Here is a 71,821-nt window from a genome sequence, read left to right as displayed (position 1 = left end):
AAATAAAGGACTGTAATTCAGTAAATATGTTTAATGTTCCTGAAAACATTGATAAATGAAAAGCTGAGTACACTTTCAAAGAATAATCAAATATAAAGGTGAAAAAAATAACTTGCAAAGAATCTATTTGGCTCTTTAAATTTTCTTCTTCTATGTCATATCTCTATGCTTAGTAGAATTTAGTAGTGTGTGATTTAAATCAAGAACCAAGTAAAACTTCTTACGGTGTAATAAATTTTTAATGTCTTCATTTCTCAATCTGACAATTCTGTTATTCTGAAGCTTGACTCCCTGTAAATAATGTTCAAGCTTAAACTAATTACCATTTGAAAAAAAAAAAAAAAAAAAAAAAGATCATCACTATAATTATGCTACTATTATTCTTGAATAGGAATGGATTAATTTATAAGTTCAAAGTTGGTTTACATCTCTCCAGTTCTGATTTTAAAATTTATTTCTTATTAAGAGATCATTATTACGTCATGAATGACAAGTCACAGTTCATTGGAAGTGAACGATAACTTGAAAATTGAAAATTTTAGAATTATTGATATTGTCTTCCATTATATATGCAGCTAAAATAGTAATCTCAAAGAAGATTACCTTGTGAATTTGCCCAAATGTCACACCAGATTCCGCTTGCAACCTTTGCCTACAAAGTATACATGTGTACATTCATCCTTCATTATGGATACTGGATGCATCTGCAAAAAGATAACATGTTACATAGAATTCAATTCAGCCGCAATAATGCACATCCAACTGGTAAAATATTTTGTGGGTTCTAGCTAACTTAATCGATAAAATATTTTATTGTTGAATAAGAGATATATGGTTCAGTTATTGCCTACACTAAAATCCAATTGATGTCTTGGTTTAATAATAAAGAACAATTATTATAGAACAAATGCAATAAATTTGAAATACTATCCTATTTTAAAAATTAGTTTATGAAATTTTGAAATGTTTATAACCTTAATCTTGTTTCCATTTACCCTTTGAAACCCTACAAATTAAAATTTTGAAACTTCAGATTTTTTGAATTGGAAAACGTATAAACACTATGCCATAAAATTCTTCACAATCAAATCAAACGGTAGGTTGAAAGTTGAAACATTTGATTTCAAAACTTCTTTTTTAATATAGAAATCACTCATGCCTCTAAAAGAATGTGAGCAATGTCTCTAATATTAGGCACAAAATAATGGTTTACAACAATTGAGTTGGTAAATTATTATTGAATCTTATGTGAGCTCATTGACATTAGTTTATTGTTTGCTATTAAAAACTTTATCACTTCGACAACTATGAAACATATTATGACCAATGTGTTCACTCAAATATTTGTGCCTATGCTAGAACCTCATTTCATCCTCATTGTGTGTGAGTGAGTGTTTTTCGTTTTTAAAAAAACAAAAAATAAAAATAAAAAAGTTTTTTTTTTAGATATAATTTCAACTTATTAGGAATGCTATGAGAAGTGGACAATCACTTTCATATAAACTAAAATACTATTTTAATCCTTAAAAGTTACCAAAAGTTTGTTTTTCATCTCTCAACTTTAGAAAGTTCATTTTTCATCCCTAAGTTTTGTAAATAGATTTTTTATAGTTTAGGGACAAAAATATAAATGAAAAAAGAGTATATTTTTTTTTAATAGTTTAGTGATAATTTTTTTTTTTTTTTTAAAGTTTTAAGTATAAAAATAAAACATTTTCAATAGTTTAGGGCCGAAAAATATACTTTCAAAATTTTAAAACTAACAAACAAATTTTAGAGACCAAAATAGTATAACGATTTATATATAGCCATATATGTTTTGAATTTATTTTTTATTTTTTTATTTTTTATGTATTAAATTTGGACCATGATTACTTAAAAAAATAAAAAATAAAAATGCTGTCAAAGTCGGAACGCACCATATATACTTCAAAGAATGAAATTATCACTTTGTCAGTCCAAATTTGTAGACTCTGTCACAGACACACAGAGAGAGATATGTTATCGCTTAGACTTTGTTGTTCACATTCACTTGTAATTTCGAAACCCTTTATTGGTTTCGTGGAGAAACTCTCGCTTTCTTCTCGAAGAAACGTTTCGCAGAGTAGCGCCAAAAACCTCTACTTTTGTGTGAAGCGGCCCATTGAGCTGAATGGACTCACTTCTACTCAAAATCATACTCCACATGATTCTCCTCTTTCTGGTACCCCTTTTCTCTCTTTCACTTCCTTCTGTGTTTTGTAAAAGTGACTAATGGAGAAGAATTTCAAATATGACAAAAATGGTTTTTTTTTTTTTTTTTGGTTTCAATTTTTCAAGGACAAAACAGAATATTAATGGTGTTTGGCCATTTGTGTTTGTGCTAAAATTCAATATCTGCTTCTGTTTTGATGGATTTTTGCATGAAACTGTACTTATAAAATCTGGGTTTTGTAGTATTTTCTAAAGCATCATTCTAAATATCCTTTGCATAAACACATCCCCTGGCTGATTCATCAGCTACACCATTGCTAAAGTATCATAAGCATTGCCACAAGTGGCATCAATGACCGTATTCCCTTTCTGGACAACATGTTTCCAAACCCTGGTAAACATAGGCAATAGAAAATATTTGATGTCGGGTCACAGTTGCCTGAAATAATGAGCAAAATACAAATGTAAATCTATGAAGCACGGGTGCATTTCGGGACTCGGGTGTTGGTGCGAGGCTCGGCAATTTTTGAAAAAAGTGGGTGTGGGTGCGGCGGGACTCGGCGATTAAAAAATTATTAAATATATTTTTATTTATATTTTTAATATATTACTAAGCATACTTTTTCACATTATATAAATATATACCTAATTTAAAAACAATAGTAAATAATAACTAAAACATGATGATCATAAATTAAATACAACTCACAATATTAAAATCTTTTTCTTTTTATTCTCTCCATTCACCAACCACTCCAGTGCCAACAAGTCAACAACACATCACGTTTGGTCTCGTCATAATATCAACTTTACCCTTTTTTATTATTATTATTATTTTTTTCCCAAGGCTTCCATTTTCCAAAGCTTAATCTATACCACTCCTTTTAATTTAAAAAAAAATCTCTACACCAAGTCAACCTTTTACTTCTACAAATTTTTTCTTCTTTCGTCTTCTTAACTTTTGTCTTCTACTCACTCCCCTTCCTAGTTCATGCCTTTTCTTTTTTTAACCTTTCTTTAGTTTTCTTAAACCAGTTTACGCAACATCTAGACTGAGTAGAGGCAGGAAAACAAGACAGAGAGAGAAAGAGAAGAAGATTTTGCACCTTTTTTTTTTTTTTTTTGAATTTTGGCGTTTCGGCGGTTTCTCCTGATATGGACTGATACAGCCCGAGTCGGCGTGAATTAGCCCGATTTAGCGCGCATCGGCGCCGCGTCAGCGCGAGTCGGCCCGCGTCGTGAAATGAAAAAAAACAAAAAAACAAACTGGACGCGGCATCGACGTGCAGGCAGCGACGTCCCTTGCGCGTTGCCACGTCAGGCCGTGTCGGACGCGGGTGCGGTGGGCGTTTTACCGCGTTCGTGCATCCCAGATGTAAATGCCCTAATCCAGAAATGGCACAGAACAAATTGGACAATATTTAATTCAGTTATCAGTCACAAACAAATATTGCTCAGAGACTAAATATCAATGGGGTTTTTTAATAGCTCGAGCCCGAGCCCAACTTGAAAATGGCTCATCAAGAGCCTGTGTAAACAAAGTCGAACAAAGTTCATAAAACAAGCTCATTTCATGGACCCACCAAAGCAAAAGCAACATTCAGATCATAAACTTAAGTATAAAGACATTTTAATTGCAAAAGAGTTCTGCAATCATCTGTGCCAGTGTATAAAAAGACATTTTAAAGTTCACCACTAAATCTAGAATGTGATATTATTTCCTAGAAAGGAGCAGTTAGTCATAAATGACAACATGATCAAGTGCAAATTAATCTCCTTGTAAAGGATGAGCAAAGAAGAGTCACTTAATTCACTCAACTCTTGACGATATCTCTTTATCATTTTCTAAAGCATTCTCACTCTCATATAAATTTTTGTGGTTGAATTTTTGTATACGTAGAATATCCCCTTGTGATTTGAATACATTTATTTATGTAATTTTTATATGTAAGATTGTTGGATTATTAAAAAATAGTACGTGAGATTGTTGGATTCCTATTTAGATAACAAGAGAAGGCAGGAAAGATTGTTGTATTTATGTTTGTTTCCTAAGAAAATCAAATAGAAAATGAATAATTGATAGAAAAAGAAACTGGAAAAAAAATAAGAAGTACATAAAGTATCAAATAATTTTTTTATTGACATGGAAAAACAACTACTATTATCCCTTTAAAACTACATTGTTTTGGGCTAGGCTGACATTTAATGTCCATCTCAACATGAGCATGGCTAGAAGAATTCCCAATCAAAACTGTAGGGTCACGTTTTTCAGGCCTTGTCCAAGATGTGTGGGACCTTAGACCAGAGAGCCCGATACAATGAATTTGTAGAGAGTGGGCCAAAGAGCTAGACTTTAGTGTATGGACAACGGTCATCATAGTGTTCTTTACGATCAGGTTGAGATGGATTGGGTTCATCTGAGAGGATTGGTCCTCGGCATGGTCTGGGGAGCCTTTTTTGGTGCCTCTGGTGTGTTGGGGAGTCTCCGCCCCACCTTTCTGTTTCCCTCTACTCCCATTTTATAGTCGTTTCCTTCCTCCTAAATAGGGTCCCTAGGGTAGGTACTTGTCCCATCCACCATTCCCTCCAGTTGTTGGGAGTGGTTGTAAAGGCAGAAAAGTATGGTTGTGTCAGGCTCAAGGCACTGAATGCCATAATGGCAGCCTTCCCCTCAGACACTTTCACTTTCTCCGTTGTCTTTTTTTGCTTTAGTACATTTCCTGTTTCATGGAACGATTTGGAGTGTCACTACCAGTGGCAGGTTGTCTCCTTTATTCTCGGCTACATCCATGCCGAGGAGGATTCTCCCCATGGCCGAGGAGGGGTTTTTCCTTGGGCTAGGCCCTTGGCCCAATACAGACATTGACATGGGCCTCCAGGTCTTTTACCCCCCACAAAAACAATAGATAATGTTAGGAAAGTGAATTAAAATTTTGAAATTTTAAGGAATAAAATCAAAATTACCCTTAAATTCTGGGCGTAATTTGCAGTTTAAAAGGAAAAAAAAAAAAACCAAGGAGCGAGCTTCAAAGGCATGCAATAGTTGAATATGATGGATAATATTTATGCTATAATTTTTTTTTTTTTTTTTAACTAATGCTATAGACACAAAATTTTGCAACATCTATTACAATATTTGAGTTTACCAATGACACCACTTTTTGGCATATCACTAATAATTCTCTTGAGTGTGAAATTTGTGTCTGTATGCTATAGTTTCTCTCTCTCTCTGTCTTTGTTTTTAATGGAAGAAAAGATATTGCAATAATCAGGTGTAAAAGATACAAACTTGTCTTTATGAAATAGAAAATAATAAATAACCGTTTGGCTTTTAATTATAAGAAAAAAGAATAAGGGGCAGCAGGTAATTTCTGCTAAACCTCTACCATAAGTTTGGAAAGAACATAAATAAATAAATAAATAAAATAAGTAAAAAAAAAAAAGTCAGTTATTAGACCTTTTGAGCTTATTCAAACAATATTTACATATTCACTCACGTAATGTGGCAACTATGCAAAATGCAAAGTACGCAACTGCAGAATAAAAAATAATAATAACGATACATACATGTTCGTATCAAAAAAAAAAAAAAAAAAAAATACATGCATCCTTGCTTTAAAAATTTTAAAAATCACAATTGTTTTTGGGTTAGGTGACAATTAATCAAAGCTTAGCCGACACACATGGAAAAGAACTTATTTCCATTTTGCCTGTCGGCTTGTAATATAATTATAAGGGAAAACAACGGGGTCAACTTCTTCCCGAGTAGAAAATAATATATTACTTATGTAACGCAAAAAAACAAAGGGATCAGATTTTTAAGGGGCCACCTACCACCGCGCACTCAGAAATATCTTTCCTTATTTGGCCGGTCAAATCAAGGCTCTTATACATCTTTCTTTTCTTTTCATTTCCTTACATACACTACTCTCTCGCACTCCCTTACTCTCCCACCGATATCACTTCTCAGCACTTTCACAACCATTTTTTTCCAACAAGACCACCAAAAAATTTCATAGGAAAAAGGTAAGGCTCACTCATCTTTACTATTTGAGATAAAAATTTCCAATATTTTTGGTGGGTTTATATGCTTTACTAAAGGCTTTATTTATTTATTTATTTTTTTTTTTTATCTAAGCTTTGGTAATAATACCCATGTGATTTATGAGTTTTGAAAGTGATATTTATGTGTTTATATGTATGAGTTTTGTATTAGTGGAATTATTTGATGTGTGAGTTTATAGTTTTTACAATGGTGGCTATCTAAGTGGTGAAGATTTTGGGATTTGAGCTCTTTAGAATCCGTTTGAATACAACTTATTTTTGCTGAAAACACTGTAACAAAATAATTTTTAAATGTGTGAATAATACTGTAGGACCCATTTTTAATGAAAAAAGTTGCTAAAAAGTGAAGTTTATGGGTCCCGTGAACAGTGTACCCATGCACTGTTTATGGGAGAAAAGTCAACAACTATGGCTTAAAAAATAAATAAATAAATAAAAGGAAACGTGAATTGTGAAACACAGACACGTAATAACGTAGATCCAAATAGGCACTTAATGTGAAATAGATGGTGAATATAATTTTTATTGAGTTATTTGGAGCTAGTAAAATATTTAAATGGTTTGTGTTGGAGAATATTGTGATTTTGATTTCATGGGTTTCTTGATGATGTTGTGTAAATCTTATAGAAGTTACTCATAAATTGTTAAGATTTTAGTATTAAGGAGATGATATTGAATGGGTTAATTTTACAAATTGGAGCCTATGCCTTGTGAATGAATTGGTTGAGAAACTTTGGAAGTGAAAAATATTATTTGTGAGGCTAAATACTATGTTTGCCTAATTTAGTGCTTATTTGGCAATTCCTACTTTGTAGCTAGATTCAATTTCAAGATTTATACTTATTGTGATAAGTTTGCTTGATATTGTTCAGGCTCTAGCTAACCCAGTGGCGGAGCCACATGGGCTCTCCCAAAATTTTTAATTTTTTTTACAATTTAAGTATATTTTATAAATATTTAAAGGTTATATGAAAAAAAAAAAAAAAAAAAAGGAGTTGCCCCCCCCCCAAAAGAAAGCATTGATCAAATAATTTAGTAATTTTTCCTAAAAATAGAGAGTTTAGAGTTGATATACAATGAAATAGTTAGGTAGTAAGTTTTGTGAGTAAATAGTAGAAGTGTAGGATCCCTAATTTTTAGCTCAATTTCAATTCCAATTAATATGTTCAAATCATTCAACATTGATAATATATACAATTTGGTTGAAACTTCCTATTCTTAAGATTTTATCAAGAAATAAAAAAACCTCATATGATACTTCAATTATAACATTATGATATTGATTTGTCAAACATGGATGAAGTTTTACAAACAATTTATATATTTTATATTTACACACACATATATTATGTGGATTTTTTAGGAAAGTGTCTATTTTTTATTTGAGTTTATCTTGACAAAATTTATAGTTCGACCCCAACATAAGATTCCTGGCTCCACCACTTAACTAACCTCCTTTGGAAATTAGAGAATTAGGTCTTGCTCATTTGTGCAGGCAAGAGGGTGTGGAAGTTGGTATGGATTTCTTCTCAAACCTGCTGCACCTTGTGCTCCTTTGTATTTCCACCTCACTCATCTTTCTCATCTATAAGCAAAAATCAACTCGTGCCAAGTTTCCACCAGGTAAAAAGGGATGGCCTGTGATTGGGGAAACATTGGAATTTGTCATGGCTGGGAAAAGAGGCACACCAGAGATGTTCATTAACGACAGAATGAGCAAATGCTCGCAGGAACTCTTCAAAACCTCACTGTTTTGTGAGAACATGGCTGTGTTTTGTGGTGCTTCGGGAAACAAGTTTCTGTTCTCCAATGAGAACAAATATGTCATCTCTTGGTTGCCGCCTTTCTTTCTAAAAGTTCTCCTTCCAGAATCTCTTGAAAACTTTTCCCCTGAAGATTCTATCAAAATAAGGAGGGCTGTGGTTGAATTTCTCATGCCAGAAACTCTTCAATATTTCATACCTATCATGGACTCCATGGCAAAGAAACACTTGGAGACAGATTGGTCTCCTTACAAACAAGTCAAGGTTTTGCCACTTTCAATGAAGTATACCTTTGCACTGGCTTGTAGGTTGTTTATGAGTATCACAGATCCCAACCATGTGACAACATTTGCTGATCCCTTTGCCCTTATCGTAGATGGTTTAACGTCTGTGCCTATAAATATCCCAGGCACAATCTTTAACCGCGCCATTAAAGCAGGCAAAGTTATTCACCAGGAGCTTTTAGAAGTAATCCAACAGAGGAAGAAAGATCTGCTATCAGAGAATAATGCGACGGTTGCTCGTGACTTTATAACTCACACGCTTCTTGCATTAGATGAGAACGGCAGATCAGTTATGAACGACTTGTTAATTTCTAGCAACATTGTGGGCTTACTTCTTGCTGGACATGATACCACTAGTTCTGCTATCACATTCGTGTTGAAGAATCTAGCAGACTTCCCTCATGTTTACAATGAGGTCTTAAAAGGTACTTCTTCTCGACCTATTGGCTATTATGGGCCTATGTCTTCTTTCCGTTAAAACACTATTACGCTAGACTTCTTTCGCTTTAAAAGATCTTCATCATAAGCGTATCTACCATTTAATATAGTATATCGTAGATTAACATCAATTTCAATTTAGAGAAAAAAATATTATTTATTATTCCATCTATATTCAATCTATGTGAGTGTTTGGATTCACGTTTGCGTGTTTGCGTTTTCACTTTTCAGCGTTTTTTTTTTTTTTTTTTTAGCCATAGTTGTTGGACATTTCTCCTGTGTACCAAGCACATCAGTGGGTCCTGTATACTGTTCACAGGATTCATAAACTTCATTTTTCAGCAACTTTTTCATTAAAAATAGGTTCCACGGTATTATTCACACATTTAAAAATTATTCTGTTACAATGTTTTCAATTTTCAGCAAAATAAATTGTATTCAAACGAACCCTATATCTCAAGTTTTGTGGATAATTTTAAATTACAATGACTTAGAATTCTAAATAATTCTGTTAAAATACATATCTAACAAAAAATTATTAAAGAGGGAAGTGTGTAACATTATCAATACACAAGCGCGTGCACAATCAACTATAGTGGCCCAATCTTTTAGCGGCCACCTGTAGCTAGTAATTAAGAAAAATACAAAAAAATTCATTTAGTATGCTAAATGTAGCTCTTGACATATGTGACATATCTCATAAATGCGATTTAGAAAGACTAATCTAACGAAAATGAGGTCATATTGTTAAACAGAGCAAATGGAAATTGCAAGATCTAAGGGCCCGAATGATTTGTTGAATTGGGATGACATTAAGAAAATGAAGTACTCTTGGAATGTGGCGCGTGAGGCAATGAGGCTAATACCGCCTTCTTCAGGAACATTTAGAGAGGCCATAACGGACTTCACTTATGCAGGATTTACTATTCCTAAAGGGTGGAAGGTATGTGACACGTACCAGTACATGAGCCAAATTAATTATATAGAAATTCTCTATGTTTTAATAATGATTATTAATGTTCCGATTCCATGTTTTTGCTGTAGGCATATTGGACTCCACATTCAACACACAAAAATCCTAAATACTTTCCCAATCCTGAGAAATTTGATCCTTCAAGATTTGAAAGTAATGGTCCAGCACCTTACACATTTGTACCATTTGGAGGAGGACCTAGAATTTGCCCTGGGAGGGAGTATGCTCGATTAGAAATACTAGTTTTTATGCATAATGTGGTGACAAGATTCAAGTGGGAGAAAGCAATTTCGGATGAAAAGATTACTTGCAAACTATCACCTATTCCAGTTGATGGTTTTCCCATTTATCTTAAGCCTCATAATCATAAACATTAGATTGGGTTGGTGACATGACATAATAAATATGATTTTAAATTAATATGATAATGAATGTAATTAGTATTATTTCAACAACATAATAAATAACAGTTTGGATTACCAATTTTTTATGATTGATGACATATCAATTAATAAGTCTCATATATAGAATTTATAATATCGCTAATATCATTTATATGTATTGAGGCATACCGATAATTGATATGTTACCATTCACAAGAATTAACTAAGTGGCCCCAGCCACTTAGTTATGCTGAGTCCATACCGTGGGAATTTAAATACAATATAAAGGAAACTACTTAAAACAAAAATCAATCTATCCTTTGTGTTTCCATCAGACTTTGATATTCTTCAAGCAAGCCCGTCGCCCCTTCCAGGATTACCTTATTTCGTGCGTTCCATATTGCCCAGGTCGTGGTCGCCCATAATTCCAGTTCTTGCTTGCTTACTTTTGTTTGCATCTGTCTAAATAGGAGGAAAAAATTGTCTACACCGTTGCTGCTCTTCTGAATTCTTCCTTTGACCAGAGCCCATACATTCCTTACAAATGGGCAAGTCCAAAGTACATGGGAGGTGGTCTCGGGTTCCTGCTTACACATTTCGCAAGTCTGGTCTATGCTCACTCTACGGCGGCGTAGATTATCCCGTGTAGGCAAGCAATTTGAGCAAGCTCTCCATATAAAGGTGCGCACTTTTGGCGGCACGTTTAGCGTCCAGATCATGTTCCAAGTGGATCCGTGGATTCTGGCTGCTGAGTGCTCTGCTTTGTGATGATGTCGCAGTCTATAGGCCACCTTGTATGCTGATTTCACCGTAAATTTTTTTGCCCTGTTTTCCATCCAAATAACAGATTCATGGCCATTAGTGTTGTTGAGTGGCAAGGAGAGGATTTCATCCCTGGTTTGGGCAGTGAACATGGCAACTACTTTTCCCCGGTCCCACTGTCTTGTGTCTTGGTCTATTAGCTCACAAACCTTCATATCTGGTGGTACTTCAATTCGTGTTACAGGGGTGCGTGATAGCCATGAGTGTGTGAATACTCCAATTCTACGGCCATCTCCCACTTTCCACCTAGTGCCTTCCTTAATGACATCCCTTGCTGATAATAGACTGCGCCACACAAAGGAGGGGTTATTCCCTAGCTCAGCCATCATGAAAGATGAGTTTGGGAAATAACGTGCCTTGTACACTCTGTAAATTAAAGAATGATTTTCCTCGATTAATCTCCACGCTTGCTTTGCCAACATAGATAGGCTAAAAGCATGAAGATCACGGAAACCCAGTCCTCCTTCCTTCTTTGCAGTGCACAGTTTTGTCCAATTGATCCAGTGTATCCTCCGTTCATCTTGGTTTTGACCCCACCAGTATTTGGCCATCATGGAATTGATGTTGTCGCAAATGGAAGATGGTAGTTTGAATAGACTCATGGAGTATGTAGGTATCGCTTGGGCCACAGTTTTGATAAGAACTTCTCTTCCTGCGTTTGAAATAGTTTTTTCTTTCCATCCCATGACTCTCTTGGTGATTTTTTCTTGTAAGTCTTTAAAGGTGTTAACCTTTGATTTACTTGTGGCCTTTGGCAACCCAAGATATCTTTCACATTCTGTCATAACTCTTGCCCCAAATAGTTGTTTTATTTGCTCTTTTACCTCCGGCTTCGTGTTCTTGCTAAAAAAGAGGGAAGTCTTTTGTCTATTGATTGCTTGACCAGATGCAGCCTCATATTGTGCCAACAACTGTAATAGTTTTTGGCTTTCCTCCATTGTTGCTTGACAAAATAAAAGGCTATCGTCAGCGAAGAGGAGGTGAGATACCCATACTCCATTTTGGCTATATTTGATTCCTTTTAACCCTCCTGTCTTCCCTGCTTTTCTCACTAGGGCTAAAAGGCCATCCACACACATGAGGAATAGATATGGTGAGAGAGGGTCACCTTGTCGTATCCCCCTAGTAGAAGTGATAAAACCCTTTGGCTCTCCATTTATTAGAACTGAGTACGAAGCTGTGGTCACTGTCTCCATTGCCAATTGGACCCAAGAAGGAGCAAAGCCCAATTTCATCATCATTTGTTGTAAGAAGACCCATTCCACCCTATTATAGACTTTGCTAATGTCCAGCTTCACTGCCATCTGCCCCTTCTTTCCCTTCCTCCTGTTTCGCAGCCTATGAAGTAACTCATATGCTACAGTGGTATTGTCAGTGATTAGACGGTCTGGTACAAAAGCACTTTGGGCATTAGAAATCACATTCGGCAAAATAAACTTCAAACAATTAACAATAACCTCTGATATGATTCAGGATATTACATTGGCTAAGCTAATGGGTCTATAATCCACCATGTGTGTAGGGTCATTTTTCTTTGGAATTAACACTATATGTGTATGGTTCATTTTTCTCAACATATGGCCAGAGTTTAACACTGACAGTACAGCTGTTGTGACATCATGCCCTACAATGTGCCAAAACTTTTGAAAAAAGAATGGAGACAGACCATCGGGGCATGGTGACTTGGATGGGTGCATTTGGAATAGGGCCTCTCTAACCTCCTCTGGAGTATACCGTTGAAGAAGAGAGGCATTCATACTTTGGGAGACCCATCTGTCCATCGAATTTAGGACTCCTTCAATGTCTTATGGGTTGGAAGTGGTGAAGAGGTGTTGAAAATAGTGTTCTGCAGTTTGGGCTATGCTCCCCTCCGTAGTATTCCAGTTACCTTCTTCATAAAAATTCCCCATGATCTGGTTTTTGCGTCTTCGGTGACTAGCCCTTTGATGAAAGAACTTCGTATTTTTGTCACCAACCAGTAGCCAAATGGATCGGGACCATTGGCACCATGCTAATTCCTCCTAATGCAGCAAATCACTTATCTCGAATTTTAATCCCTTAATTGCAAGTAATTGATCAGCATTATTGAGGGAGCATAGGGCCTCCAATTGTTTTTGTTTTTCCTGAATTACTGTTTTTGAGCTATCAAATGCTGCACGGCTCCAGTTAACCAAAGCAAATCTGGGATTTTTTTGTTTTTTTTTTGTTTTTTCTCTCTCTCAAAAAGAATTGACACAGGGCTGCCATGCCCCACTTCAATAATCCATGCTTCTTGAATTACTCTCTCACAATTCGATTTGGTGGGCCACTTTTCTTCAAATCATTTTGGTATCTTTCTCCTCCTATTCGGCTGGCACATGGTCATAATAAGATGATTAAAGGTGAGTCACACAAGCTACTGGAAAGATTTCCTTCCACTCAACCGTGGCACATGCTCTATCAAGCCTTTCTTGCACAAATGCATCTCTAGGTCTACCATTATTCCAAGTAAATATATTACCTTGAAAGCCCAAGTCCACCAGTCCGCAATGTAGGAGTGTAGCTCAAAAAACCTGCATCGGGTTCAATTGTTTTGGAAATCCTCCTTGCTTCTCGTTTGATGCCATGATCTCATTATAATCCCCAACACAAATCCAAGGAGCTGAACTTCTAGTGTGAAGGTGCTTGAGTAACTGCCATGACTCATGTTTACTTTGTCCATCCAGCCAACCATAGAAACCTGTCAATCTCCATGAGATATTTAGGCCATTGAATATGAGAGCATCAATGTGATGAAGAGTGAAAGTTTGGATATGCAAGTCTATCTCCTCCATCCAAAATAGGGCTAACCCACCGCTTCTATGAATACTTGGAACCGCTAGCATACACCGGTATGGTAAGTCTGCTTGAATTTTTCGCATCTCATCAACTGATTGTTTTGTTTCCATGAGACACAAAATTTTGGGAGCTTTTTCCTTCACAAGGTGAGAGAGGACATCTACTGCACGTTGGTTCCCAAGCCCCCGGCTGTTCCAGATTAGGATTTTCATTGTTCTCGGCGGGACTGCACCGCAACCTCCACCGTTTGACATCTACTACTAGTCCCATAACATGGATGTACGGATATTTAGAATACTGGAGTTTCTTGGAATCAATAAATTTCGATTTATTATCCAAGTCTTACCTTAATGTTCATTGTCTTACCTTAATGTTCATTGCATCACCACGTCCAAATTTGGCCGTATTTGAGAAGAACAAACACATTGATTTTTTCGAAAATTCTACTATACTCAAAATTTGTTGTCAGTATATAGGGAACCTATTATATATGGTAATAAGATTATATATGATATTATATTTTTCACGCAATGCCAGAGGCAAAAAAAATTAAAAAAATTCAGCGAAGCCATGCTAAATATATAAATACATTTTTAAATCCACAAAAGAGAAGTAAAAAAAATTATAAAACTAAACAAACTAAATTATATGCCTTTACATATATATAATGTTATATAAGAGTAGTATAAAATTATAAAACTAAATGAAAAAAATATCTTTTGTTTATGGATTACAAAGTAGATATGTCCCAAAGTTGTAACCATAAAAACCGTACCATTTTTCAATCTTATGAATGGAAAAATCTTAACAATTGTTGTGAGATTTTGTTGCGTCCGTATAAGAACACATTGTATATCCTTAAACCATCTTTGATCTGGGCAAAGGGATAGTTGCGATTTGTGATACTCATAAATGGGGATAGATTCATTCCTCCCATGATCACACACACTATAGTACACCATTCCTTAGGGCAAGTGCTTATAAGGCAAGGGTGGGAGGCGTCTCTCCCCGATGTGGGATTGAGCAAATCCGTGCGGGTGGGAATAAGGGTCGATCCTACCCATCCTAAAGAGGACAATACTTGATTGGGGATAGATTTGTTCCTCTCACATATATATATATATATATATATATATATATATATGGTTTCTATGTAAAAGTAAAGACCTCATGTAGGAGTACATGAGATCTTGTCAAGTGGCGCTTTAATTTTGCATTTAACCTTTTTTTTTTCTTTTTTTTACCTCTTTCAATTAAAATTGTTGTTGATCACCCCCCAACTGCAATTGATGAAAATCTTTTAAATGGAAAGAATTATAGCATAATTATCCTTAATTGAAAGAAGACATATGCTTATAGTACTGTTGAGAAGAAATTTCTTTTAAGACTTCATTGTAAACATTAGGGAACTCTGCTAGATACTTCAACACGAATGTAATAGCAGAACTAGCGGTATCATGGCCAGCAAAAAGTAAGCCCATAATGTTGCTAGCAATCAAAATGTCGTTCATAACTGATCTGCTGTTCTCTTCTAATTCAAGAAGCGCGTGAGTTATAAAGTCAAGAGCAACTGTCACATTATTCTCTGTTCTCCTTCTTCCTCTGTTGGATAACTTCTAAAAGCTTCTGGTGAATAACTTTGCCTGCTTTAAATGCACGGTTAAAGGATGTGCCAGGGATATTTATAGGCAGAGACATTAAACCTGCATCTTTGATCTGCGCAAAGGGATCAGCCAATATTGCCACATAGTTGCGATCTGTGATACTCATAAACAACCTACAACCGAATGCAAAGGTATACTTCATTGAAAGCGGCTAAACCTTGACTTGTCCGTAAGGAGACCAATTTGTCTCCAAGTGTTCCTTTGCCATGGAGTCCATGATAGGTATGAAATGTTGAAGAGCTTCTAGCTTGAGAAATTCAACTATGGCTCTCCGTATTGTAATATAATCTTCTGGGACAAAGTTTTCAAGAGTTTCAGGAGAAAACATAACTTTTTCCACGGAACGTGGCCACCAAGAGATGACATATTTTTTCTCGTTGGTGAACAGAAACTTGTTTCCGGAAGCTCCACAAAACACAGCCATGTTCTCTCCAAACATTGAGGTTTTGAAGAGATATCGCGAGTATTTGCTCATTCTTTCCTTAATGAACGTCTCTGGGGTTCCAGCCATGGCAAATTCCAATGTTTCCCCAATGACAGGCCATCCTGTTTTACCAGGTGGCAACTTGGCACGAGTTGATTTTTATTTAAATATGAGGAAGATGAGTGAGAACGAAATACAAAGGAATACATGGTGAAACAGGTTTGGGAAGAAATCCATATCACCTTCCACAATAATACGAATGAGCAAGAAGAGAAAAGGCGATGGACAAGAACTGGCAAGTTCAGTTAGGATATGTATAGGAGCACAAGAGGCACGATGCAAGAAATAGAATATTCTTTTTCCTCTTCTTAATAGAGATAACAATTATATTACTATATCTTGCCACCGATAAATAGAAAAGATAGGGAATTATCACGATTCTCTATCTTCATTCTCACCCAGGGACGAACACAGGTGGGGGCCTGGGCCCCCCTGGACCAATTTTTTTTTTTTTTAAGTTAATTTTCAACTCCAAAAAAAAAGAATTGGCCCCCCTTACTTTGTAGCTTGAGCCTTCTCCAAAATTGTGAACCAGTAACCCAGCCGGCCAGCCCACATGTAAATCTTAAAAAAAAAAAAAAAAAAGGTAAGTCTGAAAGTGTAAACCCAGCAGTTCAAAGACTACAGACTCCAAACGGAAAAACAAAAGAAAAAAAGAAAATAAAAACTAAGAGGCAAGACAAAGGGAGTGAGAGGCGAGAGATTGAGAAAGACCTTGTCGCTACCCACGCCGGGAAGCCACCAAAACGTCACAGAAAGAAACTGAGATGTGAGAGCTTGAAATCTTGCCGCTGCCCATGCCGCGACGCTGCCACCACACAAAATTATTTATAAGTTTTATTATATTTTTTAATATTATTCATAAAATTTATTTTACTATTTAGTTTATTTTTTCATTTTTTCATTTACACTTTCAAGAAAAAATTTTAATTCTAATCTAATAAACTGTTACTTGAATAGAAAAATTAAAAAAAATCTATTTACACACATTTTCATACCCCTCTTATATGTCATGTCATATCATCACTTTTAACCCTACCAACTCAACCCAAACTTGACTCTCTCTGTCTCTCTATTTCCTTTCATTTTGCTTGTCCAACGATTTCATTATTTGAATTTCATTGAAAAATCCCAACTCCTTTTTTTATTTAATTTCTTATTATCATCAACACCAATAATGATTTTCTTTGGTTCTTTTCCTTCAAATAAAATTTAAAAACAGTAAAATTTCAAGAACCGTAGTGCAGAGAGAGACAATTTTTAGGGTCCCACTGCCGTTTGCTCGGCCTTCCACCACCATTATGCCATCGGAACTGAAGAGGATAAAATATAAGCCTGACGGACCTGTGGTAATGGGCTTGCCAGATTGGAATTGTTGGGCCGATATAGAGATGATCCAACACTCATTGAAAGCCCATCGCTGAAGCACACAATAAGGGCCCTTGATCTAAGGTCTCTATCGCTCATTGCCTAAAACGCCCTAGAATCTCAATATGGAAATCCAAGCATAAGGGTGATTCTAGAAGATATGCACACTGAAAGTAGATCTCCTCTACAAGGAAAAACCTTGCTCACCACGCTCGGAAATATTCAAGTAGAGTTCTATAAGGAAAAGAGTTCCACACCAAGGAAGAATAGCCGATCATCTACTATAAAATCCTCAATACCCTCGCAAAAGAAGGTACGCATAATTTACCCTCTCTAGCATTCTAGAGTTGTGAGAATAATTCTAACTTGACCTTCGGAGAGTATTTGGCTGGCACCACACCGGTGCTCTCTAAGGTCTTCGGTTATTTTGTTGTGCAGGTTCACTTTGAGTCGCGAGTGCTGTGTGACCTATTGGTGATATTTTCGGCATCATCAGTTGGCGCCGTCTGTGGGAAAGATCCAGAAACGCAGGCGGCGTGTGTTGGCGCATGAGACCTCGTATGATTACCAGATTCTCAGGCCAAGTGGATCGGTGGACGACAAGACCGGCTTGGCGGCGCGTGTGACTGAGATCCGAGCTGGGAGTCGAGAATCTTCGGCGGCGCGTGTGAGAGTTCCAAGAGCCATTGGTCGCGCGTGGTGGCGCGTGCGGCTGCCGTTGGAGGTCGGGTTTCTGGGTTTTGGTCGCGATACGCTGTGGAGCACGTATGTCTTGTTGGTTTCATCAGGCAAAGGCTTGATGTGCACAGATTTGATAGGGAGAGACACTGATTGCTTGGGTTTGAAGCTCTGGACATAGCAGTGAGAGCCATAGCGGCTGCGAGATGCCGTGGAGTCTAGATCCAGCCGACAAGCATATAAATTTTGATGGTGGTGTGCACATGAGAATCTTCTTTGCTTGCTAGAGATGTTTGTTTGATGCCAAGAACGGAGTTTGGCTCTGATACCATGTTAAATATTAGCATTGATACACCATATTGTATATGCTAGAATGGATGCGGAAGAGGAAGTATAAAATAGGAACATCAAGAACACGAGGGTTACGTGGTTCAGCCTTGACGGCCTACATCCACGGAGGAATCCCTTAAGGGCTACATCTTTATTGTGTAAGAGTATAGTACAATAACCTGTGTTATAATGGGCCATAACATGAGTATATATAGGCGACTAAACCCTAGACTACTAGTACAAGCAGGACTGGGCTTGGGCCTATTACATTGGACTAATATATGTCTAATATATATCTCTAACACCCTCCCTCAAACTCAAGGCAGAAGCTCAATGAAGGCTTGAGGTTGGATAAACATGAAAAGATCACTTCGAGATGCCTTGAAGAATGCCTTTGAAGAAACCATAATGAAGAATGTGCCAATTGACTAATTTCGTAGTCTCAAATGCAGAAACGGAGCCCAAAATCGGAATCTACGCGAAAAACTGAGCAAGATAGGCCCTTTTGGAAATTTTGACTTTTGGTCAAAGGTCAACACAAAAAGTCAAAGTCAACTGGTCCAGAGTCAAAGTCAACAGTCAAAGTGCTCACGGGTCAGATTCGGGTGGTCCGGGTCAACGGTCAGCTAGGTGACGTGGTGCTGACGAGACGTGGCTGATGACGTGTCGCTGACGTGGACTAGGGCTGATGTGGAGGTGCTTGCATGGCTGCTGACGTGGAGTGATGATGTCATTTGGTGACGTCAAATGACATCAACAGTAGTTTTCCGGTGCTGGTAGGAGCGTGCGATGTTCACCGAGGCAGACTACGTAATGAGGGAGGTACACGAAGGAATCTGCGGGAACCATTCTGGATCACCGGTGATGCCGAAAAAATCACCAGTGAGCCACACGGTTCCAACACGCTCGATACCAGACCTGCCCAATACAGAAAAAGACCTTACAAAGAGTACCGGTGTGGTACCGGCCAAAGACCCTCCGAAGGTTAAGTCAGAAGAGAGCTCCAACAATGTTGGAAAGTATGAGCTTTCGAGAAATTGTGCGTATCTTCTAGAATCACCCTTGTGCTCGGATTTCCATATTGGGATTCTAGGGCGTTTTAGGCAATGAGCGATAGAGACCTTAGATCAAGGGCCCTTACTGTGTCCTTCAGCAATGGGCTTTCAATGAGTGTTGGATCATCTCTATATCGGCCCAACAATTCCAATCTGGCAGGCCCATTACCATAGGCCCGTCAGGCTTATATTTTATCCTCTTCAGTTGCCCCCTTCACCCTAAGGGTCCGTCATTTTAGAACAAAGGAACCATGGGGTGACGACCCTAAGGTAAAGGCGTGATGGATAATTTTTTATGACGGAATGAGACCAATGAGACTTAAAGAAGTTTTTAGGTTACAGTTACAATGGGTTGACGAATTGATGCAAGCTAGGATGACGGTGCAAGCGAGGAAACCGTCGACCATACCAACTACTGACAAGCTGTAAGAAAGTCATTAATGATGATGACACGCATCGTAATTTGATTGTGTTTTATCTCGGGTCGAAGCATCGCTTCGGCATCCCTGCATCTCCCTTATAAATAAGGGAGTCTTCCTTCTCATTTCTCCAATTTCAGCAAAAATTAACCTGTCAGAGCTCACCCATCACACCTGTTAGAACTTATCCATCATATTTTGTCAGAGGCTGAACCGTCTAGTTGCTTCAATCGTCAGCGCTGTACTTCCTCCTTTCACTCATAAAATTGGTAAGTGTTCTTTTCAAGACCAATCTTGTTTTAATTTACCTTACTATCCACACCCGTTATGAACATATAGACCCGTCAGAGTCTTAGGTTTTTGTCGTTTCGTGTAGGAAATGTCTAGTGCGTCCAGTAATCAGTCGGTTGTTTGTGACGGGCTGGATTACGAGGAAGTATATCCGTCCGGTCATAAAGAACAAGATAGTCTTGGTGATGATAGGAGTCTGTCCTCCTCCTCCTCGTCCTCAACATATGAGGATACGGAGGTGGTTGAACAAGACGAGGGCTTTGTTGATGGTGAGGAACAAATTGTTAGATCCGTTGTCGGTGCTGATGGGCTCAGGGAGTTCGTCATGCTACCAGAGTGGACGGTGAATTACTTCTCGTCTGTTATCAAAGAAAAGCACTTCAAAACATTTAGGGATAACTATCAAATTCCAGACAATATTTCCATCTGTCTACCCCATAAATCAAAGAGATGTTATTATGAAGGGGTAGAGGGTGTCGGGGTATATGAGCAAATGTTGAATGCCGGACTCAGGTTCCCATTGAGTTCGCTTCACCGTGAGCTCCTCCGATATTTGGGATTATCCGTGAACCAGATTTCCCCTAATGCCTGGAGGGTCTTCATAGCGATGGAGATTCTGTACGGCGCAATGTCCGACGGCACCAAGAGGCTGACGGTTAGGGAGTTCCTTCATTGCTACCGTCCGGACGAAATTGATAGGTCTAGGGGAATATATAGCTTCGTCCCCAGGAGTCTGCTATTGAAGGTCATCTATGACACGCCAGACTCAAATAGGGATTGGAAGAGCCGTTACTTCTTCCTAGAGGGTGACAGTTGGATGTGTCGTCCAGGGGACACGGATTACATGCCCGTTGACACCACTTGGGGCATATTACACCCGTCTAGTATGGACCGTCCTAAAAATTTAACTTTATTTCATTATGTATGTTTTAAAACAATTTAACCGTTCTTCCTCCTTTGCAATTAGACGACGCCCCCAAGTCGACATTAAGGAGTTCGCCTTCCTTGAAAAAATCTTCTCAAAGACCCAGCCGGAGGAAAGGACTTGGGCGAAGTTGGTGTCACTTAAGACCATTCATTGGTATTGTGACGGACCAGAACCAACACCAGCTGCCGTCAAGTACGAGGAACAGATTAGAAGGCGTAAGTCCGTCACCCTATTCTTGATAAGTTACGTATCTTATTTTGATAACTAATATTCCCGTCCATGTTTCAGAAATGGACGACGCCAAGAGGAGAGCTTTGATTAGATCCAAAGCCGCTAAGAAGACCGGCGATGTTGCTCCCCCTGTGACGGGCCCAAGCAATCCGTTCGTCAAGAGGAAAACGCAGCCCAAAGGGGATCGTCAGGCCAAGAAGGCCAAAGTATCCTTGGAACCCGTCGTGGGACTTCTGGCGGAGCCTCCGAAGCCGGCCACTCTAATCAAGCACGGGGTCGGCAAGGGCCTCATGAAAGGGCCATCGAAGGATCAAGAGAAGCCGCTCGTCCTTCTTCAGGAGGATTCTAAGCATGCCTTAGAACAGATTTCCTCCATTATGTCGGCGGAGGATTACGAAGACTTAGGCAACCATTCGACGGAGGCCATGGGTGAGACGGGCCTTTTTGCTATTACACAAGTAAGACAGCCCGTCTACTTTACCAATGCTAATTATTTCCCTTTTTGCCCACACTTCGTTTCATAACTACCATTATTATTATTTTTTAGGCAATGGTCATGATGAAGGGGCTGATGGGATGGTGCCTCAGCCATGAGACGGCCCTGGATCGTGTACGGGCGAAAGCGGAGCCTAGGTGCCGAAGAGGCAGACTACGTCATGAGGGAGGTACACAAAGGAATCTGCGGGAACCATTCTGGATCGAGGTTGTTGGTGCACAAACTGGTACGAGCTGGGTATTACTGGCCAACCATGCAGAAGGATGCCGAGACTTACGTTAAAAGCTGTGACAAATGTCAAAGATTCAGCAATATTATCAGACAGCCAACCGAAGAACTGACCCCGATGACGGCTCCATGGCCGTTCGCTCAGTGGGGACTAGACATTATGGGACCTTTCCCAATAGCGGTACGACAGTTGAAGTTCTTGGTAGTGGGTATTGACTACTTTACAAAATAGGTAGAAGCGGAAGCTTTGGCCACCATTATGGAGAAGAACATTAGAAGTTTTGTCTAGAGGTGCATCATATGCAGGTTTGGTATTCCTAGAGTCCTTGTCTCAGATAACGGGAGGCAGTTCAACAACGACAACTTCCGGGATTTTTGCTCACAGCTAGGGATAAAGAACCACTACTCATCCCCCGCCCATCCTCAGGCTAATGGCCAGGTTGAAGTCACGAACCGATCCCTGATTAAATTTATCAAGACTCGGCTCGAGGGGGCAAAGGGCATATGGCCTGAAGAATTGCTGAGCATACTATGGGCATACAGGACAACGGCGAGGACCCCAACAGGAGAGACACCATTCCGACTTACGTACGGGAGCGAGGCGGTCATCCCGGCTGAAGTTGGGCTCACAAGTTACAGGGTTCATAACCATGACGAGAGCAGGAATGACGAAGCAATGCGGCTACAGCTGGACCTGATAGACGAGATTAGGTCGGCAGCGGAACAAAGGCTCGCTAGATACCAGGATTGCATGGCCAGACACTACAACTCTCGGGTCCGACACAAAGACTTCCAAGTAGGAGACCTCGTACTCAGGAAGGTCATGGGTGCAACTAGAGACCCTACACAGGGAAAGCTCGGCCCCAATTGGGAAGGACCTTACCGAGTTACGTCATGGCAAAGGAAAGGAACCTACCACTTGGAGACGATAAATGTAAAAGTTAGCTGAAATAGTACAGTGAAACCTAATAATAGTATCAAAAAGTGTAGTGAGACCTATGAATAGTAGCAAAAATAAAATAATAACATAAGCTGGCTTTATAATCTATTTCCAAACCCAACCTAGATTAAACATTTTGGATCTTCTTAAAACATAAGTGCTAAATTTTGTACTAATTATATTCTATTTACTATTCAATTCATAACACATTTTATGGATAATTATTAATTTTGATAATTTTGAAATTTTGCAAGGATAGAATGTATATGGGAAAAATGATAGAGTTTACCTTCAAGCTCTATCATTTACCCTCAAACTCACAACATGACAATTCAAACGATCATTTATATGTATTTTTTCATATGACCAATTTTTTTTTTTAAAGGAAGTCACAAGACCAATTTAATACATCACATTCCTTGTTTAAATGATTTAATAACTCACCACCGCGCACCTTTGGTGCGATGGTTACTCTACAAATATAAGTATTTGTAAAGTGTGAGGGGTAAGAACCGGAGTTCAAGTCTCCAAGAGGAAGTTTCACACACATATATACATAAATTAGGGTAGAGTAGAATTTCTATCTTGTAAAAAAAAAATTTTTAAAAAATTAATAACTCATGATTTATTATTTATGTGAATTTTCAAATGCTAGATTTCTCTACTTACTTAAGTTGGGTTTATGTAGGGAGAGATAGTTTGGGTTAGGTATACCTGGGCTTACAATAGAATTGGGCTTCTTGGGCCTACACACATAAACCTACTACCTCTAACAAGCAAAAAGTATGTGTTTCAATGTGTCTTTGTTTGTGTTTTAAGTTTGTAATTAAGAATTTTTTTAATTCATAGTTTGTCTCCAAACAAAAATCTTAACTTCATCACAGAGGCCTTATAATTGCTGGGTGAGGTTAATCGACTATGATGCCCCAATCTTTTAGTGGCCATACACTAGCTAATAATAAGAAATTCAAAAACTTTATTTAGTATGCTGCATGTAGCTCTCTGCACAAGCGACACATGGTGCTATTTGGAAAGATTAATCTAATGAAAAAGCGGGGTATATTGTTAAGCAGAGCAAGTGGAGATTGCAAGATCCAAAGGTCCAAAGGATTTGTTGAATTGGGATGACATTAAAAAGATGAAGTACTCTTGGAATGTAGCATGTGAGTCGATGAGGCTATTATCGCCTGCTCAAGGAGCATTCAGAGAGGTTATACATGACTTTACTTACAAAGGTTTTACTATCCCTGAAGGGTGGAAGGTATGTTTCATTAACAATACATTAGCCAAATTATACTTAGTGTAATGAGATCTGAATCCATATTTTAATGGTAATGCTTAGAGTTCTGAAGCCATATTTTTGCAGACATTTTGGACTGTACATTCGACACACAAAAATCCTAAATACTTTCCAGATCCTGAGAAATTTGATCCTTCAAGATTTGAAGGGAATGGCCCAGCACCTTACACTTTTGTACCATTTGGAGGAGGACCTCGAATGTGCGCTGGAGGGGAGTATGCTCGTTTACAAACACTAGTGTATATGCATAATGTGGTGACAAGATTCAAGTGGGAGAAAGCAAATTCCAGATGAAAAGATTACTTACCAACTATCATCCATTCCAGTTAACGGTCTTCCCGTTATCCTTAAACCTCATAAATTTTAGATTGAGTTAAAACCTCTAGTGATAACTATCTCTATATTTGAAATATAGGAAAATACTAAATTTATTATTAATTTTACTACAAAAGTTTAAAGGCTCATGTAATAAAATTTATAGTATCCCTAATATCACTTTTTTGTATAAGCTTACAGTGTATCATAAATCATAAAAACTAATTCAGGCATTTAATTATGTGCAATGCTAGCAAAGCTACAACTATAGAAGTTTTACAAATTGATATGACATCAATTAAATAAAAGTTATTGTGACATTCATTTATTTAATTTGCTCTTGAAGTCAATCATATTGGAAGATATATGTAGTAAAATTTATAGTAATTTTAGCATTTTTTTTTTAATTAATGTGGTTAATTACATTCATTATTACATCAATTTGTGAGGTTTTTTTTTTTTTTTTTTTTTTTTTTTTGTTTATAAAGTTGACAGTAACTAAGCACTTTCTTTATATTTTCTGTTATTAGTTTTACAAGGCCTATAAGGGACAAGGACCCAAGCAGCGTGGAAGCCTTTTTTTTTTTTTTTTTTTTTTTTAATAAATTTGCTTTTTAATTGTTGGGTGCCATTAATGCTTTATGTTTTTACCACATATCCATGCAAAATGAATCTGATAGGAATTTTTCCCTATAACTACCAAAACTTTCTTATCTACAGTTCGCCTCATGCCTTACAGAACAAAAAAGATCTTTTGGGATATTACAAATAAAGACAGTATTTAAGCTTGCCCTTTTTTTTTTTTTTTTTTTTTTAATTTTCATAGTATTTAAGCTTGCCTTAAGCATAGAATATAAACCCTGCTAATCTTTCTTTAAAAGTAGGGGAAAAAAAAAAAGGTGCAGCAAGTGAAAAGGAAAAGGCTTCAGGGCCACAACATTCTGCAGGAAAATCAAAATATTCCGCCAGCAAATTCCTTAAAACTTTATTTAATGGCGGTTTAACAACATAAGACTGGATGAGCAATAAACTATATTATGAATCAAACAATAATCATTCATGTGCATTTCCAAAAGTTCTACAACATGATGACGTTACAATAGTATCTAGTCAAGCTTATTCGAGATCATCATACAAACAAAGAAGCAATGCTACCATGGTTCCTGAAAACATTGATAAATGAAAAGCTGAGTACACTTTCAAAGAATAATCAAATATAAAGGTGAAAAAAATAACTTGCAAAGAATCTATTTGGCTCTTTAAATTTTCTTCTTCTGATGTCATATCTCTATGCTTAGTAGAATTTAGCAGTGTGTGATTTAAATCAAGAACCAAGTAAAACTTCTTACGGTGTAATAAATTTTTAATGTCTTCATTTCTCAATCTGACAATTCTGTTATTCTGAAGCTTGACTCCCTGTAAATAATGTTCAAGCTTAAACTAATTACCATTTGAAAAAAAAGAAAAAAGAAGAAAGAAAAAAAGATCATCACTATACTTATGCTACTATTATTCTTGAATAGGAATGGATTAATTTATAAGTTCAAAGTTGGTTTACATCATTTTTAAAATTTATTTCTTATTAAGAGATCATTATTACGTCATGAATGACAGGTCACAGTTCATTGGAAGTGGACGATAACTTGAAAATTGAAAATTTTAGAATTATTGATATTGTCTTCCATTATATATGCAGCTAAAATAGTAATCTCAAAGAAGATTACCTTGTGAATTTGCCCAAATGTCACACCAGATTCCGCTTGCAACCTTTGCCTACAAAGTATACATGTGTACATTCATCCTTCATTATGGATGCTGGATGCATCTGCAAAAAGATAACATGTTACATAGAATTCAATTCAGCCGCAATAATGCACATCCAACTGGTAAAATATTTTGTAGGTTCTAGCTAACTTAATGGATAAAATATTTTATTGTTGAATAAGAGATATATGGTTCAGTCATTGCCTACACTGAAATCCAATTGATGTCTTGGTTTAATAATAAAAAACAATTATTATAGAATAGATGCAATAAATTTGAAATACTATCCTATTTTAAAAATTAGTTTATGGAATTTTGAAATGTTTATAACCTTAATCTTGTTTCCATTTACCCTTCGAAACCCTACAAATTAAAATTTTGAAACTTCAGATTTTTTGAATTGGAAAACGTATAAACACTATGCCATAAAATTCTTCACAATTAAATCAAACGGTAGGTTGAAAGTTGAAACATTTGATTTCAAAACTTCTTTTTTAATATAGAAATCACTCATGCCTCTAAAAGAATGTGAGCAATGTCTCTAATATTAGGCACAAAATATTGGTTTACAACAATTGAGTTGGTAAATTATTATTGAATCTTCTGTGAGCTCATTGACACTAGTTTATTGTTTGCTATTAAAAACTTTATCACTTCGACAACTATGAAATATATTATGAGCAATGTGTTCACTCAAATATTTGTGCCTACGTTAGAACCTCATTTCATCTTCATTGTGTGTGAGTGAGTGTTTTTTGTTTTTAAAAAAACAAAAACAAAAACAAAAAAGTTTTTTTTTTAGAGATAGTTTCAACTTATTAGGAATGCTTGATGAATTGGTCGAATATGAGTAGTGGACAATCACTTTCATATAAACTAAAATACTATTTTAATCCTTAAATTTTACCAAAAGTTTGTTTTTCATCTCTCAACTTTAAAAACTTCATTTTTCATCCCTAAGTTTTGTAAATAGATTTTTTTATAGTTTAGGGGAAAAAATATAAATGAAAAAAGAGCATTTTTTTAATAGTTTAGTGGTTTTTTTTTTTTTAACTTTTAAGTATAAAAATAAAACATTTTCAATAGTTTAGGGCCGAAAAATATACTTTCAAAAATTTAAAACTAAAATACAAATTTTTAATAAAGTTTAGGGACAAAAATAGTATGACGATTTATATATAGCCATATATATTTTGAAATTTGTATTGAATTTTTTAATTTTGTCTGGACTACTTGTTTCCAAACCCTGGTAAACATAGGCAATAGAAAATATTTGATGCCTGGTCACATTTGCCTGAAATAATATGCAAAATACAAATGTAAATCTATGAAGCACGGGTGCGTTTCGGGACTTGGGTGCAGGTGTGGGTGCGAGACTCGACAATTTTGGAAAAAGGTGGGTGCTGGTGTGACGAGACTTGGCAATTAAAAAATTATTAAAAATATTTTTATTTATATTTTTTAATATATTGCTAAGCATACTTTTTCACATAATATAAATATATACCAAATTTAAAACAATAGTAAATAATAACTAAGACATGATGATCATAAATTAAATACAACCCACAATATTAAAATCTTTTTCTTTTTATTCTCTCCATTCACCTGCCACTCCAGTGCCAACAAGTCCACAACACATCATGTTTGGTCTCGTCAAAATATCAACTTTACCTTTTTTTTTTTCAAGGCTTCCATTTTCCAAAGCTTAATCTACTCCCCACCTTTTAATTTATATATATAAAAAAAATCTACACCAAGTCAGCCTTTTACTTCTACATATTTTTTCTTCTTTCATCTTCTTAACTTTCGTCTTCTACTCACTCCCCTTCCCAATTCATGCCTTTTCTTTTTTTAACCTTTCTTTAGTATTCCTAAACCAGTTTATGCAACATCTAGACTGAGTAGAGGTAGGAAACCAAGACAGAGAGAGAAAGAGAAGAAGATTTTGCACTTTTTTTTTTTGAATTTCGGCGTTTCGGCGGTTTCACCCGATATGGACCGATACGGCCTGAGTTGGCATGAATTAGCCCAATTCAACGCGCATCGGCGCGAGTCGGCCAGCGTAGTGGAATGAGAAAAAAGAAAAAAAAAAAAAAAAAAACTGGACACAGCACCAATGCGCAGGCAGCGGCGTCCCTCGCGCGTTGCCGCGTCGGATACGGGTGCAGCGGGTGTTTTGACGCGTGCGTGCATCCCAGATGTAAATGCCCCAATCCAGAAATGTCACAGAACGAATTGGACAATATTTAATTCAGTTATCAGTCACAAACAAATATTGCTCGGAGACTAAATATCAATGGGTTTTTTAATAGCTCAAGCCCGAGCCCAAATTGGAAATGGCTCATCAGGAGCCTGTAGAAGCTCATTGTAAACAGAGTCAAACAAAGTCCATAAAACAAGCTCATTTCATGGACCCACCAAAGCACAAGCAACATTCAGATGATAAACTTAAGTATAAAGACATTTTAATTGCAAAAGAGTTCTGCAATCATCTGTACCAGTCTATAAAAAGATATTTTAAAGTTCACCACTAAATCTAGAATGTGGTATTATTTCCTAGAAAGGAGTAGTTAGTCATAAATGACAGCATGATCAGGTGCAAATTAATATCCTTGTAAAGGATGAGCAAAGAAGAGTCACTTAATCCACTCAACTCTTGACGATATCTCTTTATCATTTTCTTAAGCATTCTCACTCTCATATAAATTTTTGTGGTTGAATTTTTGTATACATAGAATATCCCCTTGTGATTTGAATATATTTATTTATGTAATTTTTATATGTAAGTTTGTTGGATTATTAAAAAACAGTACGTGAGATTGTTGGATTCCTATTTAGATAACAAGAGAAGGCAGGAAAGATTGTTGTATTTATGTTTGTTTCCTAAGAAAATCAAATAGAAAATGAATAATTGATAGAAAAAGAAACTGGAAAAATAATAAGAACTACATAAAGTATCAAATAATTTTTTTATTGACATGGAAAAACAACTACTATTATCCCTTTAAAACTACATTGTTTTGGGCTAGGCTAACATTTAATGTCCATCTTAGCATGAGCATGGCTAGAAGAATTCCCAATCAAAACAATAGATAATGTTAGGAAAGTGAATTAAAATTTTGAAATTTTAAGGAATAAAATCAAAATTACCCTAAAATTCTGGGCGTAATTTGTAATTTAAAAGGAAAAAAAAAAAAATTACTAAGGAGCGAGCTTCAAAGGCATGCAATGGTTGAATATGATGGATAATATTTATGCTATAATTTTTTTTTTTTTTTAACTAATGTTATAGACACAAAATTTTGCAACATCTTTTACAATATTTGAGTCTACCAATGACACCACTTTTTGGTATATCACTAATAATTCTCTTGAGTGTGAAATTTGTGTCTGTATTCTATAGACTCTCTCTCTCTCTCTCTCTCTCTCTCTCTCTCTCTCTCTCTCTTTGTTTTTAATGGAAGAAAAGATATTGCAATAATCAGGTGTAAAAGATACAAACTTGTCTTTATGAAATATAAAATAATAAAAAACCATTTGGCTTTTAATTATAAGAAAAATGAATACGGTGCAGCAGGTAATTTCTGCTTAACCTCTACCATAAGTTTGGAAAGAACGTAAATAGATAAATAAAATAAGTAAAAAAGTCAGTTATTAGACCTTTTGAGCATATTCACACAATATATACATATTCTGTCACGCGCTAAACCCAAAGGGGTCCAAAACATGAGAAATACGCCCCAAAGGTACCTGTAAATTTTTCCTTTTTGGAAAACCAAACTATAGGAGATCTTTGTTTTCCTTTCATTTCCATAGGATAAGAATATATAACCATAAATCTCCACATTACAAGTCAAAACTCTATAACACATTTACAAACAATAACTAAAAATCATGTGCCTCCACATAATACATAAATATATATTACAAAACTCTTGGATTACACAAAGTCACAATTTTATCAAGAATAAGGAATATCAATATCGAGTCTATGCCTACCATGCCTAAGGTTAACAAACCTTAAGTGTCCAATCTCCAGTAGAATTAATTAAGGTCTCGATGAACATAGCAATATCGAGTCACCAACCATTTACAGCAAGAGTTTCCAAATTTAACATAGCACTCTAATCATCACCAAGGAAGTAAGCTCCCTACCCAAGGTAAAGCTAATAAATCTAAAAAACTGTTAGAGGGTGGGATGAGCTAATGCCCAGTAAGTAGTATAATTAATGGGGGTGGGGGAAATGCAAGTTTCATGATAATGAATAGTTTACAAAACATGTTTTAGTTTGAGAAATTGCTAGCTGAATACTGCAATATCATTTTCAATAATAATATAACAAGAATGATTAAATGATGAAACACAAAGTTTCACAAAATAACACCATGAAACTATATACCATAATTTGTGAGCACTAACAATATAATTTCCAAGGCCATAAAATCTAACATACTGTAATTTTATCACAAAGATACCACACTACCACTTAGACCGGTCAGGGGATCCACTCATCCACAATTGGCATGATATTGTACTCTCTAGTATGCAGACTTTTGGCCCCATGGATAGTAGCCTCACCCATACCCTCAAGGTTTTTCTCTCTCCCCATGGGCAATAGAGAGAGCGCGTCAAATAGGACCTCTCTTGCATGTGGTCTCTTGGCCCCATGGGCAGCAGCCTCACCCACACACAATCAAGGAACCTCTTCTCCCCATGGGCAACAGGGAAGAACGCATCATCCAAAGTGAAAGGGCACTGACCTGGATTTGATTCCATTGTCACAAAGACTATGGAGACTAAATCGGGTGACCACGGGGAAATTACACATGGCATGGTGTTAAAACCCCATAAAGCTCACAGGTATACCTTTCCTTTCAAATACATAGTTTATAACCAGGTAGTTTCAGAAAAACCTTAAATAATCTAATTTCCACAAAGTTTGTAAGGTTTTCAATTTCATTATTGTCAAAAGATTTTCTAACAATTTCCCACATAACAAGACAATATAAGCATCTTTAAATTTTCTAATATATCATAAAATCTAAGATTTCCTTATCAAAGATTAAATAAAAGATGCTCATTTTTTCCATATCAATAATTCATGTACTTCCCCAAATGCAATATCAAATATGATGTATTTTTCATATATAATAATATATAATAGGGTTACAATACAATACTTTTAAGAAAACATATGTCCATATATAATTTTCCAAAATGTGTTTAACCCAAAATCAACATTTATAAAACATGATTATTTTCAAAAAATCCCATTAAAAAGCTACTTACCTTACAACCCGCAAAAAGCCTAATTTTCCAAGCTCCAAAGGAGATTAGCTAAAACTTCAACAATATCAAGCAAACCTAACACAATAAGCATAAAACTTAAAATTGTATCTAGCTAGAGTTTAGAAATTGCCAAATAAACACTTAATTAGGCAAGCCTAATATTTAACCTCGTCAATAATAATACATTCCACTTTCAAAGTTTCTCAACATATTAATTCACAAGGCATAAACTCCAATTATAAAGTTAACTCATTTAATATCGTCTCCAACATTATGACTAGCTTCCATAAGATTTACACTACATCATCAAGAGACCCATGAAAGCAAAATCAAAATATCCCCCAAGACAAGAAATTTAGAATTTCAACTAATTTCAAATAAACCCAATAGCATTGGAAAAATTAGATTTACCAACCATCACATGTTATAACTCAAAACCCTTAAATTTTCCACCATATATAAACCTTAGGTAGTCATCATTAGCACAAACCATAAACCCACTCATCAAATAATTCCACCAATACAAAATCCATACATATAAACACATAAACATCACTTCCAATGTTCATAAATCACATAGATATTATTATCAAAGCTTAGACTAAAGAACCTCATGAAAAAACATATAAGCCCACAAAAAAGATTAGAAATATTTACCTCAAATAAAAGATGAAGATGCTTAGAGGTTCTCAAGGATTTTCCGATAACATTGCCGGAAAAAGATGGTGGAGATGGTGGCATGGAGGTACCGGTGGGAGAGTGTGAGGGAGTGTGAGATAAGTGTTTGTATCTGAGAGAAGATGAAAAAGAAAACAACAGTAGAGGACCCTTGTTGACCAGCCAAAAGAGAGAAAAGAGATAGTGTGAAATGAGTAGTGGAGAATAGTGTGTTGGTGGGAGCATGTGGGACACTTAAAATATCTGACCCTTTTTATTTTTTGGGTAAATTCCAGATAACTACCCTGAGATTTGGGGAAATACCAGACACATCCAAGACAATTGAAAAGCAACCATTTTAGTCCCAAAGATAAACACCGTTAGCATGCCGTTTATTCACTCCACCCAAAACAAAAGCTACATAGCTTTTTCTCCATTTTCAAGAATGAATGCTCAGGTACCCCAAAGCTGCCCAAGCCGTTTGTTCATTACACAAAACAAAATTTGTACAGTTTTTTTTTTCATTTCCAAGGCAACAACTTCAGAAAATGTACCTCACACCATCTATTCCCGCCAGGCCAAAATCATCACATTTGAGTCCAACACGTTTTCATCATTCTTGCTCTTCCCAAGAGCAACAAAGGGCTCTTAATATAAACCAGAAGAAAGTAACCCAAGTCAATTGGTTCAATGGTTCTTTTGAGACTTCATCAGAGCTAGAATTTCAACTCTTACTCAAAAAAAAAAAAATTTCGGGCTGAGCAAAGAGAAAGAGGGCTTGTGTTCAAGTTTTAATCTGAAGAAAGGTACAAATTAGTTCTTGATATCAAAATATAGCTAAACTTCTTGTAATGGAAGAAGTATTAATTACTTGAAAAATAGTTGACTTAGTTTTTGTTTTTGTCCTGGTTTCTTTTGTGGGTTCTTCTTTTAGCAACTTGGCTCTTTTGCTTAGTAATTTCAACTCTTCTAACATGTAATCTTGGATTTTTTTTTCTAAGTTTTAGTTTTTGGTATGTAAAGAACTTGATCTTTATGGAAATTAAAGGATAAACACTAAAAATAAATTAGAATCAACTAAGGAATCCTTGACCTTAACAGATTTTTTTACATAAATGGTTTTTCTAATGATTTTATTCCAATAAATTACTACTACTTTTGTACAAGATAACCCCTGCATTTTAGGAACAACTTATCTTCATAAAAAATCAAAGATCTCTGCTAGCCGTTACAATCCTATTGAGGATATTTCGGAATCAAAGTTTATTCATCATGAATACCATTTAGATGAAATGATATTCTGAATGGTATCATTCAAGTATTTCTTTTATCAAGCACATATTTGACTTTGGCTGCTAGGCTTGGTGTAGTTGCTTGATTTATGGATCCTTTGATTCACGTGTGCTTGATTATTGGTCAATAAATTTGATTCTCACATATCCTCAATAAATACAATCAAATGACTAACATATTCCCTTATTCTACTAAAATGCAAATACAAATGCAATAAATCCTAATATCATGCAACAAATTATTATGATCCTAAATTACGCAAAATATCTAAATGCTATGCACATTTACATGCTATGGACGTAACAGCTATAGAGTCTTTTATTGTTTTCTTTTCTTTTATTTTTTTTCCTTTTTAAGTTTAATTTATGCCAAGAAACCCAGTGTGTTCAAGGCCAATTTGTATCTTAGTTATTGATTTTTTTTTTCAAACTTTGTTTTATAGATATCAATGGCAGCAACAGCAACACCAACTCTGTTTTCTTTGCTTGTCCATCATGGTCCAACGACATCGGTCATTCATGATGTTGATAGGAATCGGTATTTATATATGGATTTGTGTCAAGATGTATTAGAGACTGTGCTTGTGGACTTGCTTGCAAACATAAGTGCAGACATCAACATCAAGTGTGAAATACCAAATTCAATGGACATCATGAATGTGAATAATGATATTGATATGCTACGTATGTTTGATGCATATGAAGATGAAGGGTGTCGTAAAATTCACATTCATGTTTCATTTGGGCTTCATGATCCTCAGTGCATTACTTCTCAACCCAGTCAAGAACAAGCCATAGTTGGTATGACTTCTTTATCTGAAGATCCTGATTTTAGTGACTTTGGCAATGATCTTTTGGCTGGGGCTGCTATGAATTTTAGTCATGACATTAATGCCAGTAAGGGGAAAGAGGTTACTAATGAAATGTTATTGGCATTGGCTAGTGTTCCTGGGGATTTTGATATTCTTGCTCCAATGGGTGTAGACTTTGAATATCCTGAAGAAGAATTACATATTAATGCTTCTGATGAAGAGTGGCAAGTCGGAAGTGAAGAAGAAATTGACAGTGATAGTGAGTATGAAGTAGATGGGTCTATAGTTGAGAAAAATTCTGAAGGTGAGGATGATGGCCTCTCAGACTATGGCTCTGAAGAAGTTCATGAGGATGGGCCTAATTCTGATGTTGATATAGAGCAAATTCATGTGGATAGGGCTATTCAAGGAAGAAGGTTCATTGCAGAAGAAGGTTCAATAAGGCTAGAAAATGGCATGGTATTTACTAATGTGAATGAGTTTAGGGAAGCGTTAAGGGATTTTGCAATTCAAGAAGGGTTTGAACTTGTTAGAGTGAAGAATGATAAAGCTAGAGTGACTGCAAATTGTGCCTGTGATGGATGTCCATGGCGGATTCATGCTACTATAACACCTGATGAGATTACATTTAGGATCAAAACCTATGTTTCACAGCACACATGTATTAGGACCTCAAAAAATTCAAATGCAACCTCCACTTGGATTGCTAGGAAATTAAGGAGCAAACTTTATGCAGACCCTGACTTGAGGTATTCTAGTATGCAACAAGATCTGCTTGAGAAGTTTGGAGTTCAAGTAAGCCAAAGGAGGTTATATCGAGCAAAGAGAAAAGCTAGAGAAGAGGATTATGGCAACCATGCTAGGTCTTATAAGAAAATACCAGCATATGCTAATTTGGTCTTGGAAACCAACCCTGGCAGTATAGCAAAAATTCAGTATGAGAGACCTGACATTGCAATGAATTCTACCTTGAAGAGGTTCTTTTTATGCTTTGATGCTATGAAGAAAGGCTTTATCAATGGTTGTAGGCCATTCTTAGGAATTGATGGTTGCCACCTCAAGGGGCCATTTGGGGGTGTTCTACTTGCTGCCATTTCTCTTGATGGCAACAATGGCTTATTTCCAGTTGCAATTGCCATTGTAGAGGTTGAATGCAAGGATAGTTGGCTATTTTTCTTGCACCATTTAGATGCTGCATTGGTTAGCATGATTGATAAGCCACTTTGTATTATGTCTGATCAACAAAAGGTATGTAGATTGATTATTTTAATACTTTAATTTAATGTGTCAATTTTTAAATCCTTAAGTTTTTTTTTTTTCTTTTTTTTTTTCTTTTTTTTTTTTTGTGCTATTTGAGGACGTCAAATGTATCAAATATGCTAGAAGTGTTTATTTGGTATAGTCTTTATTTTATATAGTGATTTGAACATTGATAATTTTGATCTTATTTGATATAGTCTTTCTTTTCTTTTTTCTTTTTTTTTTTCCTTTGTTTATTCTATCATAATTTAATGCTAGCATTTGCCACATGGTAATCTAGTTAGATGTTATTTTGTAAAGCTGTTTTATTTTTTAAGAGTTAGTATTTTTAGATATACATTGTATGTTTGTGCTATGAACATATTCTATTTCTAAGAATTGCCTTTTTCAAAGTTAAGTTGTTAATCATTTCATTGTCATTATGGTTTCTTAGGGTTTAATTGATGCAGTAGCTCAAGTTTTCCCTGGAGCAAGTCATAGGCTATGTTGTAGGCACATATATAGTAATTTCAAGGTTAAATTTCCAGGCCTCATGCTTAAGATAAATTTTTGGACTGCTGCAAAAGCGTATAATGAGTTTTTGTTTAACAACGCTATGCATCGTATAAGAGTGAACAATGAGGCAGCCTATGATTGGTTGATGAGTAAGCCCAAGGAAATGTGGGCTAGACATGCATATGATCCAAGAATTAAGATCGATCATGTAACTAATAACATGACAGAATCATTTAATCAATGGGTTGGAGACCTTAGAGCTAAACTAGCTCTTACCATGTTAGATGGAATCCGGATCAAGATTATGGGAAGACTAAATAAAAGGTTTGAGAAGGCCAATACATTAGATTCTTTGGTTACTCCCAAGATCAAGAAAACGTTGGACTTGATCCAACAAGATTCGAGGTTCTACAAGGTAATAGCAGCTGGTGATGATGAGTACCAGGTTGTTGATGGTTTTACTACATTTGTAGTGAATTTGATTGTGAAGACATGTGCTTGTGGTTATTGGAAGATAAGTGGGCTGCCATGCAAGCATGCAGCAGCATGTATTATGCATAAAAGGGCAAATGTAGAAATTTATTGTGATGAATACTTGACAAGTTTCACCTACCTGAAAGCATATGGTGAAATCATTCATCCCTTACCTAATTTGAATGATATTAATGCTGATGAAGAAGTGGAGCCTCCTATCCTTCGTAGGTTGCCTGGTAGACCAAGGAAAAATAGGAGGAGAGAGCCAGGAGAGCAACCAATAGGTTTGAATGTTGCTAGGAGGTCAAATACTATAAAATGTCAAACTTGTAAAAGGTTTGGTCATAACAAACGCACCTGTCAAAGAGATTCAACTGTTGGCAGTATAAGGGGTACCAAGGTTGTAAATAATAATTTTATTTCTTTTAATTGTAATTGCATGTGTTTTAGTATTTGAGTTTCTAATTCTCTCTTAATTTTGTAGGAAACAAGGACTGGAGAAAGCTCTAGTGTAGGAGCATGTGCTAATGTGATGAATAATGTTGTTGAGGATGGTTTGGATGCTACTACACAACAAAGTGTAAATGTTGCTGCTACTGGTGTGAACGAGTCTACTCCATTGGCTAATGATGAGCCTAGTGGAAGTGATTATGCTGCATTTTGAAGTTGATGGAATTTGGAACCATTTTTGGACAATTATTTTTGTTGTTGTTTTGGTGGCTGTCAGTGTTGGTTTGGATGGTGTGTTTTCTTTTTTTGCAAAGCAAATTGACAGCATAATAGACAGCATAGCAGACAACTTTGTGCAGATAGTTTTTGTTAAGTGAAGCACAGCATAGTGGACATAATGTGAACAGCTTACATACATGATGGACCCGGTGGGTCTTGGACAGCTTTTGCCTTTTTGGTTTCCTTTTCATGTCATTTATTAACTTAGACTGATGGTTATTAGTGTAAGTTTTTGTAAGTAATAGATAGTACAATGCTGTGAATGTAACTAATGATATATATGACTTTGACAATGCTGTCAATGAATATTTATTATGAACTTAATGGGAATGCAAATGCAAATTTGAACTTACTTGTCTATACTTGTTACTTATTAATTTTGTGAGAACAGATTTGTTTGTTTTTTTTTTTTTTTTTAATGTTTTCATCATAAGAATGTGAAAGTGGATTATCTTATGCATAACATTATTTAACCAATTGACATGGTTGTACAATCATGAATTATCTTATCTATATGTAAGAAGTGTTGGTGTTAAGGAAAATTCCTAGATCAAAGAAATTTCCCACATTAGGAGTGTTGATATATCCGGTAACAAAAATATTTCAAATATTAAAGGCTATGCAAATATCATGGGATTGATTGAAGAATCCTCTTCTCACACAAAGTCCACGGCTAATCAATTGCATAAATTACCACTATCAAGGAAATATAGTACACATGTTTAGAACAACTTCATCAAAGGAAAACATATTTCCTTAAATCTCTCATATACATATGTAATCCCATGAAATAGAAGTCTGCTTTATGATTTATATAGAATTACGGACTCTTGTATATATTCAATTGATTCATTCACAAGTGATTTGCTGGACTATTTGCATTTTAATTGAGTTTGTTTGGAATGAAATTGCATTTATTTATTATCAAACAATGGGTCCCATAGCTAGACTAAAATGGACTAAAACTAGAAAGCATTTGCATTTGCAAAATGCATTAAGGCTGGCGGGAACAAATGAGTTTGGGATACCTAAACATTCATTCTTGAAAATGGAGAAAAAGCTGTGCAGCTTTTGTTTTGGGTGGAGTGAACTTTGTTTTGGGTGGAGTGAACAAACGGCATGCTAACGGTGTTCATCTTTAAGGACTAAAATGGTTGTTTTTCAATTGTCTTAGATGTGTTTGGTATTTTCCCAAACCTCAGGGTAGTTATCTGGAATTTACCCTTATTTTTTTATTTTGGTGACTGGGACGTTACATGTTCACTCACATAATGCGGCAACTATGCAAATTGCAAAGTACGTAGAATAAAAAATAATAATAATGATACATACATGCATCCTTGCTTTAAAATTTTAAAAATCACAAATTTTTTTTTTTTGACGTCAAATCACAATTGTTTTTGGGTTAGGTGACAATCAAAGCTGCCGACACACATGGAAAATAGTTTATTTCCATTTTGCCTGTCGGCTTGTAATATAATTACAAGGGAAAACAACAGGGTCAACTTATTCCTTGAGTAGAAAATAATATAGGGTTGGGTTAATGATTGTCTTTAGGATACATTTTAAACTTTTAATTTTTAGAAATATTTTTTCTAGAATTGAAAAAGTTGTCATTACTTTTTTAATTTTTGAAATTTTTCTTTCAAAAATAAAAATTAATGTGCACTTTAATGACACACATTAATAAAATCCAATAATATATTACTTATGTAAAGCAAAAAAATAAAAATAAAATAAAATCAAACAAACAAACAAAGGGATCAGATTTTTAAGGAGCCACCTACCTCCTATCTCCTCAGCACGCACTCACAAATACCTTTCCATATTTGGCCGGTCAATCAAGGGTCTTTTACATCTTTCTTTTCTTTTCTTTCCTTTCCATTTCATTTCCTCACATACACTCCTCTCTCACACTCTCCTCTCTCACAGTCTCCTCAGCACTTCCACAACCACAACCATTTTTTTTCCAGCAAGATTCCGAAAAATTTCATAAGAAAAAGATAAGGTTCACTCATCTTTACCATTTGAGGTAAAAATTTCCAATATTTTTGGTGGGTTTATATGCTTTGCTAGAGGCTTTTTTTTTTTTTTTTAATTTATTTATCTAAGCTTTGGTAATGATATCCATGTGATTTATGAGTTTCAGAAGTGATATTTATGTGTTTATATGTATGAGTTTTGTGTTGGTGGAATTATTTGATGTGTGAGTTTATAGTTTTTACAATGGTGGTTATCTAAGTGGTGAAGATTTTGGGGTTTGGGCTTTTTAGGGTCCGTTTGGATACAACTTATTTTTGTTGAAAACTGAAAACATAGTAATAAAATAATTTTTAAATGTGTGAATAGTGTTGTAAGACCCATTTTTAATGAAAAAATTACTGAAAAATGAATTTTGTGGGTCCTGTGAACAGTGCATCCGTGCACTGTTCACAAGAGAAAAGTCAACAACTGTGGCTTAAAAAAAAAAAAAAAAGAAGGAAATGCGAATTGTGAAACGCAGAAGCGTAATAACGTGGATCCAAACAAGCACTTAATGTGAAATAGATGGTGAATATAATTTTTATTGAGTTATTTGGAGCTAGTAAAATATTTAAATGATTTGTGTTGGAGAATATTGTGATTTTGGTTTCATGGGTCTCTGTACGATGTTGTGTAAATCTTATAGAAGCTACTCATAAATTGTTAAGATTTTAGTATTAAGGAGATGATATTGAATGGATTAATTTTATAAATTGGAGCCTACGCCTTGTGAATGAATTGGTTGGAAAATTTTGGAAGTGGAAAATATTATTTGAGGCTATTCCTACTTTGTAACTAGATAAAATTTTAAGTTTTATACTTATTGTGATAGGTTTACTTGATATTGTTCAAGCTCTAGCTAACCTCAATTGGAACTTGGAGAATTAGGTCTTGCTCATTTTTGCAGGTAAGAGGGTGTGGAAGTTGGTATGGATTTCTTTTCAAACCTGCTGCACCTTGTACTCCTTTGTATTTCCTTCTCACTCATCTTTCTCATCTATAAACAAAAATCAACTCGTGCCAAGTTTCCACCAGGTAAAAAGGGATGGCCTGTGATTGGGGAAACACTGGAATTTGGCATGGCTGGGAAAAGAGGCACACCAGAGATGTTCATTAACAACAGAATGAGCAAATACTCGCAGGATCTCTTCAAAACCTCACTGTTTGGTGAGAACATGGCTGTGTTTTGTGGTGCTTCAGGAAACAAGTTTCTGTTCTCCAATGAGAACAAACATGTCATCTCTTGGTTGCCGCCTTTCTTGCTAAAAGTTACCCTTCCAGAATCTCTTGAAAACATTTCCCCTGAAGATTCTATTAAAATAAGGAAGGCTGTGGTTGAATTTCTCATGCCGGAAACTCTTCAATATTTCATACCTATCATGGACTCCATGGCAAAGAAACACTTGGAGACAGATTGGTCTCCATACAAACAAGTCAAGGTTTTGCCACTTTCAATGAAGTATACCTTTGCACTGGCTTGTAGGTTGTTTATGAGTATCACAGATCCCAACCATGTGACAACATTTGCTGATCCCTTTGCCCTTATCGTAGATGGTTTAACGTCTGTGCCTATAAATATCCCAGGCACAAACTTTAACCGCGCCATTAAAGCAGGCAAAGTTATTCACCAGGAGCTTTTAGAAGTAATCCAACAGAGGAAGAAAGATCTGCTATCAGAGAATAATGCGACGGTTGCTCGTGACTTTATAACTCACACGCTTCTTGCATTAGATGAGAACGGCAGATCAGTTATGAACGACTTGTTAATTTCTAGCAACATTGTGGGCTTACTTCTTGCTGGACATGATACCACTAGTTCTGCTATCACATTCGTGTTGAAGTATCTAGCAGACTTCCCTCATGTTTACAATGAGGTCTTAAAAGGTACTTCTTCTCGACCTATTATGGGCCTATGTGTTGGTTTCAGCGTCTGTGCATTTCGGCGTTTTCCTTCTCTCTTTTTTTTTTTTTTTTTTTTAGCATGCATTTGTTGACTTTTTCACTTCACCTGTGCACTGTTTACGGACCCACAAATTTCATTTTTTAACAACTTTTTCATTAAAAATGAGTCCCACAATACTATTCACCCATTTAAAAATTATTTTGTTATAGTTTTTTCAGTTTTCAATTTCAATAAAATAAACTGAATTCAAACAAACCCTATGTCTTCTTTCCGTTAAAACACTATTAGGCTAGACTTCTTTCGCTTTAAAAGATCTTCATCATAAGCGTATCTACCATTTAATATAGTATATCCTAGATTAACATCAATTTCAATTTAGAGAACAAATATTATTTACTATTCGATCTATGTTAGTGTTTGGATTCACGTTTGCGTGTCTGCGTTTTCACTTTTCAACGTTTTCCTCTTTTTTTTTTTTTTTTTTTTTAGCCACAGTTGTTGGACTTTTCTCCCGTGTGCATATCAATGGGTCCCGTGCACTATTCATGAGACCCATAAACTTCATTTTTAGCAACTTTTTCATTAAAAATGAGTCTCACAGCACTATTCACACATTTAAAAATTATTTTGTTACAGTGTTTTCAGTTTTCAGCAAAATAAGTTGTATCTAAACGGACCCTATATCTCAAGTTTTGTGGATAATTTTAAATTACAATGACTTAGAATTCTAAATTATTGTAAATAAGATAATTATTGATTTATGATGATAATGAGTTTTGCAAGTATGGAAACTAAATAGAAAGTTTTTATGGGAAAAGAAAAAAAAAACAATTAATATTTTGATAGTTTTTTTCATTTTCTATAAAAGTGATGTCAAAAATTTTTTAAAATAGATTTTTAACAAGTGCCCTTAAGGCACTCGTTAGCATTATTAAAAAGGGAAGTGTGTAACATTATCAATACACAAGCGCGTGCACAATCAACTAGAGTGGCCCAATCTTTTTGCGGCCACCTGTAGCTAGTAATTAAGAAAAATTCAAAAAAAATCCATTTAATATACTGTATGTAGCTCTTGACACGTGACATATCTCATAAATGCGATTTTGAAAGATTAATCTAACGAAAATGAGGTCATATTGTCAAACAGAGCAAATGGAAATTGCAAGATCTAAGGGTCCGAATGATTTGTTGAATTGGGATGACATTAAGAAAATGAAGTACTCGTGGAATGTGGCGCGTGAGGCAATGAGGCTAATACCTCCTTCTTCAGGAACATTTAGAGAGGCTATAACGGACTTCACTTATGCAGGATTTACTATTCCTAAAGGGTGGAAGGTATGTGACACGTACCAGTACATGAGCCAAATTAATTATATAGAAATTCTCTGTGTTTTAATAATGATTATTAATGTCCCGATTCCATGTTTTTGGTGTAGGCATATTGGACTCCACATTCAACACACAAAAATCCTAAATACTTTCCCAATCCTGAGAAATTTGATCCTTCAAGATTTGAAAGTAATGGTCCAGCACCTTACACATTTGTACCATTTGGAGGAGGACCTAGAATTTGCCCTGGGAGGGAGTATGCTCGATTAGAAATACTAGTTTTTATGCATAATGTGGTGACAAGATTCAAGTGGGAGAAAGCAATTTCGGATGAAAAGATTACTTGCAAACTATCACCTATTCTAGTTGATGGTTTTCCCATTTACCTTAAGCCTCATAATCATAAAGATTAGATTGAGTTGGTGACATGACATAATAAATATGATTTTAAATTAATATGATAATGAATGTAATTAGTATTACTTCAACAATATAATAAATAACAGTTTGGATTACCAATTTTTTATGATTGATGACATATCAATTAATAAGTCTTATGTATAGAATTTATAATATCCCTAATATCGTTTATATGTATTGAGGCATACTGATAATTGATATGTTACTGTAGGGTCACAATTCAGGGTCCAGGCCTAACAGGTATGGGGTTCTGGTCCAAGGAGCCCGAAACAATGAATTTATAGAGAGTGGGTTACAGAACTAGGCCTTAACGAAGTGTATACTAGTTAACATTGAACCATACAACAATTGAAAATAAGAAAATATCATTCATGTCCATTAGATATACGGTCCGAGGAGACGTGGAGGATGTATCTCTGTCCCTGCTCAAAGGCTATGGTTCTCACCCTGTTCTTCTGTTCTCAATTCCTCTTTTTTGTCCCCCTCTTCATGGGGACTTCCTTCCCTTATATAGCCCTCCTGAAGCCATTAGGGCCCTACAGTTGTTGATCATCTGGACCTTCACTTGAGTGTCTGTCCCATCAGACAGCCCCCCCTCCTTTCTGTGAGTTGTGGTAGCCAAGGCAACACTGCTCACAAGTCCTCTCCACATTAATGCGGCTAGAAAAGTAGCTGTCATGCATTTAATGTGGCAGCTGCAGCCTCTCCCTTGGCATACTACGCTTTCTTCCTTCTTACGGGCTTGTGGGACTCGTCCTTGCTACTAATGCTCGTAGGGGTGGATCATTCCAGCAGGCAGAGTGCATGTTTGAGTCATATTTGGTACATCCAAGGAGACATTTCTCCTCAAACCGCCTTTTAAACATCTTTAGGCCCATAAGAATTGGGCCGGGAGCCCTTTTGGCTCCTATGCCTTCTCCTCGGACATGGTCAAATTTTCCTACGGAACCCAAGGCCCCTTGTGTGATATTGGGCCTTTGCCCCTACAGTTACCATTCACAAAAATTAATTCATACATTTGATTGTTGTGTTGTTAAAATATTACTACCATGTTCATTGTCATATCAATTTATAAGTTTTTTGCAATAAAATTGAATGCTTATATATATATTTATATATATATACTAGTCGCTAACCCGTGCGATGCACAGGAAAGCTATTGATAACTTTCCCAATATAAAAAAAAAATAAAAAAAAAATAAAAAAAAAAATTTAAGATCATGGTATAAATTATATACCAAACCAATAAAATCTATCACTTACAAAGTAATAAAATCTATTACATACAATGAGATATCGTGATAACCAAGAGCTTGAGATAATATTTAGAAAATATATAACTAATATAAGTACACTCCAATACAATTAATTACACAAATATAGTTAATTCCATCCTCATTCAATCAAATATCTTTCATAAATTACATTAATCATTCTTGATATTCAAGATGTATCTAAATTCTAATATTGTCAGTAAACAAAGATGCTAGACCTCAATGGGATTGAAAAGGAAACATAATGCCAATTTACACAATTGCTAAAATAAATTGCACGGAAGAGTCGAACAAAAGTTGTAAATTTTCACTTATAAAAGTTACAACTTAAGAGGAAAAATAAAATACTAAGACCAAAAGTGAAACTCTAACACCAATAATGTTGTATAGTCTCAACCTTTAGATGAATAAAATGACATTATTAGGAAGCAAAGACAAATAAATGTACCAAATTTTGAGTAAAGATTACTTTGGTCATCTGGCTTAAATAGTAGAACTATTTAAAAAAAAAAAATTTGCTTTGGACACTTGTAAGCCATTAAACAAAACAAACCCTCATCACACAAATTTGGAAAGAATAGATGTTGAAATATATGAACGTAAAAAAGAAGAAAACGTACCAATTGAATGGCAAAAAAGAGCATTAATCGAGTAAAAATATAAATTGATCATATATATGAAAAAAAGGGTGAGACATTAAATTCAAGCTGAAGATGAGCTACTAATAACATATTTCATAATTTAAATTCAAATTCAAATCTATAAAGATGTATTTCATGACTCTAGCCGACCTTTTCTTTACATACCAACAATAAAAAAAATAAAACAAAGTTATAAATCAAAGTTTACAATTGTTTTATGTGTTAGTTTTTTTATTATAAATTATTATTGTTTCTTGATTACACCTAGCATCATTGTATATGAACGCTAAAATATAAATATATTCGTAATAGATTAATGGTGAAATATGTCTAGTATTCCATAGCAAAAGTGATTCTCATCAGGATTTGAAATCATGAAAAACAAATAAACTAACAAAAAAAATATTCAAAAGATTTTATTTCCTTTTCAAATTAGTGGTGAAGGCAAAAATAAACTACAGCTCCCCAATCTTTAATCTCTTTCTCTCTATATATCTTCATTGAGGCATTCCCTTAATAAAAATCATCAACATTGCTAATCAATGCAATAAACCCCGAAATGCAAGAGAGTAGGGAAAACCGATTAAAAAAAAGTATTAAAAAAAAACAAAAGGGTCAAAAAATTTTATCACCTTCAGTCTTGCAGTAAGGTGTTGAAGTGGGCCATGTGTGGCTTGAATTGCCACAAGCCCACGTCCACTTTAAGTCGGTCACTATTGACCGAATGTAAGCCGGCTTTGACCTTAATATATAAATATATATATTAAGTTTTTTAGAAGCAAGTGCAGCCGTGAGAATATATATAGAGAGTAATTCCAATTAACCTAGTGAGCAGCCGCATGAGAGAAAATAGAGAAAAGAGAGGCAGCCAACTTCTATTCTTATTTTTTCTGTGAGAGAGTGTTAGGGTGTAATTGGGATTTGGGTTTCTTGAGAGTGTTCTTGTGCACTATTGTATTTTCCCTGATAATAGTGAAATCCCTGCAACTCCGTGGACGTAGGCAAATTGCCGAACCACGTAAATATTGTCTTGTGCGTGTGATTATTTTCTTTGGCGTGTGTTTTCTCTATTTGTTTTGTTTCTCACAGGTTGGGAATTTTGGTTAAATTCCCTACAACTAGTATCAGAGCCTAGGGTTAGGTTTAAGTGAGAGCAATGGTAGAGGAAGCAGGAAAGGCGTCTGGAATAGAAAAGATGGCACAGACTTTGGATTTTGGAGGATGCAAATCGAGGATTACCTTTATGGGAGGAAGTTGCATCTACCGCTTCTAGGGGAAAAACCTGAGACTATGAAGGCTGAGGAATGGGCTCTTCTTGACAGACAGATATTGGGAGTAATTAGGTTAACTCTGTCTAGGTCTGTTGCACACAATGTTGTAAAGCAGAAGACCACAGCAGATCTGATGAAGGCTTTGTCTGGTATGTATGAAAAGCCGTCAGCAAACAACAAAGTGCACTTGATGAAGAAATTGTTCAATCTGAAGATGGCAGAGAATGCATTAGTAACACAACATCTGAATGAATTTAACACTATCACAAATCAATTGTCATCTGTAGAAATTGATTTTGATGATGAGATTCGTACTCTGATCGTCTTGGCTTCTTTGCCAAATAGTTGGGAGGCAATGAGGATGACAGTAAGTAATTCTACAGGAAAAGAAAAGCTCAAGTACAATGATATACGAGATTTAATTCTGGTTGAGGAGATTCGCCGAAGAGATGCAGGCGAAACCTCAGGATCTGGTTCTGCCCTAAACCTTGAGACAAGAGGCAGAGGTAATAACAGAAATTCAAATCGGGGCAGATCAAAATTCAGAAATTCTAATCGGAACAGAAGTAAATCTAGATCAGGCCAACAAGTACAATGCTGGAATTGTGGGAAAACAGGTCACTTTAGGAATCAATGCAAAAGTCCTAAGAAGAAGAATGAAGATGATTCTGCTAATGCTGTAACAGAAGAGGTACAGAATGCATTACTTCTTGCAGTAGACAGTCCACTTGATGATTGGGTTTTGGATTCAGGAGCTTCGTTTCATACCACTCCACACCGAGAAATCATACAGAATTATGTTGCAGTGATTTTGGTAAGGTGTATTTGGCTGATGGTTCAGCCTTGGATATTGTGGGTATAGGAGATGTTCGGATATTGTTGCCCAATGGGTCTGTTTGGTTACTGGAGAAGGTTCGACATATTCCTGACCTAAGGAGAAATCTGATTTCTGTTGGACAACTTGATGATGAAGGGCATGCAATACTATTTGTTGGTGGTACTTGGAAGGTTACAAAGGGAGCTAGGGTATTGGCTCGTGGAAAGAAAACTGGTACTCTATACATGACCTCAAGTCCAAGAGACACAATTGCAGTTGCTGATGCAAGTACTGATACAAGCCTATGGCACCGCAGACTTGGTCACATGAGTGAGAAAGGGATGAAGATGCTGCTGTCAAAAGGAAAACTACCAGAATTGAAGTCCATTGATTTTGACATATGTGAAAGTTGCATCTTAGGAAAGCAGAAAAAAGTGAACTTCTTGAAAACTGGCAGGACACCGAAGGCTGGCAAAAATTGGAGTTAATACACACTGATTTGTGGGGGCCTTCTCTGGTTGCATCCCTTGGAGGTTCAAGGTACTACATCACTTTTATTGATGACTCAAGCAAAAAGGTATGGGTTTATTTTCTGAAAAATAAATCTGATGTATTTGAAACCTTTAAGAAGTGGAAGGCCATGGTTGAAACAGAAACAAGTTTAAAAGTAAAATGTTTAAGGTCAGATAATGGAGGAGAGTACATAGATGGAGGGTTCAGTGAGTATTATGCTGCACAGGGAATTAGGATGGAGAAGACCATTCCTAGGACACCACAACAGAATGGTGTGGCTGAACGCATGAACAGAACTCTCAATGAGCGTGCTAGGAGTATGAGGTTGCATGCTGGACTACCAAAAACTTTTTAGGCTGATGCTGTTAGCACTGCAGCTTACCTGATAAACCGAGGACCTTCAGTTCCCATGGAGTTCAGACTTCCTGAGGAGGTTTGGAGCGATAAAGATGTAAAGTTTTCACACTTAAAAGTTTTTGATTATGTTTCTTATGTTCATATTGATTCTGATGCTCGTAATAAACTTGATGCAAAGTCTAAAATATGTTTTTTCATTGGCTATGGTGATGAGAAATTTGGCTATAGGTTTTGGGATGAACAAAACAGGAAAATCATCAGAAGTAGAAATGTGATATTTAATGAACAGGTTATGTACAAGGACAGGTCAACTGTAGTGTCAGATGTTACAGGGATAGATCAAAAGAAATCTGAGTTTGTCAACTTAGATGAATTGACTGAAGGTACTGTCCAGAAAAGGGGTGAAGAAGATAAGGAGAATGTAAATTCACAAGTAGATCTAAGTACACCTGTAGCTGAAGTCCGCAGATCTTCCAGAAACATTAGACCTCCACAGCGTTATTCACCCACTCTAAATTATCTCCTGTTGACTGATGGTGGTGAGCCAGAGTGTTATGAGGAAGCCTTGCAAGATGAGAATTCAAGCAAGTGGGAGTTAGCCATGAAGGATGAGATGGATTCCTTGTTGGGGAATCAGACATGGGAACTGACTGAATTGCCAGTAGGAAAGAAGGCTTTGCACAACAAGTGGGTATACAGAATAAAGAATGAGCATGATGGTAGCAAACGTTACAAGGCCAGATTAGTTGTTAAAGGGTTCCAGCAGAAGGAAGGCATTGACTACACAGAGATGTTTTCTCCAGTTGTGAAGATGTCAACAATCAGACTAGTACTGGGAATGGTGGCTACAGAAAACTTACATCTTGAACAGTTAGATGTGAAGACAGCATTCCTTCATGGTGACTTGGAGGAAGACCTTTACATGATTCAGCCAGAAGGGTTTATTGCTCAAGGACAAGAGAATTTAGTCTGCAAACTGAGAAAGTGCTTGTATGGCCTAAAACAAGCTCCTAGACAGTGGTACAAGAAATTTGACAGTTTTATGCATAGAATTGGGTTCAAGAGATGTGAAGTTGATCACTGTTGCTATGTTAAGTCTTTTGACAATTCTTACATCATATTACTGTTGTATGTGGATGATATGCTTATTGCAGGGTTTAGCATTGAGGAGATTAATAATCTGAAGAAGCAATTGTCCAAACAGTTTGCAATAAAGGATTTGGGAGCTGTAAAGCAAATCCTTGGTATGAGAATCATTAGAGACAAGGCTAATGGTACATTGAAGTTTTCACAGTCAGAGTATGTGAAGAAAGTTCTAAGTAGGTTCAACATGAATGAAGCTAAACCAGTGAGCACACCCTTGGGTAGTCATTTCAAACTAAGCAAAGAACAATCACCGAAGATAGAAGAAGAAAGGGACCATATGAGCAAGGTGCCCTATGCCTAAGCTATTGGCAGCTTGATGTATGCTATGGTGTGTACAAGGCCAGACATTGCACATGCAGTGGGAGTTGTGAGTAGATTCATGAGTAGGCCTGGAAAGCAGTATTGGGAGGCAGTCAAGTGGATTCTAAGATATCTGAAAGGTTCATCAAATACATGTCTTTGCTTCACAGGTGCAAGTTTGAAACTGCAGGGTTATGTAGATGCTGATTTTGCTGGTGATATTGATAGTAGAAAGAGTACTATAGGGTTTGTTTTTACTCTGGGTGGTACAGCTATATCATGGGCTTCAAATCTACAGAAGATTGTTACTTTGTCTAGTACAGAAGCTAAGTATGTTGCAGCAACTGAAGCTGGAAAGGAGATGATTTGGCTACATGGTTTCTTAGATGAATTGGGTAAGAAGCAGGAGATGGGCATTCTACACAGTGACAGTCAGAGTGCAATCTTTCTTGCCAAGAATTCGGCTTTTCATTCAAAGTCGAAGCACATACAGACAAAATACCACTTTATCCGTTACCTTGTTGAAGATAAGCTGGTAATGCTTGAGAAGATTTGTGGATCTAAGAACCCGGCAGACATGTTGACTAAGGGTGTCACTATTGAGAAGTTGAAGCTATGCGAAGCTTCAATTGGTCTTCTAGCTTGAGGATAGAAGGATGAGTTGCAGGGATGAGGGATTGTGTTATGGAGGATTGTGGCTGATGTTTGCAGCTTGTGAGCCCTTAAGGGCTAAGGTGGAGCTGATGGAGGAGTTTGCTTGTGTAGCTTGATCAATTCAAGCCAAGGTGGAGATTTGTTGAAGTGGGCCATGTGTGGCTTGAATTGCCACAAGCCCACGTCCACTTTAAGTCGGTCACTATTGACCGAATGTAACTAGGAATAGCAATTCCTAAACAGCCGGCTTTGACCTTAATATATAAATATATATATTAAGTTTTTTAGAAGCAAGTGCAGCCGTGAGAATATATATAGAGAGTAATTCCAATTAACCTAGTGAGCAGCCGCATGAGAGAAAATAGAGAAAAGAGAGGCAGCCAACTTCTATTCTTATTTTTTCTGTGAGAGAGTGCTAGGGTGTAATTGGGATTTGGGTTTCTTGAGAGTGTTCTTGTGCATTATTGTATTTTCCCTGATAATAGTGAAATCCCTGCAACTTCGTGGACGTAGGCAAATTGCCGAACCACGTAAATATTGTCTTGTGCGTGTGATTATTTTCTTTGGCGTGTGTTTTCTCTATTTGTTTTGTTTCTCACAGGTTGGGAATTTTGGTTAAATTCCCTACATAAGGTTGCTCTCTAAGAAGCTTGGCTCACTCCATAATGGTTTGCAACCACCTGCAAATCAAAAAATCTCAAATTAAATTGCTGAAATTTTTTTTAGCTTTTCCGGTTTAGAGTTTTGTTTTTCTCTTTCTAAACGTAGGATTATAACTTATAAGTCAAATAAAAGGAGGCTGTGAGTAAACAAACTTCCCAAAGAAGCCCCATGCCTTACCTTTTCTTCTCGCTGACTTCCTCTTCCTTACGTGGCTTTCTAAGATAATTCCCACTCTAGTCAAATTCCCTTCTGGATTTTTTGATATATTCTGAAATTTCAAAGATGAAAGAAATATTAGATCAAGTTAAACTCAAGCCTTAACAAACCACAATTTAGACGCAAACACAAACCATTTGCAACTTAAAGCCAAGTCTCAGATGGTATTGACTATAGAAGCAAAGTGTAAAGATAGAGACCAGAGTAGAGAAGGAAGAAACTGAACCACAAATGGTCTAGGGTTTTCAGTTTTTAGGTTTCTTGCGTATGGTCTTGTAGACAGGTTTTACCGCGTATGATCTTGTAGTAGGGTTTTATATAGAGTAGTTTTGTTTAAAAAAATAATAAATATATAAGATATAAAACCTAAAATAAAAAGAAAATTAAAATAGTGGTGACGTGGAAAATTGTGGAAACTTCAAAGGCTTCGGTTATATATATATATATATATATATATAGATGAGTCTTCAACTTTATATTTATGCTTATTTTTTTGTTTCTATTTTTAAGCGCATATTTATGCTTATTATTGATTCATTAAAATAACTACTAGTCCCATAACATGGATGTACGGATATTTAGAATACTGGAGTTTCTTGGAATCAATAAATTTTGATTTATTATCTAAGTCTTACCTTAATGTTCATTGCATCACCACGTCCAAATTTGGCCGTATTTGAGAAGAACAAACACAATGATTTTTTCGGAAATTCTACTATACTCAAAATTTTTTGTCAGTATATAGGGAACCTATTATGGTAATAAGATTATATATGATATTATATTTTTCACGCAATGCCAGAGGCAAAAAAAAATTAAAAAATTCGGTGAGGCCATGCTAAATATATAAATACATTTTTAAATCCACAAAATAACACACACACAAAAGAGAAGTAAAAAAAATTATAAAACTAAACAAACTAAATTATATGCCTTTACATATATATAATGTTATATCAGAGTAATATAAAATTATAAAACTAAATGAAAAAAATATCTTTTGTTTATGGATTACAAAGTAGATTTGTACCAAAGTTCTAACCATAAAAATCGTACCATTTTTCAATTTAATGAATGGAAAAATCTTAACAATTGTTGTGAGATTTTGTTGTGTCCATGTAAGAACAAATTGTATATCCTTAATTCTCTAAATGCAAAATGAAAATGATTAAAGGTGTTTTTTTTGGAAAAGAAAAATATTTTTTCTAAATAGATTTACTTATATATTCTTTTAACATATGCTTTTTTTATAAGATGTTTAATATATTCTTTAAATGTTCCTAAAGTTAATGAGTTATATGTGGCAAAAAAAAATATGAATATTAATAAAAAAAAGAGACATTACTATTTTTATTTTTTTGAGAAGGAGCGACATTACTATTTAATTGACCGTTTGTAATTTTTATTTTTTAAGAAAGTAAGGTGAGGGGAAGAAATTGGAAAACCCAGGGCCATGGCCCTCCTCCCCAATCCCTCATTGGTAACTCCATAGTATTCAAGTATAATTGTTATTTTTTTCTAAAAAAAAAAAAAAAAGTATAATTGTTATTTTTTCTCAAAAAAAAAATAATATTTTTATTTTTCATTTTATTTTATCATAGGTAATCAATATCAAATACAATGATAGATTCTACTACATCACATGATAACCTGAGCTTTCCTTTTTTCCAAATTTTTTGTTATTTGGAAAGGCAAAATAATCACATATATGATGTAATGGTAACTTTGTCATATTTACTAGCAGCTCGTATAACATTAAAGACTAGCTTCGCCGTGGGTATCGTACCCTAAAAACAATGAAAGGTATTATAAAAAGGCCATTACTTTTAAAAACCTTATATATTATCTTAAAATTTTGTCATATATATATGATTTCTATGTAAAAGTGGAGACCTCGTGCGGAAGTACATGAGATCGTGCCAAGTGGTGTACTAATTTTGCATTTAGTCATTTTTTTTTTTTTTACCTTTTTCATTAAGTTTTTTTTACTGTTACTCAAAAGTTCACATTAACTTATTTTACTGTTATCTCATTAATCTCTTATTAATTGTCTAAGTTTACACCACACATTTCTCTGTTCTTCATGTCTTTTAGCATACCCAGCATTTTAATATTTTTTTTAAAAGAAAAAAAATAATAATTAAAGACTTGTAGTAATAACTATTAATGAGAAACTGTCATATCATCCACTAACTAAATAAAATGTGGAGATTAAAATCCACTACCATTTGTTATTATATATTTAAAACAAAAAGACACTTCCAAGTTTTTGCCTCGCATCACGCATGCTAAGACAATTTCGTTACATAGATGATTAAATTCCCAAAACTCTAAATGCAACATTATTTTTCAAGAGTAAAATATACTCTCTCTCTCTCTCCCCAAATCACTGTGTTGTTTTTTTTATAAAACTCTCTCAAATGAGTTTAATCTGTTCATAGTTTCCTAATGAGTTCTCATGATTTGTGGCTGGTTTCATAGGGTTACAATTGTTAACACCATATTTTGCTACCCTTTATTAGAACAAGTTGTAATGTGATAGTTTTATGTAAGAGAAAAATTCGTAAATGACCCTGATCCTTAGTGGTTATAGAGCAATTAAGAGTAAATTGGTATTTTTCTATGTGAAACATTAACCTAACCATTTTTATTGAATGCTTAAATCTGATTGGTTGATTCATGATCATATTATACAAATGCGTACATAGGATTATCCTAGATTAATTTTAATTGGTCCATAAAATGATTAATTGATATAAGATCCTATTGTTTCATAATTTTAACTATGGTAGACTTGCAAGCAATCAAAAATTCCATATCAATAATATTATATATTTTTTATTAATTTTAAATTTTTGTATTTTTAATATCAAATAATACATTTATTTAAATTAATGAATTAAGGTTTGAATGATGGAATAAAAGAATCATGAGAGAGTCCGAATTTGCTAAATAGGCTGAATTATCTCTTAAAAATAAGTAAAATTAATTTAGAACAAATCGGAAGTATGAACACTACTACACCAGTAATTCCACCCAATTTTTGGCCTCGTAGCCTTAAAAATAAGGAAAATAGCTATCTCTATAAATGCAAGAATTAAAGTGTCTCAAGTTTCAACAGAAAAGAGGTCCAAATTTTTGTTTACGGTATATTAGAGAGCCTTTAGAGCACTAATTTACTCAGCAACATCCCTAGCCATGGGTCATTTTTTTCTCTACATATTTTCATCACACACATCTTTTCACAGTACACAATCCACTGTATATTATCACAGGAATCACCCACAACCGCAAATCCAAGTTGTTTAGGTTATTGCATAGCATCAACCATAGCCAAAATGGGCAAATGCCCTTTTTGTGTAAATTATACCTTCTACCCCTTTCCCAAACTAATTAGGGAAATGCCTTTCTTTTGTAATTCGATTTTCTAAAAATCGAGTTTCAACTTAAAATTCAATTTTTGGACAATCGAGTTATAACAAACTGAAAATTATAAATAAATAAAAAAAAAATCCTGGAACTTGAACTCCATGAACTCGAGTTCCATGTAATTTTTTAAAGCCCTCTAGTGGCGTTTTTAAATCCTATAGTGGCATTTTAAAGCCCTATAATGGCGTTTTAACATGCAAGTTTTTTTCTTAAACTTGATCGCTCCATTAGGGAGCCCTATAGTAGTGTTTTAAATACCTATAGTGGCGTTTTTTATGGAACTCGAGTTCCATGCAATTTTTTTTTTTTTTTTAGTTTTACCTATAGCTACGTTTCATGGAGGCCTATAGTGGCATTTTTTATGGAACTCGAGTTCCATGCAACTTTTTTTTTTTTTTAGTTTGATCGCCCCATACTCGATTTTGAAAAAATCGAGTTACAAAAGAAGGGTATTTCCCTAATTAGTTTGGGAAACGGGACAGAAGGCTGTATAATTTGCTCGAAAAGGGCATTTGCCCAGATTCCCCCATCAACCATCTATCCTTTATTTTAATCAAACCAATACACTTAAATATACACCTTGTGTGTAATGCTCTCATCAAGAACCTTCACTCTCTGATCCTGAAAAAATTTCTACTTATGATTTAGGACCTTGTAAAGCTTTACCAAATTATGATCCTCTAGAGGTTTAAGGAACTAGACTATAGATTTTCTAAAATACTATTCACTCTTTTGAAACGAGTGATTAGATTTTATCAGGTTATAGAAATTTTTTTTTTTTTTTCAAGATTAGATAGGAAAGTACTTAAAAGGGAAGAAAAAAAAAATTGAAAACAGATTGATAATGGTCATTTAAAAAAAAAAAAACGATTTTTTTCTTTCTTATATTAGTAAAGGAAAAAAGTGGTTGTTTGAATGGCCGTTCAACTTATTAAAAAATACCAAGATTGACAAGAAAATAATTGTATAAAAAAAATGAAAATAGAATGCTAAAGCTCATCTAAAAAATATGGATTTTTACACAGATTGACAAGAAATAAATGTAAAAATTTTTAAATTAAAAAAAGTGGTTGTTTGTATTGAGAAGAACTAGATAGCATGCTGGGAGGGGTTGTGTGTTGATTTGTGGGAATACCCCAATCCTTAACAAACCATTCAATTTGAAATGTGTGGGCTACCCATCCATTGAGGGTGGGGGTGCCCTTTAACCCAAGGGCAAGGGGCATGCTGAATATTGACTTTATGTTGGACAAATCAACATACTAACCACATCCCACCTAGGCAATCTCAACATACATTCAACAACTTTAATGCTCCAACTTGGTTACAAGCTTACATTACTAAGCTCGGCAATTAACAAAGTTATAACAACAATTTATAAATAAAACAATTTACTTATATTTTATCAATGTGGGATATTTTAGGATTGTGCTATTTATTTCAAGTGTTACTGTTTTTTTTTTTCCTCTATTTTCTCGAACATGTTACGCTTAGACTTTGTTCTTCTTCACATTCCTCTGTAACTCTAGAGAATGGACTCACGTCTGCGTGAAAGCCATTGAGCCAAATGGACTCTCGCATCTTCTGAAAATCTTATTCCACTTGATTCTCCTCTTTTTGGTACCCCTTTTCCCTCTTTCACTTCTTATAAAATTATTTTCTTTTTCCTTGTGCGACATAAGAAAACAAAGTACTAGTAGTGGTTGGCCATTTGGGTTATATGCTAAAATTCAATATTTGCTTCTATGCCGATGAATTTCTTTGAGAAACTATACTTACAAAAATTTGGGTTTTGTTGTAAATTTTATACCTTTTCATTGAACTGAAGCTTAATTGCTTTAAACTTGTAGGTTAATTTCTCTAAACTTAAAATTTTTTTTGTAGGTATGTATGTGATTAGATTAGATTCGATTCGATTTAATTTAATCCAAATTTAGTTGTGTAAGTATGAAAGGAAAATTCGCTTCACCATGTCTTTTGGCATTATATATAGTGGGAACAATAGGAGAAAACAAAGTAGAATTTGAAAATGCACTCTACAGCAGAGAATAAGTTCTTAGAACAACTGAAGCACCTGATGCAAATTTTAGTTTTTGGGGTTTTGTGTGCTTGCATGTGCATGTGTGGATAAAGTTTTTATAAATCTTTGTTTGATATGAGCACAAATTGGAACACTAGGCATGTTGGATTACTCACTACAATTTTCTTATCTTTTTGATCAATCAGCAATTGATTTAAGGTCCCAAGATGTCTTTTATTGACACTGCAATGATAACATGCTTGCCATACATATTCCACGCTTACTGCACTTCCTATGTTGCAAGTGATCTGCTGCCATTTATGAATTGCACCAGATCATGCTGCCATTTATGATTAACTGCTCCTTTCTAGGAAATTGTATCACAATCTAAGATTTGGCGGTGATCTTTAAAATACCTTTTTATACATTGGTGCAGATGATTGCCAAACTCTTTCATAATTAACCATAAACACACACACACTCATCTTGGTACTTAAGTTTATGAGCTGAATGCTACTTTTGCTTGGTGGGTCAACGAAATGAGTTTGTTTTATGGACCTTGTTTAATTCTATATTGGAATGACCTTCTACAGTCTCCTGTTAAGGCATTTTTTTGTCCAATTCCACCTCTAGATTGAGACATTTACGTTCCTGCCTATTATTTCAGGCAGTTGTATCCAGGCATCAAATAGTTGTATTGACTATTTTTACCAGGGTTAGGAAACATGTTGTCCAGAAAGGGGATACAGTGATTGATGCCACTTGTGGCAATGGTTATGATACTTTAGTAATGGTCAATATGCTTGCTGATGAATTAGCCAGGGTTGTATTTATGCAATGGATATTCAGAATGATTCTCTAGAGAATACTTCTTCTTTGCTAGAAGAGTTGCTCGATCCAAACGAGGTGCCCTTTTCTCACAGTTCCATTTATTTTTTTTAACTATGTCTGCTAAGGAAAGCAGAAAACTATACAGTTGCTATTTTTGGGATGTCGCCTACTAATTTTGGATAATGAAGCTTCTAAAGTAATCCATTTTCACTTTTAACATATATGTATCCTTAGTTCTAAATTGAATTCCTTTTAGTTTTCTTATTTTTGATTCCAGGTCCGGAAGGTACAAAACACAGGAAGTCTTTAGCTAATACGGCTATTGCAAAAGATTTGGTCCAACCAGAGACAATGTATGGGGGACTTAATGAACATCTTGATCTTGAGGTAATTCCCTGCGAAATGAGGCCAGGAACAGCTTGGACTATGAGCTTGATTCCTTGATGGCTTAAGTGTTGGATGTCTGCAAACGGTGCCCTGCTATACCAATGGAATTCCTTGTTTTGCTTCCACCTCTGTTCTCTTCCTTCACTGTGAGTGATGATGATAATGCTTATGAACCCCAACTGTGTAGCTTTTATGACTGCACTTTGTATGTCAATCTGCTTGGCTATGAATGTGGACCAGGTTTTAGCGGTGTCATAGGCTTCCAAATTTCTACTTCCCTCCCTGCTTATGGCTTCAAAGGAAATTCCACTTCTTGTACGCCGTTTATGTCTGACTTATGTGTTGGTGGGCCTATTTGGTTTTCCCCCTTGTCCTGTTACATATTCTATTTGGTACCTGCATATCAAATGTTTTGAGGTTAGTAAGGCTTCAATTGGGCTTGCCTCTTTCCTTTCATGGATTATTTGGTTTTGGTGGAGCCAGAGGCTCCACTGAGTTGTAAAGACCACTTGCATGAAGTGCATCATGTCCTCAATCATTATCTGCTTGGACAGAATGCAATTTTGCAGCCATTGTTTTAGAGGATTTTGCTGAAGCTCAGAAGTATTTATGGATAATTCTTGAAAGATGCTATCGCAACCTTAGCAAATATTTAGAACCCTTAATTATGCTTTTATTGCTAAATCACTTTGAAGCAAAACTAATAAGATTAGTTCAAGTGTAAGTGATTAACTAATTTCCATATACCAAGAGCTAGGCTAAACAAGACATATCAAATATAAAGCAATATGGAAATAAGGTAAAAGGACTATGGCTTGGGATACTGCAAAGTTGCAATACAGAAAGATATGTGATATAATTTCCTCCCCCTCATGGCAAAAAGGACTATGGCTTGGGATCTGTAGTCCTCTTTGACAGAGGATTGTTCTAATTGGGAAGGCGTCATGGAAAATGTTCCACATAAAGGTTTGGATTTTCTGGGGAAATTTAATCTTCCAAATTTGGTTCCATGTATCCTTGGAGACGATTTTGGCTGCATTGTCTTCATTCCTTTTCTCCTGGGACAGAACATGTATTAATTGGTAGACTTGTTTCACTTGCTACTCTCCCGAGTTAGAGAAAGGCCACACTATGGAGTCTTGTAAACTATTGGTCTTGGGAGGGACGCGGGGGTGGTGGTTGTGTGGGGGTTTTAGAATAGGATTTGCTCACACTAACCAAGTCTGGTTTCAATAAGCAAGTGGAATGATCAATGAGATCAGTTACTGTCATGGCCATGGGGTCAATCGTGGTTTGTGATTGTGCCACACTGGGTGGTTGATGGGGATGTGTTCTAAACTGAATTCCTAGTGCTGTCTAACTTTATTCCGTAGTGCATGATAGTGAATGAGTGCCAGAGCTAGAAATTTTCTGATTTCAGATCAGAATATTTTTGCTCAAATTATTTATTGGCCATGAGTTTAAATCGTCTTCATTCATATTTTTTAATGCCTAGAATTATACAAGTTAAAAAAAAAAAAAAAAAAAAAGGATTTTGTTTTTATAATGGTAGACAAGGGCAGCAAAGGAAGAGGTTGTCACCAGAGAGCACACTATCAACCTTCACAAGAATAAGTGTCTGTATTTCTATGTGCGTGTCTCATCATTTTTGTGCTTGTTAATGGGTTTGATCTGGTTTAAGTAAGGTTAGATTTAGTGGGTCAAAGCCATTCTGTTCTAATTTTATTGATTGGTGCATTTTGAAACATTCTTTTGTTGAAAACAATGTTGTTGTTTTTTACTCAATTGTGTTTTATTTGGAATATTAATCTCGTTTGAGTGATTAAAAAAAGGGTGATTTTTTTTAAATGGTGTCATGCATTTGGGATCAACTTATTCTGAGCTGTAAGTATCTTATTTGAATGATAAACGGTTCATTTTTGTTTTGCAAGGCTCTGTTAATTATGGTGGAACATGTTTCAACTAGGAACTAGTATATTCTAGGTGTGAAAGACTTACATTGCTGAGATTATACAATTTCCATAGATTGGTGACTTATATCATCCAAGGGACAAGTGGCACCCTAATGATCTCTACAAAACGTGGACAAACCAACAATTAACCTCTTATTCCACCCTGGCAATTAGACCATACATTCAACCACTTTAATTCCCTTAGCAGGTTACAAGCATACGTTACCAAACTCGGCACCTCAAAAGTCTAAAGCAACCCAATTTTTTTTATTTTTTTTTTTAAAAACAAAAGGGAAAAAACATTTCCTCCCATTCATATTTATAGTATTTCACAATTTCCCCCTTTATCTTTGAAACCAATCAATTTCCTCCTTTATGTTTGAAAAATTAGCAAATACTCCTAATTTGTTACTTTCTCAATTCAATTTAACGAAATTTTATGAAGAAATTATTAGTTATACACCACAAGGAAAGGAAAAAGTTGAGGATTGCATTGGTATTTTCTTTATTGCCTTTGAAATCATTATACTTTAATTCGATATAACTGAAAAAATAACGAATTTGATCAATAATGCAAATCTATCTTGTTGTATAGGTGCAATTGAAGATGTGGGACTAATCAAATAAGAAAAGTTGAATACTAAGTATTTGTAACACACACACAAGGGGAGGGGGGAGAAGATTTTTGAAGAAACTTGTATCTCCAAAAGGGCCTAACTCTTGGATACACAGCACAAGTTTTAAACCTCTTTAACTCACACTCATTTTCCAATGTGAGATTAACCTAAAGAGTCAGTCTATGTATAGTTTGTAGAATCTCAATTATCCACTGCCGTGATTATTTTGATGTTTACTCTGTTACATTTAATCTCAAGATATAGTTATGAAATTTATATATATATATATATATATATATATATATATATATATTCAAGATCTTTCAAGATTAATAATGATCTCAATTATAAAATGTTTAAATTTCAAGTTTCTGTATAATAAAATTATTTATAAGAAGTTATAAATCGAATAGTAAATAATATTGGCTAAAATATGAAATTTGGCATGCATGTTAGGAAGAACAAGAATGTTTAATCCAAGGGTATAAATTTTAAAATGTCAATCCTTAAAGAAATTAAATCTTTTTTTTTCCTCACTGCTCATCATACCCAGGGACGGACCCACTAAGGAGCGCACCCCCCCCCCCCCCCCAAAATTTTTTTGAAAATTTTAAATAGTATATACTATATAGAATGAACAAAAAATCCCCAATTCACCAATATCATAATTCAATAATTCATAACAAAAAAAATCTCATAGAAAAAAAAATTCCCTTACCGGGGTTACAACAATTTATATGACTTTTTTAATTGATTTATAAACTATGGGAAAGTAAATTACAACTGTGGGTACCCTGGAGCACCACACACCGCAAGAGATTTGTCCGCTTTGGGGAGCCAGTCCCTCACGGTTTTGTCCTCGTCCCCGAGTATGGAACCCCAGGATTTTTGCCTTTGAAGTGATCGACACCTAGGCTCACCCGAATCCCACATCGGTTAGAGAACCCTCCCACTCAAGGTTTATAAGCTTCTGGAGCGACCAAGAGTGTACCACTACTACATGTAGTAGTGGTACACTCTTGGTCGCTCCAGAAGCTTATAAACCTTGAGTGGGAGGGTTCTCTAACCGATGTGGGATTCGGGTGAGCCTAGGTGTTGATCACTTCAAAGGCAAAAATCCTGGGGTTCCATACTCGGGGACGAGGACAAAACCGTGAGGGACTGGCTCCCCAAAGCGGACAAATCTCTTGCGGTGTGTGGTGCTCCAGGGTACCCACAACAACATTTATATTTTTTTTTCAAAAGATAAAATGCCAAAATTCTTTTAGAAGCCAATATTGACGACATAGCATTGCCAACTCTTAATATTGATATCCCAATTTTTTAAAATCCTCAAACAAAGTTTTGAAAAACTTCATTAGTGTGATTTTTAGTTGCATTCAAAAGTATGGGATTATCATATTGGTGAATTGGTCAACATGATAAAATCAACATATTAATTCCAATTACCCAAAATCTGGAGATCTGAAATCCTCTTCTTCGAAAAAGGTTAGAATATCATGTTGTAACTTTTAACTTTTTTGGTTCATATTATATCCTTCTTGACTTAAATATTTAGGTAATAAAGTGCAATTTTTTGTCTGCAATGATTTTTTTTTTTTTTTTAATAAACCACCTGAAATTTTTTTGGTTCATGCTTTGGCCCCCCCAAGTTCAAATCCTAGTTCCATCCATGATCATACCGCTCTCCATCTTGATTATTATTATTATTATTAAGAAATCTTTGTTGTAGATGTATGCAAGGCAAGGGAGCCAATACTGCTTTGATCTTCACATTAGCTTTTATATACTCTCCCTTTCTCTTTTTTCTTCATCTTATAATCTTGATGCGATGCTTCCTTTAGTTGCATAGAGAATAGACTCACTCTTTTGTTATTGTTGGATTTCTCTACTTTTGTTGTTAGCTTTCTCTCCTTTTTTTTTTTTTTTTAAGTTTATTTATTTTCTCTCAAAGACTCAAACTTATTTACACTACTGCACCCTACACATTATCCTTAATTTCTTCATTATCTGCTTTGATCAACCCGTTTAGAGTTATACCTTATCACTAGATTTCCTTTGCCTTTTCTTATTCTCCACATTTCCAATGCTTCTCCCTCATTAATAAAATCATCTATATATATATATAACCGAAGCCTCTAGAGCTCCCACAATTTTGCACGTTATCACAATATTTAAATAAAATTATAATTTTATTTAAATAAAGTGTCCAAACTTAATAATGAATGAAAATCTATCACTCTAACAAGTCCAACTTAAACTCAAACTCATCATTATAATTTTTTTAAAACAAAATTATTTTTGTTTAATCATCTCTCTAACAAGTCCAACTTAAACTCAAACTCAAACATTGATAATTTATCTCCAAATTTGCGAGGTTAATTATGAACACTATAAAAGCAAAGCAAGCCCCAATTTTTTTTTTTTTAAAGCTATGTAGAGGTATAAGCTCTTCTTATATTATTTTCTTCCCATCTACTTTGTTAAAAATAAATAAATAAAAAATTATGGCGGAGTCAGCACAAAATCAAAATAGAGTTCTTATAGGAGTAGGAGTTTTGTCTTCCTCTGTTCCGATGAATAAACTATGTACACAAGAGGAAAGGCGGTGTGATTCTTGGCCAAATAGAGTATTTCCTTTTCCAATACTTTTCTTGTTTTTGACTTTTTTGTTTTTATTTAACTTGAATTATTTGAAAAATATTGAACCGGCCAATTAAAAAGGGTTGAAAAAAATTAAAATAAAAAGGACCGTACAAAGTGTGATAGGTATTATTGTAATTTGCATTTTTTTTCTTTTAAGATTACAATTTTATTGTTTAAATAATTATAGAATTGATGATTTTTTTTTTCATCGTTTAAAATTTAGACCCGTTAAAATTTAAAACTTATTGTTTTATGGGTTCATGTACTTTTTTCTTTTTCTTATATTTCTCTTTTGAATAATCATATATTTTTTGAATTGTTTCAATAACTTATTCTTTAATTATATATCTTTTTTGGCATTTTGGAAGTTTTAACATCTGAATTTGTGTTAGTTTTTGTAATATTTGAACATGTTTAGCTGATTTCAATGACTATATGATGTATTATTCTTTTGAAGGTAATCAATTTTTCTTTTATATTTCTCTATTGTGTAATTATATACATTTTGTTTTGTTTCAAAAATTTATAGGAAGTAAATCTTATGATTCTTTAATATTTTTTAGTCTTTCAAGAGTTTTAATATTTGAATTATTCTATTGATAGTAACACATCTTTCTCTTATATTTCTTCATTGTGTAGTCACACACACGGCACACACACACACACATATATATATTATCTTTAATTTGTAGGTTCTGAATCTTTTGATTCCTTTCCATAGTTATAACCATAAATTATTCTTTTGAATGTAACTTATTTTTCTCTTATATTTCTCTATTGTTTAGTCATATATATATATATATATATATATATATATATATTGTTTTAATAATTTCTAAGTAGTATATCATCTGATTCTTTAATTTTTTTTGGTCTTTCAGAAGTTTTAATATCTAAAATTTTGAATAAGCCATTGCACGTTCAAGCAATGGCTTCTTCATCAAATTTTAACACAAATTGAAATCATACAATAGCAAATCATGCAATTGTGTAGTTTCTTAATCAATTTAAGATTTTATAAAATTATTTTAGTCTATCTCATAAATAGGTAAAATCCAGGTTAGTGACTAGTATCTATATAATAAGAAAGATTAAGTGGATTAACTATTTTATAAATATTAGTTGAACTTACAGACCTAAACTTAATTAGTAATTATGTATCTAAAAAGGAAAAAAAAAAGATTTTAAATAGATAAATATACCAATAATTAAATATAAATATTATTTAATTAATATTTAAATATACGAAAAAACTCCGTTTTAAAGTTTTCAGCTTAGGCCCGAAATTTGGTTGAGCTATTACTAACTTCCAAATCATGGTACTATCTTCATGTATGTGGTGATATTGTGAGCTAGAAGGGAGGAAATTGGGATATGTTGAAAAGCACATGAAAGCTCGAAATGTGTGAAAACACAAGAGCCTGTTTAGACCCCCAATTCAAATTATGGCTTGGTTGATTTTACACTAACTTAATACTAAGTGCAAAATAGTGTAAACACAAGCATACAAACACGAGAGCTACTCTAATCCATATTTAAAGCAACACAACAGTAAAATGAAATGAATAAGAGTAGGGAAGGGAGATGCAAACACAAATAACACCAAGACGTGTTATCGAAGAGGAAACCGTAGAACTCGGCGAAAAACCTCTCCGCCGCCCTCCAAGCGGTAATCGATCCACTAGTCAATCAGTTGGGATACATGGGTAAGCAAGAGACCTTCCAAGCCTAATCTACCCGCTGTACCTAAGCCTTCCAAGCTCCTACTCCAACAAGGCTTCTCAGAACTGTGTCTTGTCTAGCTCTCCGGATCCCGCAACAAGCTCCATGTTGCATCTGTCATCCTTGGCTTCTTCCAATGTTTCCTAGCAGCACTAAAACCCCAATGGACACTCTCAAAAGGTGTGGTAAGTGTTTGGGCTATTGACCTCTCAATGGTATGGAAATGGAGAGGTAGGAGATGAGGAAATTCCACAAACAAATGTGTAGAGAATTGTTGGTATAACAATTTCTAACTCTCAAGTGTTTTAGCTAGGGTTTTCTCTCAGAAGCTCTCTTTCACATTTGTGGGTAATATGGATATATATAGTGAGGGTACAGAAAGTGTGTATCAGACAGTACAGACTGGCAGAACTGAATGTCTCGCGGGTGTCTCGCAGAAAGGCCTTATCGCGAGATACTCGCGAGACACATTTGTCTCCATCTGTACAGACTCTTCTCATTCCAGTCATGTGCAAGACACATGCTTCACTTCGCGGGAAGCTTAGTCGCGAGACACCCGCAAGAAGTCTTCTGGCTTCACTTGCTTAAGTCTTCACACTCTCTCTCTCTAACACACAACCCTTACAATCACAACCCACAATAAATACAGGGTACACAAGATTGAATATAATTACAATCAAATTTGACACCGAATAAAAGCCAACAAAATACAAATTTGTAAATCACAACTTTACACCACGAAATTGTTTCGTGAATTCAATAAAAATGCCGTCCCAATAGCAAGTCTTAATTCAGGAAAACCTTTAGGAATTCGGGATTGAAGGATGTATAGAACAAAAATTTCAAGAAATGTCGACAAATTTGGGAATTCAACAAAACCTTTAGGAATTGTAGCTTAGAAGAAGTATATATGGGTGAAAATTTCAACGCAAGTTGACTCATGGTTTGGTGTGTACGACTAAATTCTTCAATCTCAATATATATGGGCGTTGGCTGTATCATAAACTATGGGATCTGAGCTAATCTTGGTACCGTTGTCATTCACTCGAAAGATGGTGAATCAAAAGTTATCCAAACTAGTGTATGATAAGTGGTGAGATCAGTGTGAGGTGATGAAAATGTGTACATGAATTGCCCAAGTTCACACTAATGTTAATCTATTGGTATCATAAAACAAAGTTGGCATGGGTCAAAACCAAGGGTCGCAATTTATGTTCGCGGATCGGGTTCGTGTGGTGTCGACCCATGAGTATTCGTCTATATAGATTGACCCAAACCTAACCTATTTTGTAAACATGTCAAAAATTCTCAACCCTAACATGACTTAACATGACTTGTTTATTAAACAGATTGACCCGGCCTAGCACATTTAACCCTTTTAATTAACAAGTCATGTAAAGGTCAATACAAATAACTTGTTTAATAACCTGCTTGATTAATAATAGGTTATACGAAACATGTTATCAATTCCTATATATCTAAAATTGAAATACAATTACAACCATAAATATAGTAATAAACATATAATTACAACAAAAAACTAATCAATAATAACAACCATAATGCATGTAGATTGGAGCCATACCATTAGTTATGGTGCGATCAAGTGGGAGATGTTAGTTTATATAATTGTGATAGGTGACCACATCATAATATGGAGCATGCTGACATATGTAATAGCCCCCACTTGATCAAGGTATTACCAGTGGCAGCTCGAGGAATATTTTTTAAGGTGGTTATTAAGAAACTTAAATTATACAAAATTTAATTAAAAGAGAACTTAATATATTGATCCAAAAAAAAAAAAAAAAACCACACACACACAAATACAAAAAGTCTTACAATTTTTTTATTTTGAAATTTTTGCATAATAGTCTTATTACCAATGTTGCAAGTTACATCTCTATCAAAATTTTAGTTAGATAAAAATTTTCTTGAGATTTTTCTTTTCGTTAAGGGGTCTAAAGTTTAAGAACAAAATTTGATTACAAACTTAATTGTATCCTAAGGCTACAACTCTCATTAAATAAGAAGAAACTGTAATCTATTTGTAGATTTGTCAAAATTCACGTATAATAAAAAATATATTATTGAGTAGAGTTATACTCATAATTTACAACCAAGTTTGTTACTAAATTTTATTCAAAATTTAATTATGGTTGGCCTAAAAAAATTTAAGATGGTCACAAATATTTTTTAAGAATTAAAAAATCATAAATTTTTAAAATTTATATATAATAATTTTTCATTTTTTATTTTTTATTTTTTATTTTTATTTTTTTCAGGTCAGAGTGATCTGTGACCACCATAAACTAAACGTAGAGCTGCCTGTGGGTATTACTTGGCGCAACGTTGTATTCGTTAGAGAAGAAGCGATTTTGGATTAGGTTGTAACTTTTGGATTAAGTATGTCTATTCCCGTTGGTGCATGTTTGCCTATAAGTTCCAGGATCCTTATATTCATTCAAACACATTTTTGTTCTCTAAAGATGCAAGGTTGTAGATTTGTTGTCACCACTTAAACATGATTGTCATCAACAGAGGGACCAAAAATATTTCTTTAAATTTTGAATATGATTTGTATGATGCATGTGCAAAATTGTACTTGAGATAATAAATATTATTGACCTTTGTGCCATCATTGAAGAGATGTGATAGCTAGGTATGGCCTTGGCTAACAGAGGTTAAGTTGTTAGATTTAATAGCTAGGTATGACCTTTGTCACTTTGTGCCATCATTCAAGACCCTTCAAGTATTTTATTTTATTTTATTTTATTTTATTTTGTGCTGAATGTTCAAGACCCTTCAAGTAAGGCCAACAGAAAATAACCCTGACATTCTTGTTAGGTATCGATTTGTTAGTCACATGCTCAAATTTATGTAGATAATTTTGGGCCATGACATAATTAATCACACAAAAAAAAAAATTAGATATACATTTATTTATTTTCTATTTATTATATTGTTAAAATAGTACAAATCACATTTATTGATACATTAATTTGTAAGTGTTTTGTTGTACAATTGATTGAAATTTTAGCATTTCAATATACTTATGAGACTTACCTCACGTGGTCACACAAAACCGATGTAAGCATACCACTGGGCCTGCCGGCCCAAGTGGTATCTAGTCAACTAAGTGACTTTAAGCTCAGGGGTTGTAGCCCCTGCATAAAAACTTACCTAGCAACAAGATAAAAAATAAAAAATAAACAAATAAATAAAATCCATGTAAGCATATTTAACCACAAATGCTACAACATTTAGAATAAATAAATTTTGATTTATCATTTAAGTTTTGTACCCTGTTCGCACTCGCATCTATATTTTATGCATGTTAGCTCTAACTTGGTTACATTAATAATAACTCTACAATATTAGGACTTCACTCTTGCCGACATAAATATATGTGCAGCAAATTCAACCCTTCAACCGTAGCCGACCTAGCATATTATAAATATGCTATTATGCGGCAATTTAATCAAGAGACACATGTTTCTCAAAAAAAATAAATAAATAAATAAAGAGACACATTCTTCTTTAAAAATCAAAAGAAACAAAATAGTAGTAGTAATTTTTTTTAGAGAGTTTTAATCTATGACATCCGCTCTTGACGATATCTTTTTATCATCAAACCAAGACACCAATTAATTTTTAATAATATGGTTACATTGATAGTAGCTCTACAATATTAGGACTTCACTCTCACGGATTTACATGTATATGCAACAAATTCAACCTTAACAGACCTAGCCACACAAAACAGAGTGTTTTTCTCTCTAAAAGCCTTCTAATAGATGACTTATAATGTCCTTTAAATACCGATTCAAACAGATCTCAATTTGAGTTTCAATTCAAATGAACAAGTTATAAGCTTTTTCACATTGCTGATTTTTGCTGAAATGCGAAGCTTGATAGATCGAGAGGTATCGAGCCAATTATCAAGGAAACAAAAGTGGCCTAAAGGGGCTCGATAGATCGTGGTGGTACCAAGAAGGGTCCCGATAGATTGAAAAGATATCGAGGTTGCTGTTAAGGCACATGTTGAAAATGCACTTTTTTAAAGTTTTTCTTGAGCAAACTTTGTGTTTTCAACATGATCCTCAATTACAACTTTAAGACACATTAAAACTCAATAAAAGACACATAATTTGGCATTGTTTAACAATACCAAAACACATGAACATTGCAATGACAATGCTTTCTTTCAAGACTCGAATGAAGTAGGTGTTAGGGTAGTTATCAGAAACCACTTGGGACTTCTTCTCGCCTCTATGTCGGACAAGTTTGCTCTCCCTTCTTTGCTCAATACTGTGAAATGCATGGTGGTTGTTCAATCTCTTAGATTTGCTGGTGATTGTGGTTTCTCCTCTACCATACTAGAGGATGACCACGAGGCTATGACCAAGTCTCTTAGATGCAAGGACAAATCGTTTTCTACATGCAGATAGGCAGTGATGGAGCTAGGAATTTCTTTGGGGGGCCATGTATAAAAATTTTTTGTGTGTATGAAATCTAGAATAGTAATGTACAATACTTCATAACTCAATATGTGCTATAAACAACAATTAAATACATGTTAAATTTTTTTTTTAAGTGATAAACACATGTTAATATAGTAGTATATATTGTATATTTTAATCAAACTAATCAAGTACATTTATAAATTATAAAGCCATATGGTATATAATATATTGATTATTATAATATATTATAAGGAAAATAAAAAAGAAAGCAAATGAAAAGTAAAGTAACACAAGAGAATTGTACAGGGTTGAGGGGCCAATGGAAGCTTCAAGCTTATCTTTCACTCTTTCTTGTCTAGTCTAGTCACACAGAACTTTTACTTTTATATTGTAAACACAAAACTGCAGCAACAATGGGAAAAATGAAAGAACTGAAAAGATTATAAAAAAGAAGAAGAAGAAGGCAAATGCCAACGGAGAGAGAGAGAGAGAGTCACCTATAAGAACACTGTTAGCAATTTTTTCTACAATTGTGTGGGGGACTTGGTGGTGTGACGAATCAACAAAGCTGCTAACCTTTCAATTTTTCTACTCCTGTGATACAAGTAAGCCCTAAATGTGTTAGGATGAAACTTAGAATTTTTTTTCCCTTTTATTTGTTGAGATAATTGTTAAAATACCCATGTGTTCATTTTAAAGATGCTGAATGTTTAATTATTGTAATATTTTATGGATTATATTCGATTTTACAATATTTTTACAAAATGTTAATGTGACCAACCTCTTATTGACTTTTATTTAGACTCACCATTAATATCATTTTTTCATTTACCAATAATCACTTACCACATCAACAATTTATAATATTTTTTGTAAAATAATTTGTATTTCTAGCATTATTCCTCTATTTAAATGAATGTTATGCTTATTTTTAGACTTTCTTAAATATATATATATATATATATATATATATATATATGTATGTATGTATATTACCGAGTATGGAGGGCCAAAAGGTTCTTTTAAAAATTTTCAAATTATTTAGGATATAGTAAGTTATCAATGAAGGGTATATATAGCAAGTTATCAATTCTAGTCCTATTTGGCTTTTTTTTTTTTTTTAATTTTAACATATTAAAAAGGAAAAAAAAATCCTTTTTTTTCAAGATTAGATAGGAAAGTACTTAAAAGGGAAAAAAAATTGAAAACAGATTGATAATGGTCATTTAAAAAAAAAAAAAAAACGATTTTTTTTCTTATATTAGTAATGGTAAAAAGTAGTTGTTTGAATGGCCATTCAACTTATTAAAAAAATACCAAGATTGACAAGAAAATAATTGTATAAAAAAAATTGAAAATAGATTGGTAAAGCTCATCTAAAAAATATGGATTTTTACACAGATTGACAACAAATAAATGTAAAAAATTAAAAATTAAAAAAAGTGGTTGTTTGTATTGAGAAGAACTAGATAGCATGCTGGGAGGGTTGTTGTGTGTTGATTTGTGGGGGCACCCCAATCCTTAACAAACCATTCAATTTGAGATGTGTGCTATCCATCCATTGTGGGTGGGGGTGTCCTTTAACCCAAGGGCAAGGGGCATGCAGAATATGGACTCCATATATTGGACAAATCAACATATTAACCACATCTCACAGAATATGGACTCCATATATTGGACAAATCAACATATTAACCACATCTCACCTAGGTGGTCTCAACATACATTCAACCACTTTAATGCCCCAACTTGATTACAAGCTAACGTTACTAAGCTCGGCAATTAACAAGGTTATAGCAACAATTTATAAATAAAAAAATTTACTTGTATTTTATCAATGTGGGATATTTTAGGATTGTGTTTGTTATTTATTTCAATTGTTACTGTTTTTTTTTTTTTTTTTCCCTCTATTTTCTCGAACATGTTACGCTTTGACTTCGTTCTTCTTCACATTCCTTTGTAACTCTAGAGAATGGACTCTCGCTTCTTCTGAAAATCTTATTCCACTTGATTCTTCTCTTTTTGGTACCCCTTTTCCCTCTTTCACTTCTTATAAAAATATTTTCTTTTTCATAAGAAAACAGAGTACTAGTAGCGGTTAGCCATTCGGGTTATATGCTAAAATTCAATATTTGCTTCTATGCTGATGGATTCCTTTGAGAAACTATACTTACAAAAATCTGGGTTTTGTTGTAAATTTTATAGCTTTTCATTGGACTGAAGCTTAATTGCTTTAAACTTGTAGGTTAATTTCTCTAAACTTAAATTGTTTTTTGTAGGTATGTATGTGTACTTAACGACTGGATTCCTTGAAATATTGATTTTATGTAATTGTTTATTTGGTTTGCTATTTTGATTCTTTTCAAAGATTTTAATCTTTGCTAGTTCGGATTAGAAGGCAACAGAAAAATTCGCTTCACCGCGTCTTTTGGCATTATATATAGTGGGAACAATAGGAGAAAACAAAGTAAAATTTGAAAATGCGCTCTACAGCAGAGAATAAGTTCTTAGAACAATTGAAGCACCTGATGCAAGTTTTAGTTTTTGGGGTTTTGTGTGCTTGCATGTGTATGTGTGGATAAAGTTTTTATAAATCTTTGTTTGATATGAGCACAAATTGGAACACGCATGTTGGATTACTCTCTACAATTTTCTTATCTTTTCGATCAATTAGCAATTGATTTAAGGTCCCAAGATGTCTTTTATTGACACTTCAATGGCATACTCAATGATAATATGCTTGCTATACATATCCCATGCTTACTTCACTTTCTATATTGCAAGTGATCTGCTCATCCTTAAACAGAATGAATTGTACCAGATCACTCTACCATTTATGATTAACTGCTCCTTTCTAGGAAACTATACCACAATCTAGATTTTTTGGTGATCTTTAAAATGCCTTTTTATACATTGGTACAGATGATCGCCAAACTCTTTCATAATTAACCATAAACACACACACACACACACATCTTGGTACT

General features: G+C 34.8%; 6 protein-coding genes and 1 long non-coding RNA gene across 8 annotated transcripts; 4 read left to right on the top strand and 3 right to left on the bottom strand.

Moving 5' to 3' along the window:
- Window positions 1–6,120: 6,120 nt before the first annotated feature.
- LOC126720415 (beta-amyrin 28-monooxygenase-like) lies at window positions 6,121–10,124 on the top strand. Its single transcript, XM_050422858.1, has 4 exons — window positions 6,121–6,219; window positions 7,727–8,730; window positions 9,499–9,686; window positions 9,788–10,124. Exons 2-4 carry the CDS (start codon window positions 7,776–7,778, stop codon window positions 10,091–10,093), a joined length of 1,449 nt encoding a protein of 482 aa, XP_050278815.1. The 5' UTR covers window positions 6,121–6,219; window positions 7,727–7,775; the 3' UTR covers window positions 10,094–10,124.
- A 283-nt stretch (window positions 10,125–10,407) lies between these two features.
- On the bottom strand, window positions 10,408–13,950 carry LOC126721247 (uncharacterized). Its single transcript, XM_050424303.1, has 2 exons — window positions 13,474–13,950; window positions 10,408–12,357 (listed from the first exon to the last, which is right to left on the bottom strand). Exons 1-2 carry the CDS (start codon window positions 13,948–13,950, stop codon window positions 10,408–10,410), a joined length of 2,427 nt encoding a protein of 808 aa, XP_050280260.1.
- A 1,366-nt stretch (window positions 13,951–15,316) lies between these two features.
- LOC126721246 (beta-amyrin 28-monooxygenase-like) lies at window positions 15,317–15,913 on the bottom strand. The gene is made up of 2 exons (XM_050424302.1): window positions 15,582–15,913; window positions 15,317–15,515 (listed from the first exon to the last, which is right to left on the bottom strand). The coding sequence occupies exons 1-2, from the start codon at window positions 15,911–15,913 to the stop codon at window positions 15,317–15,319; spliced, it is 531 nt and encodes a 176-aa protein (XP_050280259.1).
- An 8,005-nt stretch (window positions 15,914–23,918) lies between these two features.
- LOC126720419 (beta-amyrin 6-beta-monooxygenase-like) lies at window positions 23,919–24,559 on the top strand. The gene is made up of 2 exons (XM_050422863.1): window positions 23,919–24,111; window positions 24,217–24,559. Exons 1-2 carry the CDS (start codon window positions 23,989–23,991, stop codon window positions 24,442–24,444), a joined length of 351 nt encoding a protein of 116 aa, XP_050278820.1. The 5' UTR covers window positions 23,919–23,988; the 3' UTR covers window positions 24,445–24,559.
- A 5,454-nt stretch (window positions 24,560–30,013) lies between these two features.
- LOC126720420 (uncharacterized) lies at window positions 30,014–32,353 on the bottom strand. Its single transcript, XR_007653375.1, has 2 exons — window positions 32,180–32,353; window positions 30,014–31,020 (listed from the first exon to the last, which is right to left on the bottom strand). It is a non-coding gene; the product is annotated as an uncharacterized LOC126720420 (long non-coding RNA).
- Window positions 32,354–33,920: 1,567 nt separating this feature from the next.
- LOC126721245 (uncharacterized) lies at window positions 33,921–37,176 on the top strand. The gene is made up of 3 exons (XM_050424301.1): window positions 33,921–35,531; window positions 35,977–36,912; window positions 36,997–37,176. Exons 1-3 carry the CDS (start codon window positions 33,921–33,923, stop codon window positions 37,174–37,176), a joined length of 2,727 nt encoding a protein of 908 aa, XP_050280258.1.
- A 1,998-nt stretch (window positions 37,177–39,174) lies between these two features.
- LOC126720416 (beta-amyrin 28-monooxygenase-like) lies at window positions 39,175–42,989 on the top strand. Of its 2 annotated transcripts, none has more exons than XM_050422860.1 (4): window positions 39,175–39,273; window positions 40,171–41,147; window positions 42,314–42,501; window positions 42,603–42,989. In XM_050422860.1, the coding sequence occupies exons 2-4, from the start codon at window positions 40,193–40,195 to the stop codon at window positions 42,906–42,908; spliced, it is 1,449 nt and encodes a 482-aa protein (XP_050278817.1). In that variant the 5' UTR covers window positions 39,175–39,273; window positions 40,171–40,192; the 3' UTR covers window positions 42,909–42,989. The 2 variants fall into 2 exon arrangements, with proteins under 2 accessions (XP_050278817.1, XP_050278816.1); XM_050422859.1 differs by having other exon boundaries at window positions 39,176–39,273; window positions 40,152–41,147.
- The last annotated feature ends 28,832 nt before the right edge of the window (window positions 42,990–71,821 follow it).

This window comes from Quercus robur, chromosome 4 (genome assembly GCF_932294415.1).
Source record: "Quercus robur chromosome 4, dhQueRobu3.1, whole genome shotgun sequence".
Lineage (NCBI taxonomy): Eukaryota > Viridiplantae > Streptophyta > Magnoliopsida > Fagales > Fagaceae > Quercus > Quercus robur.
Note: the sequence above shows the minus strand (reverse complement) of the source record. Positions and strands in the feature narration are given on the sequence as shown.

Bases quoted from the DNA above. Each gene is read 5' to 3' on its own strand.
- LOC126721246 (XM_050424302.1), bottom strand. From the start codon at position 15,913: ATGGCTGGAACCCCAGAGACGTTCATTAAGGAAAGAATGAGCAAATAC. The intron at 15,516-15,581 runs GTCTCCTTACGG...ATTCGGTTGTAG, and splicing joins GAACACTTGGAGACAAATTG to GTTGTTTATGAGTATCACAG.
- LOC126720419 (XM_050422863.1), top strand. From the start codon at position 23,989: ATGAAGTACTCTTGGAATGTAGCATGTGAGTCGATGAGGCTATTATCG. The intron at 24,112-24,216 runs GTATGTTTCATT...ATATTTTTGCAG, and splicing joins CTATCCCTGAAGGGTGGAAG to ACATTTTGGACTGTACATTC.
- LOC126720416 (XM_050422860.1), top strand. From the start codon at position 40,193: ATGGATTTCTTTTCAAACCTGCTGCACCTTGTACTCCTTTGTATTTCC. The intron at 41,148-42,313 runs GTACTTCTTCTC...ATTGTCAAACAG, and splicing joins TTACAATGAGGTCTTAAAAG to AGCAAATGGAAATTGCAAGA. The intron at 42,502-42,602 runs GTATGTGACACG...TTTTTGGTGTAG, and splicing joins CTATTCCTAAAGGGTGGAAG to GCATATTGGACTCCACATTC.
- LOC126721247 (XM_050424303.1), bottom strand. From the start codon at position 13,950: ATGAAAATCCTAATCTGGAACAGCCGGGGGCTTGGGAACCAACGTGCA. The intron at 12,358-13,473 runs GTTTTTTGAGCT...AATTGTTTGAAG, and splicing joins AACAATTGAACCCGATGCAG to TTTATTTTGCCGAATGTGAT.
- LOC126720415 (XM_050422858.1), top strand. From the start codon at position 7,776: ATGGATTTCTTCTCAAACCTGCTGCACCTTGTGCTCCTTTGTATTTCC. The intron at 8,731-9,498 runs GTACTTCTTCTC...ATTGTTAAACAG, and splicing joins TTACAATGAGGTCTTAAAAG to AGCAAATGGAAATTGCAAGA. The intron at 9,687-9,787 runs GTATGTGACACG...TTTTTGCTGTAG, and splicing joins CTATTCCTAAAGGGTGGAAG to GCATATTGGACTCCACATTC.
- LOC126721245 (XM_050424301.1), top strand. From the start codon at position 33,921: ATGGCAGCAACAGCAACACCAACTCTGTTTTCTTTGCTTGTCCATCAT. The intron at 35,532-35,976 runs GTATGTAGATTG...ATGGTTTCTTAG, and splicing joins TTATGTCTGATCAACAAAAG to GGTTTAATTGATGCAGTAGC. The intron at 36,913-36,996 runs GTTGTAAATAAT...TTAATTTTGTAG, and splicing joins GCAGTATAAGGGGTACCAAG to GAAACAAGGACTGGAGAAAG.